Source organism: Alosa sapidissima, chromosome 1 (genome assembly GCF_018492685.1).
Source record: "Alosa sapidissima isolate fAloSap1 chromosome 1, fAloSap1.pri, whole genome shotgun sequence".
NCBI classification, from domain to species: Eukaryota; Metazoa; Chordata; class Actinopteri; order Clupeiformes; family Clupeidae; genus Alosa; species Alosa sapidissima.
The window spans coordinates 19,771,667-19,843,755 of NC_055957.1; the positions used below are offsets into that span (position 1 = coordinate 19,771,667).

At 42.2% G+C, this 72,089-nt stretch overlaps 2 protein-coding genes and 1 long non-coding RNA gene across 13 annotated transcripts; 1 reads left to right on the forward strand and 2 right to left on the reverse strand.

The window, feature by feature from the left end:
• Nucleotides 1–8,748: 8,748 nt before the first annotated feature.
• LOC121678144 lies at nt 8,749–21,326 on the reverse strand. 10 transcript variants are annotated; one of them, XM_042057435.1, is made up of 7 exons: nt 20,955–21,326; nt 15,309–15,593; nt 14,517–14,624; nt 13,848–13,914; nt 13,575–13,749; nt 12,613–12,778; nt 8,749–9,261 (listed from the first exon to the last, which is right to left on the reverse strand). In XM_042057435.1, exons 2-6 carry the CDS (start codon nt 15,549–15,551, stop codon nt 12,613–12,615), a joined length of 759 nt encoding a protein of 252 aa, XP_041913369.1. In that variant the 5' UTR covers nt 15,552–15,593; nt 20,955–21,326; the 3' UTR covers nt 8,749–9,261. The 10 variants fall into 10 exon arrangements, 9 of the variants coding, with proteins under 9 accessions (XP_041913369.1, XP_041913359.1, XP_041913352.1 ...); XM_042057425.1 differs by lacking the exon at nt 8,749–9,261 and adding an exon at nt 9,271–9,717; XM_042057418.1 differs by lacking the exon at nt 8,749–9,261 and adding an exon at nt 15,781–15,961 and having other exon boundaries at nt 12,086–12,778.
• A 9,334-nt stretch (nt 21,327–30,660) lies between these two features.
• Nucleotides 30,661–52,741, reverse strand: LOC121720956. Of its 2 annotated transcripts, none has more exons than XM_042107488.1 (13): nt 52,504–52,741; nt 52,296–52,409; nt 42,534–42,582; nt 42,096–42,247; nt 41,088–41,222; nt 37,180–37,224; nt 36,993–37,061; nt 36,708–36,799; nt 36,087–36,233; nt 35,629–35,758; nt 34,245–34,323; nt 33,880–33,893; nt 30,661–31,649 (listed from the first exon to the last, which is right to left on the reverse strand). In XM_042107488.1, exons 1-13 carry the CDS (start codon nt 52,600–52,602, stop codon nt 30,783–30,785), a joined length of 1,992 nt encoding a protein of 663 aa, XP_041963422.1. In that variant the 5' UTR covers nt 52,603–52,741; the 3' UTR covers nt 30,661–30,782. The 2 variants fall into 2 exon arrangements, with proteins under 2 accessions (XP_041963422.1, XP_041963432.1); XM_042107498.1 differs by lacking the exon at nt 52,504–52,741 and adding an exon at nt 48,427–48,497 and having other exon boundaries at nt 52,296–52,368.
• An 882-nt stretch (nt 52,742–53,623) lies between these two features.
• LOC121720965 lies at nt 53,624–56,973 on the forward strand. Its single transcript, XR_006034699.1, has 3 exons — nt 53,624–53,794; nt 56,751–56,757; nt 56,963–56,973. It is a non-coding gene; the product is annotated as an uncharacterized LOC121720965 (long non-coding RNA).
• Nucleotides 56,974–72,089: the final 15,116 nt, after the last annotated feature.

The window sequence follows — 72,089 nt, forward strand, 5'->3', positions numbered from 1 at the left end:
AGTTCGTTCTGAACCTAAATGTCCACTGAACTCATTGCCATGAAGAGCTTTCAAGGCCGTTGGTACAAGCTGTTCCGGTAAAACAACTTGATAACCCTGACCAGCATGAGGATGGGGTTTGAACGCACGACAAAGTATGCCATTACGAACACTGAGCTTGGGGAATTCATGCCAGAGTTTACGCACTACTGGAGTGGAGTCTTTTAAAACTCCTATAGGTGGTCTCCTTTTGCCCTTCTCTTTCCAAGATAACACAGTCAGCAGGGAATTATCAGCGAGCTGCTGTTTCCGTAACTCATCCACATCAATGGACAAGGAAAGGCAAGTATTCGGAACCCCCAGAGCGTCGCTATCCCTTTCACCAGTAGATGTCGCTGATTCCCCGGTAATGGTGGAGGTTAAGACACACTGAATAGCTTTAGTTTCAGTATCAATGCTAGGCCGTCTGGACATGGGGTCCGCATTCGCATGCTGTCTGCCTTCTCTATGAATGATTGAGTAGTCATAAACACCTAGTTCAAGAATCGACCTCGCCTACCAGTTGGGTCACTATCAACCTGGGTTTTCTGAAGACTAAGTAAGGGCTTATGGTCAGTGATTATCTTGAATGGGGACCCCGAGAGAAAATGTTTGAAGTGTCTTACAGACCACACTATGGCCCACAGTTCCCGGTCGTACGTGGCCCATTTTTGCTGAGCAGAGGTAAGTGTGTGACTCGCATACGCAATGACATGTTCTCTGTTGTTTTGCTTTTGAGCTAGCACTGACCCTATGCAAGTCTGAGAAGCATCTGTGTAAAGCAAAAATAGCTGAGAGAAATTGGGGTGAGCCACAATCAGAGGATTAGTTAGTGCATGCTTTAATGACCAAAAAGCATCCTCACAGTCATGAGTCCAATTGAACAATGCTCCCTTCTGGGTAAGAGCATGCAGAGGTGATGCAAGGCCCGAAAAGTTTCTCACAAAACGCAGATAATACGAACCTAAGCCAACAAAGGCTCTCACCTCAGTGGTGGTTTTTGGCGTGGGCCATTCACAAACCTTTTCAAGGTTCTTTGCATCCGGCTGAAGGCCCTGACTGGAAACAACGTGACCTAGGAAAGTGACCTGGCTACATGCAAAATGGCATTTGTTTGGCTTCAAATTAAGGCCGGCTGAGCGGAACCGCCCAAAGACCTCCTCTAGACTTTTAAGGTGCTCTGGAAAAGTCTGATTGAAGACTAGGATGTCAAGATAAATTAAACATTCCTTCCAATGAAGGCCACGAAGCACCAGCTCCATCAACCTCTGAAAAGTAGGAGGAGCGTTGGTTAGCCCCATGGTCATAACTTTAAATTGGTAAAGAATAAGTCCATGGTGCTGAACAGGACCCTGATAAGCTGTCTACCGCATCTGCTGGACGTGGCAATGGGTAGGAATATTTTACAGTCACAGCATTTAGTTTTCTAAAGTCGATTTTCTTCACAAGAACAATTGGAGAGGACCATGGGCTACAACTCTCTTCAATTATGTCCTACTCCAGCAGTTTTTGGACCTGCCTGTCTATTTCAGCCCGCATATTAGGGGATGTTCGATAGGCCCGCTGTCTGATCGGCTCTGCATTTCCTGTCCTGATGGCATGCTGAACTTTATCTGTTCTGCCATAATCTCTCTCATGAGCACTGAAGATGTCTGCATATTTGAGGATTAAACCCTCTAATTGCTGCTGCTGCTGACTATCGAGTGCAGTTTGACTGAGGTCAACTTTAGGGAATGCCTAGGAGGTTGTGTCTGCATTTGGGCTACGGAAGCTTCAACTAATGAAAACTCTTCCCCAGACTGATTGACAACTGAGTGAAATTCTCCAATGTGTGTGTCACCCGACACATGACAATCATCATTAGTAGGGTTCATGACGCGAATGCAAGCTACACCCCTTTTCACAGAGGTCAATGTGCGTGCTACCAACAGACTGGGCATGTTATATGTGTCAGGTTCTAAGATGCTAGTGTAATTTGGACTGTATTCCGGCTCACACAAATTCGACTAAATCTTAACTAAGACATTCATTTGACTTTGAGCAGGAATTGTCACAGGTGATAAAGTCACAGCACTGCATTTTAAAGGAGCTGTCTGTGTGCAACACAGTAATGGAACAGTCCAGTTCCAAAGTTTTAAATGCTTTGCTGCCAAGTCAATCACTGCATGATGTTTCTGCAAAAAGCCCACCCCAGGATTAAAGACTGGGTAGCATTGCGTACTACCTGGACATTATGATGAAAACATTCCTCACCTAGCCTGATGGTGACAGAGAGCGTACCCAGTGTATCTAAATAATCTCCCGTTACCGACTTTGCAAGGACATACGATTTCTGAATTGGCCTTCTCTGTAAAGCAGGAATTGACATTTTCAGGGCTTCACTAATTAAAGAAATCTCAGAGCCTGTATCTAGAAACACTTACACAGCAGTGTCCTCAAGAACTGCAAACACATAAGATGTTGGTGTGATGTTTGTAATGTCTGATTGAATAGTCTGTGAGGCCACACTGTCCTTACCAGCAGATACCTGGCCCATAGTACCTGCTAGCGTGCGTTTCCCTGATGAATGATGTCGCCGTCATCGAAGCTCACATGCTGTTCACACTCTCTGGACGATGGGCGCGTGGTGCGAGGCGAAAACCTGCTGGGTGATCTGCTGTCAGCTCTCCTCGGCCTGGCCTGGATCGATGGACGGCGGGAGTGATACTGACCCGCAGTAGTCAGAACTGGGGCGGTGGTAGTAGTCACTGCTGCTTGAAGATCGTCGTGGAGAAGATGGAGGGGTAGGTGAGTACCTACTGTCCCGACGTCCTGGTGAGGTGCTGTAGTGGGTGTAGTCATCTCGTGGCAGGGATGAACGATAAGGTCTGGGGCGCTCTGGAGATGATGTTGGAGAACCCCAATATGCCTCTCTCTCCCTTGTAGTTCTGGTCCAGTCAGGAGAATACTGCCTGTCTCCATGAGTCACCCTATGGGGAGGACTGTACGTGGCTACATGGTCGTGGCGTTTCTGAAGACGATCCACCTCGAGTCTGAGGGCTCGCACATCGGCATATAACTCTTCCACAGCTCTCAAGCTCAGGCGACTCACTGGACTGACATGCTGTACGTTTTGCTGACACCATAGCTGATATTGCCTCAGCTGGGGAGGTGGCAACTGAAGTGGTGACTGGTTGAGAGCTAGATGGGGCTGAAAGCCTCAATGCCTCTTGATCCCGCTCCCACTTACAGGCAATGTCCAATGCTTCCTCTAGGGTCGTTGCCCCATGTTCATGACATTTTGTTTGAAGAACTGGATCCAAACCAGTGACAAACCACCTGAAACGTTCCATGGTAATGGCAGGCTGACCATAATTTGGAAAAGCTTCTAGCACCAGTCGTGTGATTTCAGCTGCATATACTTCCAATGGCTCTTTGGCCAAACATGGTCTGGCATTGATAAAGGTTTGAAAATGTAGCAAAAATTGTTTCCTCCAAAGAATTTCATTAAGCTTGACAATACATTCATCATAATTCCCCTTCACCAATTCTGGCAGAGATAACCAATGTGCTAGTGCATCCCCACTCAGCCTTGTGGGAAGAATGGTGGCTAGATTTTGTCGTTGGTCATCCGTGCATGCTTTCACGGCGAGTTCTAGTCGAGCTTTCCAGAGCGAAAAACTTTCTTTATCTTTCCCATCTCCGTGGAAACATGGCGGGAGCTCGATAGTGAATAACTCTCCTAGTATTCTTAGCATCATCCGCTTTACTAGGTCCAGGCAAAGGATCATCCCACTCGTCTTGTGACATTTTAGAATGCGGCAAAGTAGAAAAAAATATATATGGCAGGGAAGGCTATACAGTCCAACATAGAAAGAACAGTCAAACGTGCAACAGCTCGTCTTTACAAAAATGTTCTTTTTGTTGTTGTTGCAAGTTACAGTCCACTCACCAAGTAGGCTAGCTATAGCCCCACAACTTCGTGAAGAACAGCAACGACTGCTATCGTAGTTTGCCTTGGTTGTAGAAGGCGCCAAGAGGATGAATCGCGGCAAGAGAAAAACACCGCTGCCACCAGTATGTAACCTGATAATTTGTGGGTTTGCAGAGTTCACACTCTCCAGCCTCTTAGACGTGGGCAAGACGAAGACAGGTTACACTTCGGTTATAACTTATTTTATTCACACAACCAACTTAGACAGACAACCAGCCTAATGCGCGCTCACTTCTCTCCAGGTTCACTCCAAACGTCCGGTGGGGAAAACCATTCCCCCCGGAATCAAACACCCAACTCTCAATTGTATGGGGAACTAAAATCCTAATATGTTATTACACCTAATATGTTATTACACCTAATATGTTATTACACCGTGCTGAGGAGGGAGTTCCATCTCCACCACGAGCCGGGCCATGCGGAGTGGGTGGTAGGCCGAGTCGTGCTTGCAAGAGGGCACGCCCTTGGCAGAGTGCCGAATATGTTGGTGATAGTGACTCATAAAAGACGCAATATCTTCATTTCTAGAAAAAAAAACAGGGATTTTGATTAAAACTAGCCACTGTTTAGCTTGGGATTTCTCGGGAACAGAGGCGTGTAGAAATACACGGTTTGCACCCACTGAGAGCTTAAAGTCTCACCTTTCAAACGAGCCATTGTATGTGTTCATAGCTATAACACAGAATATGCTGTGGCTGTACAAAAATCATCAACAATGGTCTAGATTGCTGGCACTCTAGGACAAAGCTTCCGAAAACAGCTTGGCATTCAATAAGTTAACAGAGGAATGGATAAGGACTGAATGAAATAAAATGACATTAAACAAAATAATAATATAATAAAAACATTGTTTACAATACTATAACACAACTAACAATTACATTCAGTCGCCTCTTGATAATTTCTCCAATTAATCAGTTCGTTTTTTGATCAATGAAATGTGAAAAAATTATGAAAATGCTTAACGTGGTTTAATGCCTACCTAAACCACGATCAACCATTAGGCCTAGGCCTACCAAATTTCTCTGTCATATTGATCCTGATGACCACTGAAAAATGTAAAAATATCGAACCCAAAAGTTGCAAGCTTTTCACTTCATATTCATATTCGTGACAAATGTTAGTAATATTAGGCATTTTGTTGTGTTATATATAACATTATTATGTGATTTGCAAAATATAGCTATTTATGTAATTTGACTACATTTCCCATGACGTAGGCTACACTGTTCATTTCAATTGATTGCTTACCACCAGTTCGCGGAAATTTGTAGTTCACTCAAGCACAAGTTGAAGTTCATTATCATGTAGGCTACTCATTAAATTATTTATCAGTACATTTATTGTGCTGAAGAGACAACAGAATATTAATGAAAAAGAACTGAAATGGGAGTACTAATGATAATATGAATAAAATGAGCCTGGGAAACTTTACATGAATTGACCAATCACAGGACATCTCGTTTTGATATATAAACCGATGCATATGGCAAGCCATTTTAACATTTACCCGCTAAGTTTGACTATCCGGAATTAACATTGTAGATATCAACAACGTCTTTCTGACTAGTCGCAATTACATTTTGGATAGTTGAAATTGTCATTCAAGATATCTGTAACTAATTGTGACTAGTCGAAACGTCAGATAGAGATATCTGTAATTTAGTTTTGACTAGGCATACATACATCTGATCAAGTTTCAGTAGGTTTGCTGTGGCAGACGGCAACACCTGTACTGAGCTAACGTTATTTGGCAGGTCATGTTATTATACCAACAACAGGAAAATGCCACAGTAACACATAATTTACCTGCAAAGGCTGTTGTGTCATATAATTGTTTTTCATGGAATGTTTTCCATAAAATATGTCGATGCACTACATGAAATATGCAACTTCTCGTGACAGAAAATATGTGGGGAGAGCGTCACTTGGTGAAGAGCTGGTCAAGGTCTGAATTCACAGGGTACATACCGGACCATTTTCCCCGAGGCATCTCCAGGGATGAAGTAGCCTGGCGAGCCAGACCCACATTAAAATGTAGGGTCTGGGCACTCACTGTTCGCAGTGCTCAGTCCGAGGGGCGGGATAGCACCTCTGCACGCAATAGGACAGCGGCAGCGCTATGAGTCCCATACGTTTCCCACCAGCGGAGCTAGTTGGCTAGTTCAAACGTTTGCCAACATAATAAAAGCTTAACTCATGTCACACTGTTCGCCAGCAGTAACATCCATCTTATTTGTTTTCAAGTAGCAGGAATTCAAGCCAAACCGTTGCAACTCTGCCATCAATCATTATGTTAAGCCCACCTAACGACTCTATACACGATTTCAATGGCCTGATTAAGTTTCGATTTCTGGAGCTCACAATCCAACGGAGAGTTGCTAGACTAGCCCTGGCAGCCGCTAGGGGCGCGTCTAGATTTCTAGGCAAGGGATGAAGGTGAGTTAATCAAATTTATGAACCTATGTAGATGTTATATTTACATTATGTCTTTCTCTTTGCACACTAGAAATGTGTTTGACTGTGCCTGCCTCGGTCCTATTTCTAGCATTTCGTTATATCATTGTTCAAATACGCAAAACGAAATTGAGCGCACGGAATCGTTACCTTGTGCCATTCTCAACTTGGAAAATGAAAATTGAAACAAGGAAGTTGGGAGACAGGGGGGAAAGTGACAAAATAAAAGTTGCGTACGTCGTTATGTCTGTCCGGTGCCAGACCGGCGGGGATGCCAATGGACGCCTCATCACGCCAGGTAGACTGATGGTTGTAAAACTCTTTAGGATTAGTGCTAGGGAATTTAATAAGGACGTAAAAAAAAGGATAATTAAAAAAGGTCCTGTTTTGTTCTTCATTTCAATAAAGAAACTGTATTCAGCAATTTGTCATTTATTATTAAAAGACGGAGCATCTTACATGCGACTTCACTGCATGATCTCTGTGCTAAATCTGATCTGTAATAACAGTAATCACTCATTAATAGAACCGGTACTGACACCTTGTGGTAAGACGTGGAACTACAGATATCACCACAGGTCCGTGTAACGCTTTGCAGTGCATTGTTCCGCTTGCCCCACCTTCTGACACAAATCGAAAATTGAGTTGTCATTTCAATTTTTCATTTTTCTGGTGTACTCGGCAAGTGAAGAGTTAGATTTTTTTTTAATGTTTGTAGATTTGTAGTCATGATTTTTTCTGTGGAAATAGGTCAATTATATGTTTTGAATTTTAAATTCGTACCTGGTCCATTACCAATGAAGGGGAGGCTTGGATGGGGTGGGACGGGTGGATAGAGCAGATCTCTCTCTGGTAATGAGGTGTGCAACTGCGTGGGTGGACCAAGCACAAGTGTGGTACGGGTCAGTCAGTCAGTCAGTCATGGACTATCAGCACTTTATTCAATTCAGTGTAAACCAAGGGGCCCAGCGTGTCACACTTATAGGCCGAGACATATCAAGGGACCGTCTAGAGGCGATCTTTAAGGTAAGCTGTAGAGGCTAAGCCTAAACTTAAAGCCCCGAGGGGTTATTCGACTGGGCACTTAATTGACGTGCTATATAGCCACTTGTGTCTATGAAAGGCATCCCAAACGTAACATGCCGTTTAAAAGTTATTTATTGCTCACCACAAGTTATATTATAAAATTCCAGTGCTCAAATACTATACAATGTATCGTCAGCCAGTATGGCCTGCCACAGCAAAGCGGTCAAAAAACTTTGTGTGCTCCCCCTCCGTCAAACAACACCTGTCACCTGTACGATGGTTCCCCCTTATATGGTGTGCACACATAGCATAACATAGTGACACATAGTGGACCAATTAACATTCACATAAAAAAAATGGCTCCTACATAAGCCTTTGAATAAATCTAGCGACATGATGTTTTTTTAATGTGTGAATGGAAGTGCTGGCAGCTAGTGATAGCATCTACAAGGGCTAGCCAGGGTGCTAACTAAAACCCTTAATATGTATTTAAAATGTATTTAACTGACCGTTTAATTAAAGGCGATCTACATGTTTAAATTGCTCCAGGGCCAGTATAACACAAAGAATTATATGCTCTGGTCTACCCTATGGTAGGCTAGCTAGTGCAACGTGCGGTACCTTGTTCAAGGATAGCATATGGCGAAGCCAGAGACTTTCCTCTCTGTACTGGCCAGTTATTAGGGCGTTGAAGGAGTAATGTCTGTTACAAGTCTGTTTTACACTTCAGAATGTTGCGAGTCCGCTACCAACCCCAGGACCACAACTGTTATATTGCTTAAAAGTCGATTTTAAGCATAACAGTTGTGGTCCTGGGGTTGGTAGCGGATATCGCTGTGGTTAGTTCAATACTCTATTGGCACGTAAACTAATCCAACATATTTCTTATGTCTCTCTAGGTGGAGCCAGATACCGTCTACCTCCAAGATGATTTTTCAAACATTCCGTTTCGAACGGTTCAGGTAGGCCTATGTTTAACATTTTCGTTCTTGCATGCGTTCCGCCACCAACATATCGGTCCTGATTCCTTTAACAGTATTATGTCCTTACCGCAATGTCCAGTACAATATCCTTACTGTATATATATATATATAGAAAAAGAGATTTTTATTTTTAATTAAAAATACTTTTTTATTGAATACTTTAGGCTACAGTACATGCAGAATACAAGAATGTGACTGAATGTAACTAGCTTCAGTCTTCAAATGTGCAACAATGTAAATCAACAGTTTAATCATTTTAAAAGATTAATTCTTTACTGATGTTACAAGTAAAAACAATTAATACACAACACACTCTTACTTTACACATACAACACATGCACTTACTCTCTCTCTCATTGCCACAAAAAGGAAAAAAACTGCAAAATGCAATGACCGCACACTTCTTACACATTCAACACATGCACTTACTTTTTCTCTCTTTCATAACACACATTTGTATAAGACACAAAATATTGAACCTGTGAGTCAATGCCTAAACTGTAAAATTGCCACAAAAAGGCAAAATGCAATGACCGCAAACAATGACTTGCATATCTCTTTACACATACAACACACATCTTACTTTATACACACACAACACACCCATAAGTCAATGTCAAAACTGTAAAATTGCTACAAAAAGGCTAAAAAACTACAAAATGCAATGACAGCACAAAATGACTTGCATATCTCTTTACACAACACACTTCTTACACATTCAACACATGCACTTACTCTCACTGTCTTTCATAACACACATTTGTATGAGACACAAAAGACTGAACCTGTGAGTCAATGCCTAAACTGAAAAAAGAAAAGAAAAAAAAAAAAAAATCCAATGACCGCAAACAATGACTTGCATATCTGTTTACACATACAACACACCTCTTACATACACACACAACACACTTCTTACTTTACACATACAACACACATCTTACATACACACACAACACACTTCTTACTTTACACATGCACTTACTCTCAGTCTTTCATAACACACATTTTTATAAAACACTAAAGATTGAACCCATAAGTCAATGCCTAAATTGTAAAATTGCTACAAAAAGGCTAAAAAAACTACAAAACGCAATGACTTGCATATCTCTTTCTTAACACACGCGCAATCACAACAATGCTGTAAGCTTTAAAAACTGTACGATTGAACCATATTAAACGTGCAAGTCAATATATAGCACTGTACATGTCAATGAAAACTACAACTACTTGCTCAGCTCCCTTTCTCTTGTAGACTTTGAGCTGAAAATAAAATAAAAACGTGGATGTGTAAGAATAAGTTGTTTATCAGACTGGCAAAACTTTTAGACCAGGTTGAAGTCACAAAAATGTGCCTAAATAAAAAAATTCTCTTTTGAGTAAAAGTTTAGGGCCGTTTAAACCTTGTAAGTGCATTCATTTCTGTGAACAGACCACTGTGGAGTCCATTATCCCGCTTATTCCACTGTTGCCACTTGCGTTGTGTTCATTTCCTGTTACAATTTTAACGTTTTAATTGCTAAAACTGTCTTGTTTGTAGAACTAATTTCTTCCGACACATATCAACTAATTTCTCAACTTACAGGACAAACTGCCGTTACTAGTTCTAAATGGATGGTTGCTACGGCCAAAGGCCAGTCGTTAGTTCTATCTCTCCTGTTGTCAAGCGGGCGTATCCCAAGATTCTGATGAACTTTAGTTTTGAAACATCGCTATTTTACTTAGCCTGCTGTCATCCATCTAGCTAAAAGCCACCTCCATCATATGCTACAATGTTGCCATGTTCTGAATAGTGTTAATTTCGTCAGACGAGACGAGAGGAAATATGTTCGTCAACGACCTTTTTTTTCATGACTAAGACGAGACGATGACGAGACGGCAGTAATGTCCTGAAACACTGACTAAGACTATCTTAAGATGAATTATTGTTGACGAAAAAAGACGAGACTAAAATGTTTTGCATGAAATAAGAACTAAGATAAAATCTCTCTTCATTTTTGTCTACAAAATGAGAAGACAGAATATCTAGCTGTTACGTTTTCAAAATATTCCGAATGAGTTCATACGCAACAGCTTTCCTGTAGGCTAGTCTACGTGCTGTTGCAACACGAAACTACATGGAACAAGAACACTGGAGATTTCTGCCAGAGTTACCAACTAACTACCTAAGCTTTATGCCACAATGCTACATACCCAGAAGTTGAAGCTTCTCTCATACAAATTAACATCCACCAGAATGTCCATACGAAAATGTTCATCATGTAATGTCAACTATTTAACTAGTTAGACTGATGATGCAAAGTTTGCTAGCAAGTAAGCTAATATGGAAAGTTCGCTAGCAAGTTAACTATGGCTAAGATGGAGAGTCTGTTTGGGGAATGTGTTGTGTTTGGGCGCATATCGCCATCTAGCGAGGCGGAGTAAAACATTAATACTTTGGTCTACGACAGTGTTTCTCAAACTTTTTCAGTTTCAGGACCACTTAACTAACCCTAGCTAAAAAAAAAAAAAAGATTAGACCTACTTCAACAGTAGCCTATAATTAGTCTACACTATAGGCCTACTCACTGAACCACCTTGCTTATTGTCTTTGCACTTTGCTTATTGTGTGGATTCATACTGTATGATTTAAACTGGCATATCTTACATAGACAGTGTTGCAGAACTGTTTTTACATACAAGTTGGTTCAATATTGCAAACAACTCATCTATATTATATTACCACCAGTGATTCCCGGACCACACTTTGAGAAACACTGGTCTACGAATATGACAGTGGTCCAGTCAAATCTTTTACTGTCTATGGTCAAATCCCAGCCGAGCTATAACTGTAGCTCGACTTACCTGTGCATGTAAACATACTGACTGACAAAAAATCAGAATGAGTAATTATAACAGACGAGTAGCCCTGTGGACACACAATATTGTTGGAAAATTGAGATGTGTGAAACACTATTTGACTCAAATGGTAATCAGAAATAATTTGTTATAAAAAAAGACTAAAATGTGTTGACTAAAACTGACTAAGACTAAGATACCTTTAGTTTTCTTATGACTAAAACTAGACTAAAATGACGAGACTTTTAGTCGACTAAAACTTGACTAACAAAAATGATATTTGAATGACTAAATATGACAAAGACTAAAAAGGACATTTCGTCACAAGACTAAGACTAAGACTAAATTAAAAATAGGTGACAAAATTAACACTAGTTCTGAACGTCTGTATTTTACAGCTGGGATGCAACGTGACAGTTCATTTAAACTTAACGAGTTCGGCGAATTAATATACAAATGTGATAAGGCCAAAAAAATGGATCTACTTCATAGGTGTGCAAATAACATACGGTTAATGGTCGTTCTAAATTACGTAGGACAATGGGAAATTCAACCAAGCAGTGGAATAAATTAACAATATATATCATCTTATATTTGGAATATTGACTGCTTGATGACATCAAGAAGGCAAAATCAGGTAAAAAACATATATTATGGTGTACAGGAGAGTGTGTTGAACAACTCTATGTGTTTAGAAATTAAATTTGATATAAAATATAGTCTGTAGACCCTAAAAACCAACTGTCCATGTATATGGACATTGCACAACAGAGGAGTTAAATGACCAAAAATCTGACTTTTTAACTAGGAAGTTTTTCTTTATTTGTATTGTTCAAATACATTTGGTAAACATATTCATAAATAATGACCTAACTACATGTGGTGATGCCAAGGATAGTGGGCCAGTTAGTGCAGATGTGCCAGAGGAAGCAGGAGAATTAGTACACAGCCGATAGAGAGTATGGTGGTAGTAGAGGGGTGGGTAGTATGGATGTAGTAGAGGGGTAGTAGAGTAAAATAGAAGTTATTTTACTCTCCACATACATAACACATACGTTATTTTACGTGGACAGTAAAATAACTTCTATATAAAATCATATTTTAATTCAAAATGCTTTTAAATGTTAGGCTCATATAGAGTAATAAAATCAATATTAAAACAAATCTAGACAATTTTTTTCATAATGCGTGCATGAAAGGGTTAAAATCAAACTTATTGTGTTCATTTAATTTCTGTATTTCACACATTTTGTCATTTTAGAGTAGTGGGAGGCAAACTGTTGCTCCCATATGTAATCCAAACAACAAAAATGTACTTACTTAGTTTGACGTCATCCACTCAAATTCAGTGAGCCATTGAATGAAGGTCATCACCCGGTTGTTCACACTTGTCACCCTTCTTTTGACAACACCACCCGTTTTGCGGCTTGTCCCTTGTTTGGCTGTACACTTAGTACCCTCATCCGGGTTGATCCTAACAAAGAATCTTGACAGAAAAGAAGAAAAATGCATATGATTACATCTACATTTCAGGAAGGATCATCAGCTACTAATGCTAGATAAACAACTTTATTTTCAAGCATGAAATGAGTACTGTAGACCATTATTTGCCAAGGTATGCTCATGTGTTTTTAAAATTCCCTATGGAAACTCCCTATAGGACTTTTGGCTCTCCAAAATGCATACTGACAATCAAATGCTTACTGCACATGAACCCCTTTGTGTAGAAGCATAATATTGGTCTGTAACACTCTGAAGTTTCTTGTAGACTATTTGGATTGTATGTCAGGTGTTCTGACATAGAACAACTACACAAAATATGGAATAATTACACAAAAGTCTCTAATTTTGCATTTACTTTGTTGGTTCAATGGTTGTGTATAAGATAGACTACACATCTGCACAACTAATATTGGATAAAACAACAAAGATTCAATTTCTATGGATTCTTGTGAATATTTCAGTACCTAATATGTTGCATCCACTTATTGTGCTGCAGCTACACTGCAGGCAGAGGTCAGGGTAGCACCAGCGGAGGAGGGCATTTTTGATTAAATTTAATTAAGACATACTATGATTAATCTGACAATGTGAAGCACTATACAGATTGTACATTACAAAAATCCTTTCAAATGGTGTACAATATTACTATGCTATGGTGCATGCAATTGACTTAGAATGTTGGGGGGAGGTGGTGGAGGGGGTTAACTGACCCGCCGGCGGGACAGCTGTGAATAAAGTGGTTTTAAGACTACAATAATAAACTCTGTGTTGTGACTAACCTTTGTACCATCTCCAGTGTTGTGGAGGCTGCCTCTTGATACTCCAAATTGAAGACATAAAACGAGGCAAAAAACAATGCCAAAGCACTTGTGAAGTCTGGCAGCTGACTGGCTTCACACCATATTTTTTTTTCAATGCTGACCATCCATTCGTGAGACGTCAACAAGCTTCTCCCTAAAACAATTAATTAACAGCATATAATCATATCATACAATAGAGTAGCATACATACTGTGCATAATGCTTAAAACATCCACTCCATGAACTACTTACCAAGCATGACTACCCTTGGTGTTGTGGGCAATGTAATGTCCGCCTCAGACATCTTGGTTGAGGTTGGCTGCAGACCAAAGGAAAAGAAAAGCCAATAAGGTATTTCAAACCATTTCTATTTAGGAATATTTGCTCCTTTTCAAATGTTAGATTTTTAAAAGGGTATGAAATTAAGAGCTCTTTACCAAAATCCTATATGATCCATTTTAATGCATTTTCATTATTTATGTATTTATTTCAAGCAATTTCAGTGGAACTGTATTTGGGTTATTTAATACCTCTTTTGTTATTTGATTTATCTTTACTTAATCAACTTTATTAATTTAAAAGCAACGTTTCGATCCCCTTGGATCTTTGTCAGGCCTTTAAATTAATAAAGTTTATATTTTGGAGCAGTTGCAGTGTGCAGACCACACTTTTTCTACTGTCTGATACTATTGTCTGGCACCTGCAGAAAAACTTTACTTTGGATGTGCGCACCCACTCTTCCAAATCTTTACTTAATCAAAACAACACAACTGCACTTGTATTACCTGAAATATAGCCAAATTGTGCTCTCGCGAGAACTTTGAAGGGGGAAATACACAATTAAATAAAATGACTTAATGTTTTCAAAATGGATTCATAGCATTTTGTAAAGAGCTGTTCAAATATAAAAAGAGCTGTTACATCTGTTCGAATGAAGATGTTGTCTACGCTCTCTTGGAAGGAGGTCATCAAGAGGAGAATGGTAGCAATGGCGATCTTCTCATCGGTCAGCTTCTCAGAGTCAATCTCCTGGAGGAGAGCCTGGATGTGTTTATTCAATTTCAGTCTTTGGCTGGCAAAATATCTGTAGATTCTCTTTCCTTTTGACAACAGAGCTTCACATAGACGTACGTCTATATCAATGTCTGTTAGCATGTGGAAGTGATTACATAGACCTGTCTTTGTAAAAAGGAAAGGCCACTGCTCATGTATTTCAGAAAGACTGGGAGGGGGCCAGGTGGTGATCATATGTCTTTGATAGACATATGTTAGATCCATGAACTCGACAACTTGGCCTGTCTGGATAGCTGAGGGTCCTGTTGACTGGAAGATGGTGGTCATGGTGTTTCTCTTTTGTTCAAGCGATTCCACAGTTTCATTTTCAGGAAGACCTGAGGGCTGCCATTTATGACAGCTGTAGCTGTCCGTTTCAATTCTGCCTGTCTTTATGGTATAATCATTATCACTGTTGTCATTCCTCGACCTTTTAGGCTGCCGGAGGCGATGACTGACGTTATAACGATTCACATGTTCTACTCTAGTTTTCAGTTGCTTTAAAAAAGAGTAGTGCCCACATCCCAACTGCTCTCCCTCCCCAGTTCTATCAGCAAATGTACCTGGATATTTGGACACAATGGCTCGAGCAACTTCAGCACAGACAGCTTTGGTCGGGTTTGGACAGTGAACTTGGAGAGCTTCAACAGTAATTCTCACCATTGCTCTTCTGTCTTCTGGGTGTGCTGTGTTTACCTCTCTCTGTGGCCTGTAGCAGACGTGCTGGCATTCTGCTCCATGGTACTTCAAAACTGCTGGGCCAGTACCTCTGTGAATATAGCGGTGGTGGTGGTGGTGACGGTGGCAGTGGTAAAGGTGAAGGGAAGAGGGAAATATCACTCTGAAGTTAACATCCTGGCAGAGAAAGTACAGGCGGAGAAACAGTCTGTTCTGTGTGACCATTTGAAGGAGATGAAGTCAGTTGCTCAGCTGGTTCTTCAAAGACTGAAATAAATTCCATATTTACAGATTGAATAAATTAGAGGATCAAAGAGGGAAGTTCTTGGGAAAATCATATGATGTATGATGATGGACATTTCAAACACTAAAAAAAAACACTAACCAAAAATTGATTTAAAAAACTGTTCTCTCTTGAGAAAAGACTTGCTGAAAATAAGAGGAATGCTCTCACCATTTGTGAATTTTCTAATAAGTCTCCGGTTCTGAATTGGTGTGAGAAGAGGAATAAGATCATCAGGTTGAACTAGGAGAAGATCTTCTCTTTTTCTCACACCAATAACATCTCTCATATTCAATGAGCATTCTTAGTAGTATCCTGTTAACTTCATGTTGAAGGTAATCAGCATCCATGTCTGTAATAGTTTAAAGAAAGCACACTGCATGATGCAGGGAGACAACTTTCAGGCCTGAAAATTCATATAATGGCAAAGGGTAGTAATCACACAAGCGGTCAGCCTGAAGACAAAGGAATTTTCCTTCAGACTCTCCCAAGCAACATCAATCAAGTCCAACATCAATCAAAAGCACCGACTGAAGCATGTCAACAACAAAATGCACTTGGGAATGATTGACCAAAATCACAGAAATCTTTCCAAAAACTAAGCCATGTTCATTTTCATCCATGACAACAAGCAGTCCTCTACTGTACTTTGTCCCTTTGTAGACCACTGCTGAAACCTCAGACATCGTTCCTTTTGGAAAGCCAACTGCCTTCACAGCCTCTCTCTCTTAAGACCACAATAAAGCTCCTCATCATATGCACTGGCTTCACCTACAGTTTGCACTGCACAGGGAAACACTGAGCCACTACAAAGATATGCCTGAAGAAACTGGTGCCTCTCTGCCAGTGTTTTGCATAGGTGAACAAAGTTGTGCAGCTTTCTAGCACATTCCTTAAAATAGGAATGCTTACTCTCAAATCTAAGAGTCCACACACGAATGAGAGGGCCAAAGTGCAAAATGAGATCACTGTAATGGAGCAAATAGTGATGCTTTGGCTTCATGGCATGACTAGGAAAGAGGGAAGATCTTAAATGCATATACTCTTTAGTCATTGTCTGCAAGTAAGCTACCTGATTGTGATGGATTTTGGGAGCACACATTAGTTCAACCATCTCTCTCAGTTGCAGGCACAGCTGCCAAACTTGATTATCTACTGGATCATCATTTATCCAACTGCCTATCAACAATGGAAGCAGCCGCAACAGACACCAGTTCTGTGCTGCAGAGCCAGAAAGCTTTTTTCCATCAGCCTTGACTTCACATGGCTTGTTGAAACCATCACTACTTAAGTATTTAAATTTTGTAATGGACCGGTTGAGTAGCCTAGAAATCTAGACGCGCCCCTAGCGGCAGCAAATTACATTTGCTGCCAGGGCTATTCTAGCAACTCTCCATTGGCTTGTGAGCTCCAGAAATCAAAACTTAATCAGGCCAATGAAATCGTGTATAGAGTCGTTAGGTGGGCTTAACATAATGATTGATGGCAGAGTTGCAACGGTTTGGCTTGAATTCCCTGCTACTTGAAAACAAATAAGATGGATGTTGCTGCTGGCGAACAGTGTGACACGAGTTAAGCTTTTATTAAGTTGGCAAACGTTTGAACTAGCCATGGAACTAGCCAACTAGCTCCGCTGGTGGGAAACGCATGGGACTCATAGCGCTGCCGCTGTCCTATTGCGTGCAGAGGGAATTTGAAAGACAACTGATTATCCCGCCCCTCGGACTGAGCACTGCGAACGGTGAGTGCCCAGACCCTACATTTTAATGTGGGTCTGGCTTGCCAGGCTACCGGTTGAGTTGATCATAGGTGAAATGTTTTTCTTTCACTAAATGATGAATATACAATGCTAAGTCATAGGACACAACACCTTCAAATACATCATGACCCAAACACGGAGGGAGCCCAGTGCAGACATGAAAATGTTTAAGTGAATTAAAGGGCGAGTCAAACTTGATCCCCTGTGCTATAGATTAATCTGTGGTGACCAGCTTTTTCACTGTCTCCTTATGTTCTGTTACTGTTCTTTTTGGACCTAAGGTGAGAGGGCTCTCCTGAAAATCTTTTCTGTTAATTAAGCAGTATCTGCAAAAATGTGTACTGCAACTAAAGTTCTCCGTGAAACCACTAATACAGTGGGAGCCAAGGTTATCCCCACAAATGGAAATTAGAGAAGCTTTTATTGTACTGCAATCATCTGCAGTAATGCCCTCATCCTCCAAGTCTTTAAGATCAGCAATAACATTTGAGAACACCTTCTCAAGCCCACAAGTCTTAAAGTCATTGTCTCGACACAGAAGGACCAACTGCATAGGATCGACAAGGGACCAGTTATGTGGCTCTATCTTACCAAGAGTTAAGTACACTGCTAAGATCTTGTGTTTTTTCCCCCTGAGCCAAGTGGATTTGCCACTTCAAAAGCATCCTGGTAAAGGATGAGAGACAACGAGGGAGTACTTTTTAAAAGGGAATTCTTTTTAACATTTCTCCCATCCATCACATCATTTAAAACCAAGTTGTCAAGTTGTGACGTCTGGCTTGCCCTGTGCACTGTACATAACGAGTTTGCTTGAGGAGTGTTTGCAAGGTCTTCTTAATCGGCACATATTGGCAAAAGCGCTCCTTGCCAGCAGTGTCAGTCCCTAGATATATTTGTGTTGGCTCCGTGTAATCAAAGTTTTGTTTGAAGAATGTCTTCCTAGTTTTGTCAGATCTCAGTGGTCCTTCATTATTCCGAGTTAACAGATCATCCTTACTGAGTTACTTTGAATTACTTTGTCAATCTCAGTTTGTGGAATGTTAAGCTTTAATAGCTTGCCTTGCAATTTACCAAAGAAGTCTGCCATACTAGATGCGTGGACATGCTGAAATCCCTCAATGATGTACTGAGTGGTGCTAGCTGGCAACTGCATTTTAGCATGCATTTTCAGATAAAATAATGCCAAGTCATGTAAAAATGACTCTTCAATGCATTCCTCATCTGTGTGATAGTCTAGTGTTGGAGGCTGAGACTGAGTGTCAATTAAACCTACTGAGGGACTTAAAACCTGAGCAGTGGCCTGTGTGTGTTTCCTTGAAATGTGCGTTGCAAAGGATGGCCTCACACGGAAATATTTTCTGCAGTTCTCAAAAGGACAGCAAACCTTCTTGCCATCTCGTATGTGCATTCTTAAATGACCACACAATGCAGAGAAAGTGTCTCCCACAAAAAAACATTCTTCTATTTGACAAGCCAGGGAAGAGTCCTTTAAGTGAGCATAGGCGCCGATTTATGTTTTCCTCCGTGGGTGCTCACGAGCGCACAAAAAAGTAGCCGTTTCGCATTTCAGAACCTTAGCAAATGGACAGCGGCCGACACGAACACACGCATATAGGTTAGACTTGATACTAAAGCCGTAAAGTAGGCTATTTTTCAGAACAGCGCCACTCCTCCAAATACAGATAGGATTGGAGATGAAAAGTTGAAGCGATCAGCTTTGTGGGAAATTAAGAATCAATACCACTATAGCCTAGGCCTAAACATGAATTAGTAGGCCTGGGCCTGGCTATCGATGTACGCCTACATGAAGATAGCATACAAGTCCACACAGTCCACTCAGTGCGCAGACCACCTAGGCTCACAAAGCTACAAAATGTTGAATTAGATTTGTTGACTCATTGCGGTTAATTGCACAGGAGGAACGTCTCTCTGCGGACAGCGGTGCGCTTGATGAAATCATCAGCGATGATGTCCAGGTTCTGCTGTCGGGCCACTTCTTTGTGAGAGTTCATCATAGCGATGTGATTTAGCCGGGCTTGCCCCATTGTTTACCGTAGATACGTTTTCAGTTGGCGCATTCCAGAAAAAGACCTCTCTGAGCAGCAAGATGTTAGAGGGACAGTCAGAGCCAGTTTCAGAAGCTTTGTGACTTCTGGCAGCATCATTCAGACATGAAGCATATATGCAGAATTTTTACGGCCACCTGTTGTTCACATCTAATGTAGAATTTCCGTTAATTTCACTGGGCAGATAATGATGCCTTATAAATGCGGCCGCTCTGTCAGCTGTTCATGCTTGAGAGCGGAAGTGTAGTTTTTACACCGGGAGTATGGAGCCTTGCTGCATTACCAGCAGCGTGTTAGAGAGATGCAAAACTGTTCAGTGGCATTAGGGCGCTTTAAATACACGTAATACTTCCCTCGATCATCACTGACAAGTGCGAAATTTTTCCGCGACTGGATTCACATAGCAGCTGTGGCGGCAAAATTACTAGGTCGGCAGCAGGAAAATTTCCGGTAGTAGATTTACGGACATATGAATTCAGACATTACAACAGAAAAAACACTACCGTAAAAAGTCTGTGAACATTGCGGAAATACACATGTCTGAAAACGGCTTATGAGACACTAGAACTGAGCTGAGTTATAGGTTGATGTTAACATCAACATCGAGACACTTGAACTGCTGAACTAAACTGAGTAACGTTATGGGTTATGTTACTCAGCTCAGTTCAAGTGCTCGTTAAAAACCCTCCTGTTCATTCAGTTATCAGGTTCTCTATTAAGTTGACGTTATACCTGACATTTACTGACGCTGTTTTACCGGCGTCTGTTATAACTTGATTATGACTGATTTTAACTGTTCGCTTATGCTCAGCACGTATTTCTCATAGTTTGGAATAAATAATAAATCACGTTAACTTGCATTGTCCAAAATGGCTACCATCAACCTTAACGTTAAGTCTCTCAGAGTAACGATGACGAAGCAGCAGAAACAGAGACGGTAGCAGCTAGGAAGATTAATTATAGCTTAGTTAAGCTTAATTATTACGATGGACTGAGCACGCCGGGCTATATGGCGTGATTTAAAATGTATCATCGTATTCTTGCTCGGGGTGAAACTGGACATGACAATTTTTCAGTGATGTTACTAACGTTAGCATGTATCAATAACTAAGTTAGCATGTTGCTAGCATGTTAGCTATCTTGGTAAAAGACAATGTTGCAGAAAAAACCCGCCTTTGCCAACTTTTGCTTGTCAACAAAATACTCCAAATGTGAACTTATAGCAATGCAAAGTTATTCATTTCAGACCTCTCAGACATTGACAACGCTACCGATCTTAACATTCTTAACGTCAAAAGCCCGCCTATTCCTTCAGTTAGCTATGGTTCTGCAAGTAGAACTAGTTAACGTTAACGTTACCGTTGACTGACGCTGTTTTTTCCGGCGTCTGTTGTAACCTGGCTGATTTCAACTGTTCACTTCTGCTCAGCATACATTTCTCATAGTTTGGAAGAAATAATAAATCACATTTACTTGCATTTTCCAAAGAATTATGAAAAGAGCTGAAGGCAGACACTTACCTCCACCATGTGCACGTTGAAAAGGTAGAAGTCAGCCAGACCGCGCTGTAACGTTAAAGCGGGCAATGCAATTGCAAAGTACAGCAATACCACGTACTATGGTTATGGTTATGGTTATTGTCGAAAGTGAGACTAATCAGACAGTAATTTACTGGGTCATTGTGGTAAGTAACTGGGAGAATTACAGATATGTTTAACAGCTGCTGGACACACATTTAAAGTTACGGTAGCACTACTGTTGTTTTTATCTACTGTGAAAGTGTGTGAAACAGTAGCGCTACCACAAACTACCTATTTCCCAGTAAGTTACCATAAATTATATGAAACGTCATCAAAATGCCCATAATGCAATGCAAAATACAGTAGTGATACTGTAATGATAATTTTACTGGCCATTTTGCGGTAAGGATACTGGGAAATTACAGTTAAGTAGGACTAGTGATGTGGTGTAGGTTGCTTGATGCCATGCCACCCACTCTAACCACCTGATACTGACAAGGAAACTGAAGAGCCACTTACACATCTAGTGTGAACTCTCTCTTTTATTATTTTATGCAGCTACCGTCCATGTCACAATCTGTGAGGGCCATGGTGTTCAGGTGGTGGGGGAGACGGTGAAGGAGTACGTTAATTCCGCTGATGATTTCACAATCTGCGACAGCAAAGGCCTTGCCATTGCTGACACAGCAGAAACCAAAGGTATGTCAGTTTAAATGTACACCACTATTAAACAGTTTCAGATATGTATTGTCTAACACACAACTATGAAATAAAAACAAAGCATTGACATTGCTGAATAATCATTTTAATGGAAATAATATACTGTATACTGTACTGTATACAGCATACTTCAAACAGTGCCTTTTATCAAAAAGCCACTTTCATAAGCATTTACAGGCTGATGGGAATTGGGCATTTCATGTGTCAGTTTTTCTTGGTGATGTGATGGTCCACCAAAGCTTGGTAAACCAGCCCCTCGTACTTCACTTCTTTTTGTACTGAGGGTCTGGACCAGCTGTATTGTAAAACACGTTTCTTCCTGGAGGTTTGGAATGAAATTTAAAATGATTGGATCTGCCTTTACCCAATCGCTAACATTTGGTTGTGACATGCAGTACAATTCAAATGTAGCACACAAAGTCATCATTCTCGCGAATACCCTCTGTTCACTGATTGGTCCGGTAGGATTTTGTTCAGTAACTGTACGTTCAAACCGCGAGCGATGTCCCAGAGTTGCAGAAGAGTGTCAAAAACATCGCTTGACACACAGCGGCAAAAGCGGAAATTTTGGCAAGTGGACCTTAACGTCAGGCAATCGAACGTTCGATCCTGCTTCATCAAAGGAGCCACATATCGACATCAACATTCTGATTGGTAGTTGCCAAATCGTGTCATAGCTCATTTCCATAAAGTTAACTGAAGTTTAACTTTTTTTTATCGCTCAAGACGCCCAAGTTTCGTCGCCCACCACACTTGTTGCTTTTGTTGCCCGTGTTGCCCATGTCCATACAAAGTGAATTACTTCCGTCGCCCTTGTTGCCTGTGTTGCTTGCGGTCTAAACGTACAGTTAGGCCATTTCAATGATATCAGGTTCAAACCCTCAGTAGAAAATGAAGTGAAGTACGAAGGGCTGGTATACCAGGCTAGATTACAGATGGTATTAGTCATGACAGATGGTATTAGTCATGGCATCAACCATAATATCGGAAAATTGGAGAATCTCTATGGAGTAGAAATAAGTCTTGATGAGGGCTGCCACACCAACTGTGTGCCTTACCCTGTGGACAGCACTTGAATGGGGAATAGAAAATGAATGAAACTGGCCTCACGTGCAGCCAAAAGAGTATGGCCTTAATATGCCAGCTAGATAGATGTTTAATGTTAGCTGTCTAACACATTGGCTGCCACATGAGGGTCTGGGGATCATTTGTCTATAGCTATATTTGGTGTATGCCCTATGCAGATTCACTATAACCTATTTTATGTGTGTTTTTGTTAAATAACAACTTTATCATGTATGTTTGTATTAATTGTGCCCCTTTTCATTTTGATTACTTTAAGAATTTCACATTACTGGACAGTTGATTGATGCCAGTTGATGATCAATATTCAGTTTTTGCAACTTTGCCAACACACACACACCACTGGCAGACACGTTAACATCCTTTAATCATCCCATTTCCACATAGTGATGGAATGAATTTGTACTTTTATTGCTTTTAACACAATGATTGTGCCATAACTTTCAGGATCGACCAAGAGGACAACAAAGTGTTGAATGGCCTTCTGGAAGTTGAACTAGAAATGAAAAACTCAGCTGCCAAATTGTCTGAACATCTTCAGGAGAAGACTAATGAGTTATCTGTATCTGTCACCCAGGTACATACACACGCAGCACAAGTAGCACAGCAGTGTTCAATTTTAAATGAGCTTAAGGCCAAAATGTCAGAGATGGTCCTTGCTCGAAACATTTCTGCCTGCTTGAGACAAACACTAGCATGTAAAATGTGCACAAGCATCCCTGCCACAGAAGTGGTTGCAGAACATATCGACTTGACCTGTAAGGCAAGAGTAAAAGGTGTCTTCGTAGGTACATGTAGCCAGCAACATTCTCTCTCTCTGCATCCTAAGGGCAGGATGGCCAGCAAGAGGGTCCCATCCGAACGGCCCAGGATAAGTCAGACTTCCGCCGTTCTTAATATAGTCTGCTGTGACTTCGGCCGCAGGGGGAAGTAATTCAGCTGGGATCCGAGCGGTGTTAAGGTTGGCAGCGAACAGGGCATCGGGTACACCCTTGTGTGGAATTGTGTGCGCGTTCCAGGCTGCTGTAAAATTATGCAATCCAACCGCGCAGCACTTGGAAGCGATAGTGGAGACACAGTGTTTGACATAAGGGTCATCGATATCCAAGAACCCATTGTTTACCAGAGTGCACAGCGTTGATTTTAGGGGGTAGTTGATTCTTGAATTGATTTCGACCCACTTTCTCTCAGCAGCGTGATTTTGTTTAGATTGGCTTTGAATAAAGGGTGGCCTGTTGACGTTTGTTCGGTGGTCCCGGAGATTATCCTGTTGGTAAAGACATAAATAAAATTCTCTACCATGATCAACTCTGAGTTGGTCAAAAAGGCCATGGTTAAGGCAGATTTCCCTGTAGACCTCGTCGTATATTGTGAGGTTGTTTTTGATTGGCATGACCGAAAAAATCACATTATTTTACCGCTAAATGCATCCGAAGCAACGACCTCAGTCACCCCAAAATCCACAAGCTTCTCATTCTGGTCTGCGTGAAGTTTGTGTCCTGCATACTCTGCGTAGTACACATGGGGGTTAGTTTGGCGTGCAGTCCCCTCTCTTCGCATTTGAGTGTATGTAGGGGTCAACTGCGCTAGAGCACGCCTTACGACTCTTTCACCCAACCTGTATCCTGACGCTCTCAGCATCCCGGTCATCATTTTTCTTCCACAAACAGGCCCACAAACCGTTACTGCTGGTTGCACGAGTGCACGAATCCACACCATGCTGTCCGAGCCACGCATAATCGTATTTATGCATGGATATTCCTCCTTGCACAAAACTTAGAAATAGAGGAGATACTGGAACCCTTCTCCAGGCCAAGAGGCAACGTTATCAAAATCACCAAGCCACTACGTCGTGGCAACGTAATTTGTTTACTTAATGGCAACTTCCTGTAGGCAACGTTGTGGCAGCGTCACTCACACTACCAAGAGGCAACGTTATCAAAATGACCAAGCCACTACGTCGTGGCAACGTAATTTGCTTACTTAATAGCAACTTCCTCAAGGCAAGGTTGTGGCGATGTTGCCACAACGTTGCCAGAAAGTAATGTTGCCATGACCAAAAGGCAACTTATAGGCAACGTTGCCATCTAGTCGTGTGTTCGTTCCGCTTCTCCAAACTGCTTCTGGCAGCGGCTGAGCTGACAATGACCGTAAATGCACGTCCCAACATCAGATATTTCATCATAATACTTTTTGTTACAAACCGAGACAAGACTACAAGAATGGGTAAATTTGTGGCTTTTTAGGGCCCCGAGAGGGTTGTGAGGATCCCGCAAAGATCTGAATTACTGTCTGCAAACGGACCCTAGAGACCTGCCGCTGATCCCTGTGTCCAGCCAGCCATGGCGAAATACACTGTAAAAATAGTATTAGAAACAAAAACTGCTCTCTCTCTCTCTCACTCACTCAGGTTCCGGCGCCGATGTGAGTGGCAGCCTGCTTAGTAGCTCCGTGTCTTTGTGTCTTTTTCTCCGTCTTTGTTTAATTTTACTTCGATTACTTATATTACACACTTTGAGGAGTGTTTTTTTTTAATTTTATCCCATGGATATGATCTATTGCAATGTTCCAGCAGCAGCGAACTTGTTGTTTACACAAGGAATTAGCTGCTCGCACTATGACGGAAGGCTGGTTTGGTTCACGATAACATCAACATCTCTGAGGAACTGTGGCGATTCCGGGGACGCAGAGCGGGAATTAAAGTGAGGACGATGCGACGGGAGAAGAAGTGGAGAAACAAACCCGCAGTTCCATCGATGGTGATGGGAAATGTGAACTCACTGGCTGCCCTGGTAAGAAACCAGAAGTTTCTTACAGAGAGTGTAGTTATGCTTCACAGAGACGTGGCTAACTGCATACCCACTACTAACGTTGAGTTGCCCGGCTTCAGCGTAGGCAGCTTTGACTAGCCATGCCAAAGGTGCAAAGCACCAAGCTATAGTGGCTGCTCGCGAAGCTAACTCCATTACCAGCTTTTTAAGTCCTCAGACAACGAATTTGACACCTACTCCGGTTACTAGCAGCAGTAGGCTACCACTACCTTGTCTTTCAGACAAGGGACACTTACAAGCACCGTTACAAAAAATGAAGCGTTAACAGCTGAGATTTTATGGGCGCTAAAGGTAGCGACCGCTCACTACTCTTTCAAGTCATGTGAAGACACAAGCCAGCTGTTCCAGGCCATGTTCCCTGATAGTCAGATAGCAGCGAGATTTGCCTGAGGTGAACGCAAGTGCGCATACATTTGGACTGGCTCCCTACTTTAGGAGACTGACTTTAAGCCAAGTGTCAGAGCAAAGATATGTGATGTTTGACGAGAGTCTGAATCATTATTTGCAGTCTAAACAGTTAGACATGCATATTAGAGTATGTGATGGGCCTGGGCCTTGAATTTCCCCATGGGGATCAATAAAGTATCTATCTATCCATCTATCTATCTAAGTGAAGACGACATACATAAGCTCAGAATTTTTGGGTCTCTCAACAGCAACAGATATTGCTGAGAAATTAAACAACTTGCTCTCAGAGATCAGAATTAGGAATCTTGTCCAGATCTCTATGGACGTACCGAACGTAAATTGGAAGGTCTTTCAAACCCTCCAGAAGCAGGTGGAGACGGATGCAGGAAGGTCGCTCATTAACATCGGCTCATGCGGTTTGCACATACTGCACAATGTGTTCAGAGATGGATGTAAATCTGCTGGATGGGAAGTTGAACACGGACTTTCAAGTCTGTACTGGCTGTTTCATGACAGCCCAGTCCGACACGAGGATTTTGTGACGGGACGCAACGCGTGAAACGTGAGGCATGCATACAGTGCAAACCCCCTTCCCCCACTGGGAAAGTCAGACCACAACCTCATTCATCTCTAGCCAATGTACAAGCCCAAAGTACAGAGGCTACCAGTTGCCACACGCACCTTCAGAAAGTGGACACCTGAAGCGGCTCTGCGACACTGCTTCGAGTGCACTGACTGGAGTGTGTTACAGAATGGAGAGGACTTAGAGGAGGTCACACAGTGCACAACTGACTACCTGAACTTCTGTATGGACATTGTTGTTCCCACCAGAACTGAACGCTGCTTTCCCAACAACAAGCCTTGGATAACCAGCAATGTCAAGACCCTTCTTAACAGGAAAAAGATGGCGTTCAGACGGGGGACATGGCAGAGCTGAGGCGCGTGCAAGGGGAACTCAAAGTCAAGCTGAAGGAGTCTAAGGAGGACTACTAGAGGGAGAGCAGATAGCTAACAAACATGCAGAAAAAGTCCTGTTGGCAAATTTGAGGAAAAGTTGGTAAAGGGGCTATTTCACACAATTTTACTGACTACAAAAATAATAATTATGTAGTTTAGAAGTTTAAAACCCAGAATTGACCAAAAGTGCACCAAATTCAACACAAATGACTCAATACACTTGGAGGAGGCCTGCGTCCTTTCTTTTCCAGATATTTTAGTATTTGGATATCGTTTCAGTATCGAGTATCAAGATATTTATGGCAGGTATCGTATCAAAGTCATAATTTTGGTATCGGACAACACTATATGCCAGAGCCACTCTGTTTTCTAGACGTCAAGGATCGGAGGCTCTACCACCAAGTGATGCTTCTCAATGGCATATTAGAAGAGCACGTTATCAAGCTCTATGGAGGCAAGCGCACATACCAAATCCAGTGTTGTCGGTTGTTGCTGACGGTAGATGCAGTTCTGCATTAGGCTTGTTCCCGCTATCTAAGTTCATATGTACTGTAGGATATATTCTGAGTTGAAGGTTATCTGTGAAACTTGTTATTTTGATGAAATGCATTGAACACCACATGAGTGACTCACTATGTTAGCAATAAAAATATGGTTGTGTTTTGATTAGAATTTTCGAGTTTATTACATGTTAACTGTAATCATGTTCCCATTAAATACGTTAATAAAATATAGCATGGCTTCTTTAATGCTCAAACATGTATTTAGAGAACACTTTTATTTGGTTTTAGTGATTACTTTTGAAATATACGGAGCCCTAGAGGGTTCATCGCAAAATGTTTTGCATGTTGAGAGAATGTGCGCTCGTTTTACTACATTGTGCGCTCGTTTTACTAAATTGTGCTCTTGTTTAACTAAATTGTGCCCTCGTTTTACTAAATCGTACGCTCGTTTTACTAAATTGTGCGCTCGGTTTACTAAATCGTGTGCACAATTTACTATATTGTGCTCTCGTTTTACTATAGTGTGAGCTCATTTTACTAAATTGAGCTCTCATTTTAAAGGAGAATTCCGGTGTGATATTGACCTAAAGTGTATTGAAACATGATACCGAGTGTGAACGTATGTCTCATAGCCCATCTCGACTTGTCCCCTGCACTCCAAAATCTGGCGCTAGTTAGCCGATGCTACCAACAACTTTTTCAGTAGTGGTGCTTCGGCATCGGGCTAGCCATGCAAATAAATCACTGTTTTACACCCATTTACGAGGCTCAATGTATCTCCACACTTCATTGGTAGACTTCCTAGGGCCCTGACATTTAAAACGAGACATTGAGAACTTTGAAAAAGCACTGGTAGTTTACTTACAAGACGATTTATACAGACAGTATCTTCACGAAGTTTAACGTTTGCAGCCATCTTGAATTTAGTCACGATAAGTCGAGCAACGAGTAAGAATGAACAGGTATGATAAGGGATCAGATTCCAAAAATAATTCAGTGGAAATGCATGGATTCCAGTTTCTTCCAGTAGCCGTATCAAAGCTTACCTCGTTGTGTGCATCATTGGTGTGCGCGTGGGTTATATGGTGAGGCCCATCGGGCACTAGAGGGAACCTTATTGTTTTGGTTGGGTATTAGGCGATACTACTAATACGCAGTAGCCTATTTGTACTAACAGTAGGTCTACGTGTTGTAATTGTTTGGGAGCTTGTCGCTGTGATGTGCTTCGATTGACTTCTAGACCTCACAGTTAAGTCAACAATCCAGGAGATAGTGGAAACCGGTCATTAGGCTACAATAGAACCCGCGAGTAGCCTTTGTAGCCTAGTAGAATTTCCCCATTATGGGTCTCCATAGCTGGCGGTTGACACCACAGTGCCCCTGCTACAAAGAGTAGAAGTCCGCTATAAAACATGACCACCTAAAGTCTTTAATTAGCTGCTTACGGTTATCATCACATTACCAATATGAACTGTTACAGACAGCTGTAGGCCTAATCCATGTCAAGGTAACACGAAGTTGCCACCACAGCACAGCAAGCGGTGAGAAAATGTCGGGAATTACTAAATACATATTTCGAGAGCTCAATTTAGGCCTACAACGGGGTCACGTTGTATTAATTCGAGGGCTCAATTAAAGGAAAACGTGCTCATGTTTTATTAATTCGAGGGCTTAATTAAAGGATAATTTGTGAGCACGTTATCACGACCAGAAAAAATATCACTTAAAGTGAGCTCTCCCGGGCTCCGTAGAAATAAACCCAATTTAGGGAAAAATAAGCAAAACAACGCTATGTTAAAAATGTTATGTTAAAATGCTGATTATGCAGCTTAAAACTCAGAATTGAGCTTGGTAAACAAAATATTCAGAATCAGCACCCTCAAATTAGGTAAGAAGGGTGGTTTACCAACTTTTCCTCAAATTTGCCGTCAGAAGTTCTCTTCTGTGAAGCTGCTCTCCCTCTATACAGAAGGAAGGTGGAACAGAAGTTGCAGGAAAACAACTTGAAGGAGGCAAGTATAAGTATAGTATATATACTCTTTTGATCCCGTGAGGGAAATTTGGTCTCTGCATTTATCCCAATCAGTGAATTAGTGAAACACACACAGCACACAGTGTACACACAGTGAGGTGAAGCACACACTAATCCCGGCGCAGTGAGCTGCCTGCATCAACAGCGGCGCTCGGGGGTTAGGTGCCTTGCTCAAGGGCACTTCAGCCGTGCCTACTGGTCGGGGTTCGAACCGGCAACCCTCCGGTTACAGGTCCGAAGTGCTAACCAGTAGGCCACGACATGGGACGGCATGAAGATTATCACTGGCCTGAAGAAGAGCAGCAGCTCTGTGGAGGGGGACCTCCACAGAGCTGCTGCTGGCGAACCAGTTGAACCACTTCTACAACAGGTTTGACTGCCCTGCTCCAGCTCCAATGGCGGTGGTCTGTCCACCACCCCCAGCTGACTCAGACACGGCTCCTGTTTGCGTGCCTGCTCTACCCCCACCTCCCAGTCTCTCCAGCTCTGCATCCCGGTCACACCCAACGACCTAAGCCACCATCACCTCACGCCCTGCCCCCACCTGACGCCTCCTTGCCTGTGCCTGTTGAGGTGTCCACGACTCTGGCAGCCTTGACAGGGACATCAAGGAGGTGGTCAGCCCCCACACCCCCTCAATACCAGTGCAACACTCACCTCCATCATCACAGGTTATCGTACCCCCACCATCACTGGATATTGCACCCCTCCCCCACATGGCGATCACGAACAATGAGGTTACAATGACCTCAGTCAACAGCCATCAGACACACAGATCACTGATGCACCTCTCCCCCTCCCCTCCTCTTACACCCCCATCATCACAACAGATCAAGTGAGAGCCCAACTAAAGAAACTGCGCATCAATAAAGCAGCGGGGCCTGACAGACTGTGTCCAAGGCTACTCAAGGCCTGTGCTGCTGAACTGGGGGAGCCACTGAAGCACATCTTCAATTTGAGCGAAAAACTTAACTTAAGGTGCTTTGTGCAACCGGCCACAGACCCTTAATCTTTCTAGATTACCAGGGTCTGGATTTTCCAGGCTAATAAAGTATCTATCTATCTATCACTCGCTCGCTCTCACACACACACACACAAAATACTCTCAAGTCCAAAAGCATGACTCATTATGGAAAATTATACTGAATAGAAAAAAATGGCTGACACAACAATTATGCTCAGAACATTCATTTATTTCATTTTAATGGGTGGAAATGAGAAGAAAGACTGATAAAGAACATAGCAGTAGATAAAAAATAGTCTCATCTTGTCCTGTATAGTATTGTGTTGTGTGTTATCTGGGGTGGGATTGCTTGCGGTACGGGGCATTGCTCCCCTCCATGGTCTTCAGCTTGTCCCGTCCAGGTTTGGGTCGGCGCCCCCCAGAGCCTGTAAACAACGACGTGGAGCCGGCTTCCTGCGGGGAGGGGTCAGAGTGGGGCGGGCTGAAAGCAAGGCTACCTCTGATTGGCTCAAGGTCCTTGTCGGACAGCATGGAGCTCAGACTGGGGATGCTTGCGAGGGCTTGCAGCCACATCTCGGTTGGGTCCTCCTCGCTCTGAGAGGACGGGTCAGCTGGACACACGGGGGGCGGGGCTGCTGTCACAGGCTGGGCAGGAGAATTCAACCAGGGCAGATCCTGTCGCCCCGGGACAGATATGCCAGGGGAAACATCCTCCTCCAACTCTGTAGTACCCCCCGTCCCCTTAAGTTTGCCCCAGAAGGAGCCCATGGGACTGGAGGTGGCTGGCCCAGAGAGGCCTGCCTGTCCTGGGCTAGTGGTGGGCGAAGTGCCCCTGCTGCTGGAGGTGGTGGTGGGGAGTTTGCGCTCCTGCAGGCCGACAGGAGAGGAGCGGGGCTTCTCAGGGCTCAGAGACAGGGAGTTCATGCCGCTCACCACCGCCTCCTCCTCCGTCCTCTCCCTCTCCGCACTCCTCCTCGCCGTTGGGACCTCATCCGCAGGGAACAGAGACTCTCCGGGCCTGAAGAGGGGGGCGAGGGGCGCGGCATACCCCTCCTGCTCCTGCTCAAAAATTACCCTGGGGTTGGGAGGAGAGTCAGGCTGGGGTTCATCCGTCTCTTCAATAGCGGCCTTCATACGATTGGCTTTGAGCACGGCAGCCAGGAGCGGTGACCGGGCACGAGGACTCAGGGTGGCCTCCTGGGAAACAGAGGGAAGGAAAGGGAAGAGGGGAAAACCTCCATCAGGGCAACAGAACATTCAGCATCTATCACGTCAACAGAACATTCAGCATCTATCAGTACTGAGGGAGATCTGCTCTGTGTAGAGCATCTCTCTCTCAAACACACTGTGTACTATGTGCCAGTGTTGTAGTACTGGAGTCCGAGACTCGAGTCCGAGTCATTTGCTAAATTTAGAGACTCGTGACTTGACTTGGACTTGAGCACTGAATGACTCGAACTCTGACTCGGACTTGTGCATTCGCACTCGCGATGACTCGTCAAGGACTCGACTTTTTTTTGTAATATATCATAAGGCTATAATTGTAGTATGTCATTAGGCTATAATTTGCTATATTATTTTAATATTTAAATTAGGCTATGTGTAATGCTAATTTTAGTGCAAGGGAATATTAGGCTACTGCTTCGTGTCATACATCGCAAGTCACGTCATGTTCACATGCAAAGCAAACTAACGTTAACTTTAACACTAAAATGCCTGGAGACATAGCCGCCGCCATGTCAATGTAGTATTGCCAGGCAATATTAGTTCTCCAAAATGACATGACATTACCTAAGATTACACTCAACCTAGGCTAAACATCACACACAGCTGCTGGATAGTTGATCATCGTGACTTGGTGAAAAGTTTTTTTCCTGACTGACGCGAGAAGCGAGGTTCCATTCATTAATTTTCATTTGCGGCGTGCCCTCCCGTGCTTCTGTCTGTTAATTTGCAGCAGGATATTATCGGATCGAAAGAAAAATAAACTAAAAGTTTTCCCGATCAAGATATAGCATACTTCTTAATTTTGGTGTCATAAAATATAGAAGCATAACATTAAATTGCCTAGTAGAGTTTCCATGTAGCGTGTCAATGTAGGCCTACGTGTCTGCGCAAGTGAAACTGACAAACTGAACCTCTTGTGGGTAGGCCAGAAACAACTATATTTAAAACCACGAATGAAGTGGATTACTGTTACTGTTCAAACGAGCGATTTGATAGCCTAATCCACTGCACGAAAAAAAAAAGGAAATAGCAACTTGTTCTATTTCTAACAGATGAATATCGTAGCAAATATGGCGATTGGAGCTTAAAAAAAACATTTATTTCACTCATCTCGCTGAAATGAACATAGAATGTGGCCTGTTGCGCAAATAAATTAATTAGGCAGATCTGCATCTCTGTTAACCGAAAGCTAGTTTTCATCTCCATTGTTGGCGTGAAATATGTCTCCATAGTGTCAGTGAAGTGATAACACTATGCATTTGCAGGTAGCCAGTGTTCACGTCACGGGAGTCAGAAAGAAGCTACCAAGACGGGCCCTGCTCTGTTTCTGTCCCTCCCAAACTGCGCTAAAATTGTGTAGTCTATTTAACAGCCAGAATTTTAAAAAAATGCCCGGGGGAGGCCCTTTTATGATTTAGGCCTACTCCAACGTCCATCTAGCTCTTGTGAAGTATGAACTTCTACAACACTGCCTACAGAGTACAATTGTCAGCAGTCAGTAACAGCATAATGTGACTTAATGGCCTGTGTGATGGGGATGTGGATTGCTAATTTATTATGAGTAGGCCTATAGGCTATGGTATGGCTATGGTATGGTATATATATATATAATAAATACAACACATTGGGTTTGGCAAGAAATTTGGCAATACTACTTTCACACAAGCGATGGCACCCCTGCTTGGAGACAGAAGATTGTCCGTTTTGCTTTTAAGGATTTTATCTGCAATGGGGAAAAAATTGAACGACATGTAGGCTATGCTTATTTTAGTGCTGGACTTGAACTCGAATTGATCAATAGGGACTCGACTCAGACTCGACGTGGATCAATAGTGACTCGACTCGGACTTGACTCGGATGAGTAGTGGACTCAACTCGGACTTGAACACTGGGGACTCGAACCAAGACTCGGACTCGAGGCATAGTGACTTGACTACAACACTGCTATGTGCATACAATTTACATTGACATACTGTAGGGGCATCCTTGGACTAGACTAGACTAGACCAAGACCAGGCATGTGCTAGAGGAGGACTAGACCCAGACCAGACATGTGCTAGAACAGGACTAGATCAGAGCCAGAGTTGTGCTAGATCAGGACTAGATCAGAGCCAGAGTTGTGCTAGATCAGGGCTAGATCAGAGCCAGAGTTGTGCTAAATCAGGTCCAAACACAGCTGTGGTTTTGGAGGACAACGTACCTGTCCTGGACCACCTGGAGAGAGGTCAGGAGAAAGAGAAAAGATTAATTTCATTAACATCTGTTACTGTCCAGGGCAAAAAACTCCCATTCCTCACAGTTACTGTAGACATTATCTGGGTTGTTTAATTGCCTTTAGGAGCAGTGAACGTCATGAGTTAATTACTCAGCATAATTTAGTCATTTGTTGTTCATTTGTCACAGTGTAACATGATTCAGCATAATTTAGTAATTTATTGTTCATTTGTTCATATGATGTGTGTTCATGTGATAGAAACATTTCACTACTTGATTACATAAGGAACAATAGTCACTAGTTACAAAGTGAGACAGAGAGAGAAAGCGAGTGTGTGTGTGTGTTTGTACTTTTCTTAGTATCTTGTGCTGCGAATCCCAGAAGTTTGGGGATCAAGTTTGCTTTGTTCTTCCACCTGTTCAAAATTTTCTGCCATACACACACACACACACACACAGTCAGACACATACACACACACACAATTTATGTCATGTACACGAAAGACATAACAATAAATGACATAACAATAAATGAAGAAACAACACTAAGGCCTAGTCCACACGTACCAAACCGATCTTTCCTCTGTCTTCCCTGGAACCGTATCAAAAAATATTTGCGTCCAAACTGATCCATCTCAACACGACTCAACACGTTACTTCATATTCCAGGCCTATAGGTGGCACTGTTTGTTACAGAAATTGACCAAAGCTTGCGCGCTGTAGGCTATACAAACAGACAGAGAAGGCTACGACAAAAATGGCTAGTGCAAGGAAACCAGAATTGTTTGTGTGGACTTATAGTGAACTGTTAACTGTAGTCAACTGTAAAATTAATAAACTTCATTTTTACGGTTTGTGAAGGGTGCAGTCCAGTCCTTTATTTGGCTAACGCAGGTACAAATAATCTCCTTTCCTTTCTTTGGTTGTAGGATAGTCCGCGATTCACATTAGTTTTGGCTATCACCGCAAGTGCATAGGCTACTAAACACTAGGCCTACCCAAGTTCTAGGCTATTCCGTCGCCACATTTATAATATTGCTATAATACCTTTATTAGTAACAGTCGATACTTTTGCCTGCATCAAATCGCGCATTCGCATTTAGTGCGCATCTACCATAGGCTTAACTTGAGTTCTAAGCGTCTTTGTATGCTCATATCTGACTTCACTAGACTATGAATGCATTTATTTATTTTGTAAGACATGTAAAATAAATGAATGACACCGGCACTACGCACAAATTAATTTAAACTTACACCACACTTCCCTAATAACTTCAGACTAGTTCTCTCGCGTCACTGACAGTAGCTAGAATGCATCAAAAAAACACTGGGAAAAACAGTGTTCAGTCCACCAAGTCATAAGCTTGGCGCTGCGCAGCACCAGTTGTGATATTTATCCTACTATACTGTGTGTAAATGTAGGTAATGTCATGTATGAAAACTAGTATTGTTAGGCAATACTACAAGTGTCAAGTCCAGGGCAGCTGAGGTGTGGCGATGACATCATCAATACGCAAGTATGCGGTTTCGCCGTCCAAACGAACTCACAAGTGCTACGGTTTCAGATTTTTCCACCCTGGGACCAGGTTTCAAAAAAGTGCGGTTTCGGGCAGTGCATTTACAGGATTCGTTTGGACGATCGGCCAAGATGAAGCAAAACTGGTGCGTTTAACCCAAAAAGCGTCTCCGTGTGGACAGGGCCTAATACACAGACAACTGACACACGAACACACACCTTGGACTTTTTGTTCTGTCTCCAGGTGCTGCTTGCCTGCAGTCCCCTCTTGAAGATAATTTTCTCAAGACCCTGAATCACATCAGTCTCGTTCTGATACGACTGAAATGTCTCGTGAAGCTGAAGCAACCTGCACACACACACACACACACGTCAGCCTGGCTCTCATACAACTGAAACATATCGTGGAGCTGAAGCAACCTGCACACACACACACGTACACACACACACACACACACGTCAGCCTGGCTCTCATACAACTGAAACATATCGTGGAGCTGAAGCAACCTGCACACACACACACGTACACACACAGCCTTTGAACACTTACCCCCCCCCCCCCCCCCCCCCACACAATATCTCTGTTATCTGATCTCTGTGATCACCTGTCTTTCATTTAATTGGTCCAGTAGATGACTTGCCCTGTGTGTGCGAAATCTGATTGGCCGGTGGCTCACCTGCCCCGCCTCTGCAGCTGGGCCATGACCGGCGGGGGCAATATGTGGTGGCTGTCGGGGGCGTCCAGGCCTGTGGACTCTTTCTTCAGCAGTGACTCGATGATGTCTATGTACGGCGAGATGGTGGGATGAGGAGTCAACACGTTACTGAGAGAGGGAGAGAGGGAGAAGGGTAAAGACAAGATAGATAGATAGATAGATAGATAGATATACTTTATTGATCCCTAGGGGAAATTCAAGAAGGGCAGGAGAGAGAATGAAGGAGAGGGAAAGAGAATGAGGGACAGAAGAGAGGTAGGAGAGATGAAGAGTAGGAGAGAGAATTAGGGAGAGAGAGAGAGAATAAGGGACAGAGAGAATGAGAGAGAGGTGTGTTGGGGGTGTTAGGGAGAATAAGAAAGAATGAGGGAGAGAATAGAGAGAGAGAATAAGGAAGAGAGGGGAGTGAAAGAATAAGTTGTGTGTGTGGTGGGGGATATTATGAAGAATAAGAGAAAGAGAATGAGAGAGAGAGAGAGAGAGAGACAGAGGAAAACAGTCAGATCATGACCAGCAAGAAAGGAGGCAGTATATTACTCTGGATTCTGTGTGTATGTGTGTGTGTTTGTCTGTGTGTCTCACTAGCGTGGGTCCCTGCGCCCCTCAGGAGGAGGACAGCGGAGAAAAAGAGAGCGATCGACAAAACTGTCCATGGTCCTCTTCGGGTGTTGCAGCTGAGCGTGAACAAAAATAATTTTCACCACCACCATCATCACATAATCACTTCTGTCACTATTATCTGTCAGTACAACAGCTAACTACAGCCAACTACAGTACAGCAGCATTATAGTGAAGCTAAAAACTTTTGCCTTCATCTAATAAGAAACACTCAGGGGGTCTTACACACACACACACACACACACACACCTGATGGGAGTGACCGTAGCCAAAGGTTCCGTATGTAATCACCATTTCGAGGTCTAATTTACAGATAACCTAAAACACAAGATTCAGTAAATACACAAACACAGAAAATCCTGCTGACACTGCTGTTAAATGTCTTAATGTCTTAAGAGGACTACGACATGCTCCAAGCCCAGGTAGGTCTACATACCTGACGGCTGCGTTTGAGATCCTCATGCATGACCGCTCTCTCTTTCTAAGGAGAAAGATGGAGAAATAACAACCACGGATGGGCACTGTCACTGTCACGGAATGTCATCAAACATTCAGTACATATTTTGCATAGAGGTTCAAGCAGATAGGAACAGTAAGAGGGCCCCAGCCGTGACGCAACTGGCTGGGGCACCTGCACCGTACGCTGGCGACCCGGGTTCGATTCCCGTCCCGTGGTCCTTTCCGGATCCCACCCCGACTCTCTCTCCCACTCGCTTCCTGTCATTCTCAACTGTCCTATCACATTAAAGGTATACTATGCAGGTTTAGGTATTTTTGGCGAGTGTAGAGTTCCCTTTAGAGTTGGGATGTATTTATATGTTACTCTGCTATTGTAAATAGCTAACGTCTCATGACTTATCCTCCCTGTACACAATGCAAATGCTTTTGTTGTGGAGGTGAAGGATTAACAACAGGCAAAAACTATCTCCAAAGAGCTATATCTACTGTATCTAAGGTAATGTTTCACGATTCTCGCGAGGTTTGGCGGGGCGCCGTTCTTGGAAGTTGCATGGCTGGTTTTCTCGGTAGGGACTCGCTATGTCTATGCTGTATAGCTATGCTGGGTGAATGATTTGCCTATTACAAGTTTGTTTTGGTCGGGCGCAGCCGTGGCCCACTGGTTAGCAATCCGGACCTGTAACCGGAGGGTTGCCGGTTCGAGCCCCGACCAGTGGGAACGGCTGAAGTGCCCTTGACCTAACCCCTCACTGCTCCCCGAGCGCTGCTGTTATAGCAGGGAGCTCACTGCGCCGGGATTAGTATGTGCTTCACCTCACTGTGTGCTGAGTGTGTTTCACTAATTCACGGATTGGGACAAAATGAGGATTTTCATCTGTTCTTATGAGTAGTAATCAAAACCATATGATTTACTTAATGTTATAGCCTACAAGAATTGAACAGACTTGAGTTCGGTATTTTGGGTCCGGCCCTCCTTAACGGTCCCAGTTTGTCATGTAGTACCTTGGGGAAATTAGTTGCCCACTGTCACGCCCGGCTATGCCGTGCTGGGTATGTTTCTCCCTGGCTTGGCCCATTGAAATCGTTGTTGCGTGCTTATTGTGTTGAACTTAAGAGAGATTGGGAAGAGGGTTTACCGTGGCTACTACTGGCGGCCCCGTGCGGTAGTACAGGAGAGCACAGGGATTAGCCCCAACGACTTCGTTTTTGGGCACAAAGTGCGCACCTCTTTATCGGTGTTGGGTAGTGATTTAGATGGTGGTGCGTAGATTTTGGCCGATTATGTGCATGGCTTTCGCCGAAGGTTGTTCTTGGCTTGGAAGTTAGCTAATGAAAATCTATGTGAGGTGCAAACTAAAATGAAGCGACGGTACGATCTTAAAGCAGAGGTAAGAGTGTTTAGCTCTGGTGACCAAGTGGTTGTGCTGCTACCAATTCCGGGTTCTGAATTAGAGGCTAAATACACCGGTCCATATACTGTAGTGCGGAAAATATCGGAGCGCAACTATGTGGTGTCCACCCCTGAGCGGAGGAGGAAAACACAACGTGTTCACGTTAACTTACCTAAACCATATTATTCCTCACCATTGCAGGTGGTGGGTGATAAGACTGCTTATAGACCTGTTGGACTGTAACTGGCTATTGGGGAGGGTGCACCCGACGCTTCTCAGGTGGTACCTGGGGATGGGGTGCGGGGTGCGGGGTCCGGATGATGCGGTCCTGCAGGCTCGGCTTAACAATTCGGACACGTTGGCTAGCTTGGACAGCCTCTTAGTGCATTTGGATGGGGAACAACGTAATCAGTTAAAATCTTTACTTTCTGAGTTTTCGTCTTTATTTTCCGACACACCAACCTGCACCAATCTTATCGAACACGATATTGACGTGGGGGACGCAAAACCCATTCGACAGAGATTTTACCGTGTTGCTCCGGACAAACGTAAAAGTATTGTTTTCATTTCAAATATCATGATTATCACGGATGATTACCACGGTGTGGAAACCGCGTGTTCCCAGATTCATCCAAGCCTGCTTTTGACATACAGTAGGCCTGGTACAATGAAACAAAACTGGTACCCTACTGATTCTGTTATCTACTTGATGGATTTAATTGTGGCACAAAGCCAATTATACATGACCAAGGAAAAAGTGAATGGGACAACACAATGTCACGGTAACATTATGCTATGAATTAAGAATGCTCAGCTCAGCCAGGTTTGTTTGTGCAGTCAGGATGTAGGCATATGAATGTGAATGAAAATATGCCCTCCAGTAGCAATAGGCCACCTTAAAATGCACCAGAATAAAAGAATCACATCTACTCAGTAACAATTTTTTACCCTCCCACAGCACCCCCTCTATGAGCACCCCCAGATGAAAATGAGTTCCAGCGTCCCTGGTTAAATGTTGCACTTTTGATAAGGTTTTGCCTATATTTTGTAATAGTAAATGCTGTCACACTTTTTGAAACTATTTCAGCCTATTAGTCCTTTCTGAACATATTGAACACACTTTTAAAAATATCGCGATAATACCGAAAACCGTGATCATTTTGGTCACTATAACCGTGAGGTTAAATTTTCATATTGTTACATCCCTAGTACAGACTATAGAAAGGTAAATGCGGTGACAAAGGCTGACTCCTTTCCACTACCACGTATCGAAGATTGTGTGGATCAGGTTGGTAGTGCTCGATATATAAGTAAATTTGATTTATTAAAAGGATATTATCAGGTACCGCTCACGCCTAGGGTGCAGGAAATTACACCTTCGGGGTTGTATTCTTACACCCGCATGAGTTTTGGACTGCGTAACGCCCCCTGCACGTTCCAATGTCTCATGAACTGTGTCGTTGCAGGGTTGGACGGGTGTGCAGTTTACATAGACGACGTGGTGTGTTACGCAGACCCCTTGGAAATACATCTGGCGCGCATACATTCGCTGTTCGAGAGGTTGGTGGCAGCAACGCTCACGGTGAATCTCGCGAAATGCGAGTTTGCCCAGGCCACCGTGGTCTATTTAGGCATGGTGGTGGGGCAGGGGCAAGTGCGACCAATTAGGGCTAAAGTATTGGCCATTGACTACCAAAAAGGAAGTGATGCGTTTTCTTGGGATGATTGGGTTTTATCGAAATTTTTGTTGTAATTTTTCAACCGTTGTGGCTCCACTCACCAATCTGTTAAAACAATCGGTGAAGTTTGTGTGGTCCGATTATTGTAAGCATGCCGTCACATAATACTGATATGCACGACACTTTTTGGTTGGCTTCCCACTTACTGACTTCTGCAAATCATTCGTTAATAAACCACCATTTTATTTAAACAGAGTTCAGCGTGGTCTCCCCTATGTCAGCTCTACTTTGAGCCAAGTGGTCCTGACACCCACCCCTGCTAAAAAGCCCAAAAAAATTTACTTAAAAAAAAAAAAAAAAAAGAAACAGTAAGAGCGGCACTGCGTCTGTATGTCAGCATGTTTGAAGGAGAATTCCGGCGATTTTTTACATAGATCTCTGTCTTTCGAGGTCACCGAGTACAGTAGGTATGTAAAAAATAGGGAAGAAAGGAAAAACAATTGGTTTTACCTAGGTCATGTTGCTGTAGCCAACAGCTAGAGCTTACAGGCAGCTACAGTGCTACACTCTGGAGGCATGAACATAGGGGCTCATGAACAAAAATCATGAGAATAAAAATTCTCCTTTAAGTGCTTTTATAAAGTGTGTTTGTGTGTGTTTGGGTGTCTTACATAAGACTGTTTATAGGTGTGTGTTAGTTAGTTAGTGAGGTACCCCCTTCACTGAAAAGCGATTGGGCGCCTTGAAAAGCACTAAATGCAATCTGTTGTTTGTGTGTGTGTGTGTGTGTGTGTGTGTATGGGTGAGTGTCTTACATTCATTATGTCGTGCAGCTTGACAATGGTCTTGCCGATGAGTTTGGGGACGCCAGAGTCCTGCTCGAAGAAGATGAGCTCCAGGACCACGATATGGTGGACCGTGTCCAGGGGCCTCTCCTCTTCCTTGGGAATCTGTCAAGTCAAATTTATTTAAATAGCACATTTCAAACACAGGGGTCATTCAATGTGCTTTACATAAACAAAAGAAAAGATTAATATTAAACAAAAGCATAAAAGGGCAATAGTTAAAAATAGTAAATAATTAAAAGTTATTAATTAATAATTAGTTAAAAAGTACATTATAATTAAAAAGAAAACATGAAAGACACAAGGTAGACTAATTAGAAGACAGAATTTGTAACTCAGTGATAACAGGGAGTGCATTTGATCAGTTAGCAGAAGGCATCTGAGAACAGTTTGGTCTTAAGTCTAGATTTGTCTACAGTTGGGGCCTTTTTGATATTTCGGTTTCAGAGGCCGGTTCCAACTGCATTGCAACTAAAAGCTGCTTCACCATGTTTAGTTCAAACAGCAGGTTTTACTAACCTGTTTTGCTCCTGAGACCTGAGAGGTCTGGAAGGTGTGTACTGATGAAGCATGTCTAATAGGTAATTAGGTCCCAATCCATTTAGTGATTTGCACCCCAAAGTTCACACAGGGAGTGGTCATCAGACTGATTTGGACATCTCTCATGCATGTGTGTGTCACAAGACTAACAATCTACCTATCACTGGCCACTGGTGTGTGTGTGTGTGTGTCACAGGACTACCCGGTTACTGACCACTAGAAACCTCAAGGGTCATCCACGTGACCACCAGCAGCGAATGTGTGTGTGTCTTCATGTGTACCTGTGAATGGGAGACTATATACTATATGCATTCATGTGTGTGTTCATGTGCATAGTGTGTATGTGTAGACTGCACGTGGTGTGTGTGTGTGTGTGTGTGTGTGCTCTTCCTCACCTACCTGAGCGAGTTGTGTGTGTGTGTGTGTGTGTTTCCTCACCCGTATGGAGAAGTACATCCACTCGTTGAAGGCAATGGCGACGTTGTTCCCGTTGTTGGCCTTTTGGTCATTGTAAGGCTGGAGGCGGGTACACTTGACCTTTCCCCCTACACTCACCCTCATAAAGCTCTGAGTTCCCCTCTTCACAGAGACTGGGGAGATCGCAAGCTCAGGACACACACACAGACACACACACACAAATGTGTGCATGTGTGAGGTATTGCTCTCTCCCTTTAACATACATACACACTAGGAGTAGGCCTTCTGCTTCTCTTTCTCTCTCTGTCTAATATACACACACTAGGGTATTGTTTCTCTCTCTCTCTTGCTAAAACACACAGACTCTGGTATGTAAGTCACCCATTTGATTAGAGATTGACACCTGTCAATCATAGAGAAGGGCTCAGGAAGACAAACACACTTTAGGTGAAAGGATACAGTTCTTGAAATCCCTACAGTCTTTGACATGGACTGTCAGAACACCCCTCTGTGGAGATAAATCAGGCCATTGCAGACAGGGCAAAGAGCAAGATTAATTATTACAGATTACAGATTGGGGAGTAATACAGGGCCGGCACTAGGCAGGGGCCAGGGTGGGCTAAGCCCACCCAAGCATTGTGTCTTGCCCACCCAAAGTTAAGATTTTTTTTTAGTTGTGCAGTGTGCAGCTTCAAACCCGACTTGGATGTAGAAGAGTTGGTGTTGAGTGTAATGGTAGCTAGCTGGTACATAACTGTGCAGTAGGCCTATGTATGTGTGTTAGGTAGCCTAAACCCTCCTCCTGATGCCTTAAAGGAAAACTCTATCCATTTTCCACATAGATATCTGATTCTCGAAATCCCTGAGTACTGTCTGTACGAGTAAAAAAACAGAAAAGTTTTTATCCACAAGCTGTTAGGCTCCTGAATCAAACCACGACATGCACCTCCCTCATGAACTGCACAATGCACCTTGCACTTTAAGCCCTGGCATCATGTTTTTGTTTGTTTTTATGTAATGTTCGTAATTTTATGTAATGTTCTGTTATTTTTTTGTATTTATTTGTCAAGTTAAATGTTTTCACCCTTTATTTACGTTATTTTCGATAGTTTTGTGTTATTCTTGGTCCTTTTTTCTGGCTGATAACTAACGGTAACGTTAGTTTCTATTCGACTGGGCTGATGAGCTTGCCTTGACTAGCCGTCCCTCTTCCATCTGATGCTGCACATCCTCTGTCTGGACTCGTCTGGACGGAAAGATTGCTCAGGGCAATGGGCCTACTCTGCGAGAGATCTGCAGCTGCCACGACCACCGAGCTGCGGCTGACCTGCGAGCTGCCATAACGTTAACGTATAGCCTCTGACGCTGGGTGCCTGCAGTCTGGATTGAGTGCTGACGTGGGGAGCTCTGATGGCGACATCGGGAGCCATGAAGCAACAAACGGTCCTTGCTAAAGCCACCGAGCTGCTGGTCAGCAGGAAGATCGCTGTTCGCTGTCAGACTGTTGTTCTTCCGGTGCTCTGCTCTCCAGACTGCCAGTAAAGTTGGTCAGTGAAAGAACTTTGTTGGTCTTGCATTGGCAGTTTCACGCGGGTCATCATTGCCCTTTTGGAAATTGGACTAATTTTAACATGATTATTATTATTTTATTTATTTATTTTCAATTCGCTGTGTTGTCTGTCTTGTATGTCTTAGTGTCACGGGAACGCTGGCGACTACGCCGCTCCGTCCGGCATCTTTTGTGTTTGTTATTTTTTAAATGTTTTTGTCATGTGGTGTCAACGCTGGTCAATGCCGTCTGGCATTTTTTGTCTTGTTGTCTTTTGTCAATGTCTTGTATGTGGAGCGCTTTGGGTTACACTTTGTGCATGTTAAATGCGCTATACTAAATAAAACTGACTTGACTTGACTTGGATCTACTTTTAGTGAGCACTTTTAGTAGTACAAGGTTTTATTGTATTTATGGGTAGGGGTAGTCTTATTTATTCATGTTTTAAACTTAAGTTTTATTCTATAACTTATTATTACACTAGTATGTGATAGCACAGTTGGAGTGGAGTCAGGAGTTCATTTCACTGCTTGTTGTAGGTCTATGACTATGCATGTGACAAATAAAGAAACTTGAAAAGCTTGAGTTGCTGCAGCCAACAGCTAGAGCGGCCAGGCAGCTACAGTGCTATACTCTGGGGGGGCATGCTGTTGGCAGGGATGGGCAAAAATACATCAAAATGTATTTTAAAATAAAATATCAAATACCCTCATTTTAAGTGTCAAAATAATCAAAATAAACAACATAATACATTAGCCACACCATTTATCAAATCAAAATACTGTATTTTGAAAGTACTAAACATACTCTTTAAAGGGAATTATGCGAGGCTGCTGTTTATTGATGATAGTTCAGCTTTCAACACCATTGTTCCTTACATGCTGGACTCTAAGCTCAAAGATCTTGGACTAAACACCTCCCTCCCTTTCTTTCTGGCAGACCTCAGGTAGTGAGAATGGGCCAGTTCACCTCAAATTCCATCATTCTGAACACAGGAGCACCACAGGGCTGTGTCTTGAGCCCACTGCTCTACTCTCTCTACACCTATGACTGTGTCATCTCACAGCTCCACTTCCATCGTTAAGTTTGCTGATGATACAGTAGTCCTGGGCCTCATCTCTGACAACGATGAGACAGCCTTCTTGGAAGAGGTGAAAAAGCTGATTGCCTGGTATCAATGAATAACTGAATGTTAGCAAAACCAAGGAGCTAACTGTAGACTTCAGAAGGAGGCAGCAGCAGACTTACACCCCTCTCTTGACTGATGGAACACAGGTAGAGAGAGTTGGTAGTTTTAAATATCTGGGAGTACACATCTCTGAGGACCTGACCAGGGGTACTCACATCCAAGCTCAGGTAAAAAGGCCAGACAATGAATGTACCATCTAAGACAACTCTGGAAATTCAGGTTCCCCCCAGTGATTTTAAAAACATTTTACACTGGGGTCATAGAGAGCATACTGACGCAGTGTATCACTGTGTGGTATGCCAACAGCACTGAGAAAGACCGCAACACCTTGCAGAGAGTGGTGCGCTCAGCCGAGCGCATCTCTAGGACTTCTCTCCCCTCCCTGCATGATGTATACATCAGCCGTTGCAAGAACAGAGCCACTAAAATCGTAAAGGACTCCACCCATCCCAGTAACTGTCTGTTCAGTTTGTTGAAGTCAGGCAAGCGCTTCTGCAGTTTGAAGGCCAAAACTGAGAGACTAAGGAAAAGCTATTTCCCTCAGGCCACATGGACATGCCAACTCTTATGAATGTCATGGACTCCATCCCATTTTAATAACATTTTTATTATTTTATTATTATTATTATTCATGTCACTTTATTATTCTATTATTTTGAATTATTTATTATTAACTTCTGCTTTTAATCTTATCTGTTACTTAGATTATTTCTACTTTACACAGTCAAGAAGCTAACCAGACTTACATTTCACTGCGTGTTATATACTAATATAACTATGTATGTGATGAATAAATCTCTCTGAACTCTGAACTGAACTCTTGAGTATGATATCACTGTGCAAACCTTCCATATATGTCTATTCATCCCATCAACAGTACACTGACTCTGTTGATAAAGTACAGTGTTTGAGAGCAGCAGCTTTTCTCTGCCTATGAGACATGCCGTTAGGCCAGTGTTTTTCAACCTTTTTTGTGGCACGGCACACTTTTGACACTTAAAATGTCCCACAGCACACTAACATCCTGTGTGAAGAAAAAATAAACCTACCATAGCCTAAAATTTCAAATAATACACAGATATGGGCTTATTATGGCTTCTATGCAAGACCTGCTCAATAAAACACCCTCTGTTTCATTTGTAGGTGACTATATCTAATTTAATTGTTGTTATGAACTGTTATGAAATAGTGCAATCATACAATCAATGAGAGCATGCGGTTATAAATTCTTTGATGCAACAGTTGCTTTTCTGGACCAGTGAGTGACATTTGGGTAATTTTCTGCGGCACACCTGATGATCTCTCACAGCACACTAGTGTACCCCGGCACAGTGGTTGAAAAACACTGCGTTAGGCTACCTGCAAACAGTCAACAGATCAACTACTGTATGATCTGGCTGTTACATCTTATAGATGTAATATATATTATACATCTGTGTCAGAGATGCATTCAAAAAGTCACAACTGCTTGTCAAGTGGTATAAAGTGGAGAAAAATCTCAGACATTGTCAATGCATGCCCAGATTGAGCAACATTACAGAGCAACCAAATAACTGGTTATTGGATGATAAAGTTCTCAAGAAATTGATTATTAATTGATCATTAAAGGTTAGTATGAGAGGGAGTGTATTGTGTGAGCAACCTAACTAGTTGAATCGTCTTTGTGAATCTATGATCACAAGTCTGTCTGGGCAAATTACGTCAGCACCAGCAGTTTTGCACTTTTCTGATGTTATCACATCACCAAGGCTATTGGTTTTACCAAAAATATTTGGCCGTATTTTTAAACTACAAAAATACACACATAGATTTGATACAAAATACAAAGACATTTTCTTCAACAAAATAAAATACAGATGAAAAAATGCTATTTTGTAGGCCTGTTTGAAATACTTATTTTAAGTATCGTAAACGTGCTAATTACCAACCATTTCGATCGAAAATTCTTAAAACAACAATGTTTTTTAATACTTATTTTTTTAATACTTAATATATATATTCAGGGCTGCCAACCCACGCATTGGCCGTGAGACGCACACATTTGTTTAGTTTCACACGCTCACACGCCACACACCCGATTTCTCACGCTGAAGTGTCAACCCGGTCGGTCAAATGCCTGAAAGATGAGTTTATCTATAGATCTACCTGTTGAGCCACTCGTGATTGACTAGGCGGTGAGGGTGTTCAAGAGCACCCCCTGTCTGTGGAATTTTCTAAATTTTCTCTCATTTGCGATGCTACTTCACAAGTCATCCCAGACGCATTTTCTCCCGCATTTTCCCGGCTTCAGGTATACTTTGAGTATTTTTCACACTGAAGTGTCAACCTGGTAGATCAAATACCTGGCAGATGAGGTTCAAATAAACTAAATCTATACATATATCATCATATACCATACATCATGTGAACGAGTGATATCTAAGCTTTCCAATGATATCAGCGCCAGTTGCTGTGATAAATGTTTCGCGAGAAAATTAACATTGAACTTACATGCAATTTAATCATATTTGCATATTGCACACAGTGCACACCCATTACTCTAGGCTAAATATCTCACTAACCCTTCACACAACACATGGCATATACCCAATATCACAATAAACAGCAAACCGTACAGAATAGGATGTATGCTAAAGCTCTGCGCATATGGTTCCTGAGTAATCCGGTTTTGAAACTGCAACACATAGTCTCATTGGGGCGAAATTATATGGTTTTCTAATGTAAACTATTTGTCAGTACATACATTTTTGTAAATTGCTCAGCCATAGATTATTCCACTATATTCTTATATTGCCAGGTTCCAGCCAATCCCACTTACACAGATAAATGAATATATTTCTATTGGCACATTAATGCAAAAATATGATGAAAATCAAATAATGAGACACAAATATTTTTTTTTCTTAATTTAAAGCCTGACATAAGCCATATGTAAATCACATCATATGTTCCCAGATATGGGTACATCCATGAGCATATACTGTAGCTATAGGCTACAATGACCAATATCTTACTTAAATTAACTAGCTGAATAACACAGGTGACCACTTCTGCATAATTTCATGGAGTGCACACATTTTTGACCATTTCTGAACTGTGAAATGTAGCATAATATGTTTTGTGGTTGTGAACTTATTGCAATATCACCAACTATTCCACCTGTGTGTGCATGGTTATAATTCTGAAGTGCAAAATAGTTTAGGCTACAGCACAAATATTCCCATAAAAATAAGCAAGTCTGATCTCTGAATGAATTTTGAAAGTGCTCACGATTGATGCATTTAAAAGTTAAAATATACAAATATTTCTGAGGACATCCTTGATGTGATTGTCGATCAGTCCAGTCTTTACGCTATGCAATGTGATCCAAATAAGCCCCTGAACCTTAAAACCTCTGAACTTGAGCAGTTCCTAGGCACTGTGTTGTATATGTCCTTGTTTGGATTGCCAGGCACCCGCATGTATTGGAGCAAGTCGAGCAGAGTGTCCCAAGTAGCCGACACTATGTCATTGAATAGATGGGAGATCATCAAAAAGTTCCTCCATTTCATCAACAATAACAGGCAAAATGAAGACCCACTCTACAAGGTGCGGCCACTGGTGGATCACCTGACCTCAAAGCTGATGTCCATTCCCATGGTTGAGAAGCTGGCGGTGGATAACATCCTGTATGTTAAAGCAATACCTGCCAAAAAACCCAAAGAAATGGGGCTACAAAATGTTTGTTTTAGCTGGTTCTGATGGTCTCCCTCACAACTTTGAGGTGTACACTGGGAAAGTTATACAGCCCCCTACACTGAGGGATATTGGAGCAAGTGGGAATGTGGTCCTCCGCCTGGCCCAACCTGTGCCTGTGCACCAGAATTATAAGCTCTTCTTTGACAATTGGTTCACCAGCGTACCCCTTGTTCTGACACTCGCTAAGCAGGGAATCCCCTACACTGGAACTGTTCGCGGCAACAGGCTACCTGGGGCAAACCTGAAGTTGGATTCTGAACTAAAGAAAACAGGACGTGGGTCTTGTGAACAGAAGTCAGCTGTTGTTGGTGAAACCACCCTGAATGCCTGAACCCTGAACGCATAGGCGTTCAATGGGCTAGCCTACATGGTTTGATACGTGCTGAAAAGTCCTATTTGCTGTTGAACTTGCGCTTCACCTATTCTATGTTGATTGACAAAGCCATAAAGTATGGCCCATAATGCAGCCTACAATGATTGTGTTGTCTGATGATCTAGCTATCCTCTGCCATTCAGAGCTCCGGAAAGTTCCCAGATATTTTGAAACACCTGTTAGCAATCTCTGATGTCGGAATATTCAATGGCTACCCGACAATATCTCAGTGCAAACTCCAAAATTGTTCGTCTATTAATTTTCCACGGTTCAACACATTAGCCTAATACTAGAACATAGTTTGCCTGGCTTTATTCATTTCTGCCAGTTAGTGCTTTTCCCCCTGTGCAGGGCTCTACAGTGCGCCCATTTCACTCGCACATGCGAGTAAAAATGATGGCGTGCGAGTGCAAAAAAATATTTAGGCGCACTGGTGCGAATGACTTCTAAACATGTCAATGTTTGTCTACAAAATACACCGTAACATCGAGAAACATGTGCAAACCATAGAATCACGTCGCGAATGCAGCATAAAAACTACACCTCCCATCAACGTTAGCAGTTTCGCGTTGTGACTCGCTAGTAGTCGCTTCTATCAAATCCAAAAGCGCAGAAAAAGCGGAAAGTTAAACGTCCCACATACGACGCACCCGACCAGTAGCGCGACAATGTGACGTCACAGAAGCGCCGTAACCATTTATACTCGCGCGTAGTGGTCGCAACACTAGTTGCAATATTCTCCTGAACAGAGGTGTCGCTGTTGTGAAAAGACTAACATTAACTACTTACACAGCAGAAGAAGCTGCAGTAAGAAACACCAGTAGCTAGCCTCTGTGATGGTACTTCAGACTTTGGTTGCTACTATTCACAACTACCATCATCATTATCATGTAGTTTCCAAGGTGTGTGCACAGGTAGATAGATAGATAGATAGATAGATAGATAGATGGATATATAGATAGGTACTTTAGTCATCCCGAGGGAAATTTTAATAATTTAAACAGTTTAGTTAGCTAGCTAGCTAGCTAGCAGCTGGCTGAGTTTGTGTAATTTCCTGAAGTGGAAAGAGATTTTGTTCAGGCCTTAATAGATATCCTTTGTTTGAAAATAAATCGTTTCTATTCTTTCCTCTTAATTCCATGTGTTGCAACTCTCATTGGTAACTTTGTTAACTTATCCAGCAAACTATTAAAAATTCACGACTGTAACAAAACACTGCAACTCGCTTGCCCTCGAACTAGTCCATCTTCCTGTTTCTGCCTTGTCGCGCTCGTCTGAAAAAAAATGAGTGGTGCGCTACCCAAGGGGGCAGGCGAATTCCCGGAAGTAGAAGAATCGACGTAGGCTGGAGGGACCACCTCTCTGCTAACTCCCATAGAAGTCCATTCATTCTAGGATTTTTTTGAAATACCATAACTTCATATAACATATATCCTGTGCCGATATTGTAGCTTCTGTGTAATCCACATAAACACTACATAGGCAAAACAGACTCCACTACCTCGTCCGTAACGTTGGTTACCCGTAAGAAGAATGGTTAGCTTGTTCGGTTGGAGGGAAGCTAGCTTTGACGTAATCTTTCTTTCGCGCCGTAGGGAGATAACCGTATTGTTTGGATAAGAAGCTCAGTCCACCTTACTGTCTATGACGGTAACTCATAAGCAAAACCTAGCACACACGACCGTATGTTAAGGTAAAGCCAAAGATCCTTGATTACTAGCTCCGCTTTAACCCTCTCTGGTAAAGCATTACACAGAGGCAACCTAATAATAATAAAAAAGTAAACCTAATTTTAAAAAAAAAACGGCACTAATCATTACAGAGGTTTTTGACGGATTGACCGTAGGTCGGAAAAGTGGAAAGAAGATTAGCTTCAAGGCTATAACTTTTTTGTTTTGTTGACTGTTTTTGAAGATGATCATGTATGGTAGCTTCAACATTAACACGACTTGGTGAGGATGATATTAATAATAATACATAAATAAATGTTTAACTTTGATGACTTTGAAGGCGAAGGAAGTGTGAGAAGAATTTCTGTGTATCTATCATATGAGTTACAAGATTCAGTTCGATGGCTAACGTCACGAAGTTAAGTGTGAGTCTGCGCAGTACTGGGGGGACCAACTGAAAAATCGTTCTATTTGACTCAGTGCCCTCCCATTGAAAACGACGAAGTCTGTTCGTCCATTTCTTTTACTGTCTATGGCGCTACCTCGCGCTACACGGCCAAAACCCTGGCGCGCCAGAGAGATCTACGTCATTTTGACGTCACATTGTCGCGCTACCGGTCGGGTGCGTCAGGCTTCCACGCATGCTTGTTTGTTTACACCGAATACAAGCTGAAGTGCAAAACGAAAGTAGGCCTAACGTTTGCCTACTGCCCCCATCAATGCAGATATTTAAAAAAATAAAATAAAAAGGACAAAAAAAATATATATCCTTGATAGCCTATGTTGGGTTTTGTGGAAGAGAAAATGGACTGTTTTAGTAGTAGTATTAGGCAGTATGCAGTCAGATAGGTCACCATGGGCATATTTGGATTAGCTACAGATGGATTCACAAATAAATAAATTAGCCTACATTTGGCAGGATACTTGATATATAGACTAAATGCAAATATGGCAATGTATTATATTATTTTACATTAACAAAATGTAGGAAAATAGAACAGACTGAAAATAAAGTAGGCACTGATCTTTAAAATCCTGTTTCCTGTAGCCTAAATGTTGTCAGTCATTCTTAATATTTGCAATTGGTGCATTGGCATGTTTAACTGTTAGCTGCAGTGTAATGCTAGATTATGTGTAAGTTAAGTACAGAAGTGACACAAGTGCTCCTGGAAAAAAATGTTAGTGTAGAGCCCTGCTGTGTATAAGTTACACTACATGCATTATTGTGTTTGACACTGTGGATAGCCTATCTGAGACGGTGGTCTGGTTTAAATGAGTTACGTTGTGAAATTGAGAATGGCACAGACTAAATCGTTTAGTCTATTTCTTTGTATTGTGAAATTGAAATGAGATATGGACTATTACAATCAATAATATGTTGAAATTAATTAAAAGTAATCAATTTCTATGAAAAATCTATGTCTGTTGTGTGCGTGTGTCAAGGTAAAGCCTAGGCCTTCCGTGCGCATACTGTACTGCGCAAAAGCGCCACTTGCGCCTAGGCTATTTCATTGTATCGCCTTGTTAGGCTATGCGCGGGGTGTGCCAACTTTTTATGAGATAGAGAGACCTTAAAGACAAAAAGATAATTCGAGCCCTAGTGACGTTCCTATACATGTATCATAAATAAGTTGTTTTGACACAAGGCAATTAGAGGAGTGAATGCACGGCCACCTGTGTTGTGAGCCTAGCGTTAACTCACCGCAGCCCCGCGAGTAACTAGCGTTTGAAAATAATCCTCCTCAAACTCATCGTCCGAGTCCGTCTGCTCACGCGGCGATGCGCCCCTCAGCAATTGAGCTATTCCGTTGGTGGTCTACAGAGGGGAAGAGCGCGTGGTATTAGCGGGATTGAATATGAAGCTATGATTAATCGGGGAGTTTTGGGGTGTCGGTCACATAGGCCCCTACCTGCTGACTTGATTGGCCTGTGGTAGATCTCCGCGGGATAGATCCAGCCCGGGACGTAGAGGCGCGTTGGCTACCTTTGTCGTACTGAGCCGCATCCATTCCCCACGTTCTAGGTCGACTGTAGCCCACGATTAATGTTAATCTGGGCTGCTGAGGCTAGCCTATTTCAGAAGTGAGTAACAGAGAAGGCGCGTCGACCCACGTTTGGAAGATGCAGATGCTGTGTTGTCAAGGCAGCTCAAATCGAATACAAACAAACTAAACAAACAAACAAAAATGCAGATTGTTTTGGATCTCATTCAAAACTGGTCAGACATCCTAGAGTTTATTTTATTTGACTGTAGCCTAGAATGATTTCTTATATCCCTATGGTTTAGGCTACTCATATATTTAATTGCAGTTATCATTTTGTTTTAAAGATGTTGGTTTGCCACCCCCGATTTTTAGTAATTATCAATGCACGCAATTGGATAACACTAGACCATGTTTACTGTCCTCCAACGTTGCAACACTGTCTTCATCAGTTTAGCTGGTTTCCCGGAATGTTTAAGTAAAAGTAACGTGCATCATTGATCTTTGCCAGAGTGTCTCGCAGAGACAATTCCATTGTGCTCTCGCAAGAACGCTGGATTTCCATGGTACACACATAGCGCCCGCCGACATTTTTTCATCACATTTCTAAAGTGCTTCTTTAATTCATCATTTATTACAGTAAAGAGTATAGCAGAGCATCTATCAGTGCCTGTTTTCTGTCTCACCCTCTTTTCTTTACCTGCCTCCTAAGACCTCCTGCTTCCCTCTCCCGAGTATTCAGGATGTCCTCTTTAAATATATATTACGTTACACAGGCATGGTGTTTCAATTACTACGTCCCCGCCCCCGAAGCAGACCGCTTGGAATACATCAACCTAGGGAGCGAAAAGGGCTTATACTTATGAAATCTTTGAGCAAATGTGAATAAAAGGCGCAAATAAGGTTGGTGTGAGTTATTTTAGCTCTTTCTAGTTTAGCCTATTAACAGGAGTGTCACGAACAAAGTCACAGTCGAGTAGGATGTTATATCGTCAGCTAAACTTTAGTCATACCTTGATAGGCCTTTATCACGGCAGTTGAAGCAGGGCTGTTCACTTTCCTGTTAGCAGGCAAACCACAGGTGTTCCTAAAAACATTAACGAGGCCTCTGGTTGAAGTAACTGTGGCCGAATCTGACACTTAATTAGAAACACCTGTGCTCACACAGGAGCAGGGCTGTTCACTTCCTACTTCGGCTGCCGTGATAAAGGCCTATTTTGTCACTTGAAATACGAACGTACCCGAGTCAAACTTTAGTACATGATCGCGTCAAAATCGCTATTTTTCAAACACTAAGAAGGCTCGACAGAACATGAAACTTTGATTGAAGTATCATCAGTGTCTCTACACATGAACTCGAGCATTGAGAACATTGTTTGTGTACACATAGTTTACTAAAAAGAAAGATTTTGGACAGAAAACTCACACGCACATTGAGCTCACACTGTTTTGGTTGTGTTGAACAATTAACGTTAGGCTACAATTTGAACAGTTGAACTGTTACAGTTACAGTTTGAATAGTTACAGATGGTGTTGAAGTGGTAGCGTAGCCCAGGCACGAAATGTAACGAGGCAGAAATGAAGAGGCATTGCAACAATCTTTACAGAGATACATTATAATGTTGGCTGCAAAGATTATGCAGTGTAGCCTACTAGATTGACTGACACACACACGCACACACTCACATTATCGAAATCAAACACCGGACGCTTTAATATAAAAAATAAAACATATCAATCAAACTTTTTTCATGTCAGAGAACGTAACACTTAGAAACGTGGCCCCCATGGATAATGCTAAAGCTATTCAGCTTTGGTATGCTGACAATTGGCAATACAAGCAAATTGGTAGGCTACTATGAAATAAACTTGCAGGTTAAACTAACAGGTTTTTAAATGAACTTTCAAATGAAAATAACTGACATCGAAGGCAAATTAAATATTGCAAGCAGCTCAGATCTGCTTGTTAATTTGACTGGCAACCTGGTGATAAGCGGGATAACGGCTTTCGAGATGTCCTGTTATATAGCCTACGGGCAACGTTAGCTGCGCGTCGGGGAGTTTTTTGCCTCTCGCCCTCGTCCAGTAATTCCATATAACAGGACACCTCGGCGGCCGTTATCCCTTACATAACACAACAGTAGCTTGACTGTAGTTACTTTAGGCTAACACAAACATAGATTATACTAGCATGTGCTAGGCATGCTCACCCCATCTTCCTTACCAAAGAGTACTATATTTTTATCTTGAAGGTTGTATCAGCAATAGCGGGATAGCGCGCTACTCCCTCCCCCTCCCATGCAATTAAAACTCTCCTAAGCGTGCATCTCTTTATTTGCAAAACTTTATTTTGCCTTTGAGTGGATTGCCAACCCTTGTTGGTAGCAATTGTTTTTGTGTACAGATCTCGGAGCCTAGGCTGCCTACAGAAACACGGCCTGCTTATGGGGCAGACAGCTAGCGGATCATTAGGAAAGATGAGATGAATGTGATCATTTATGTTTGAGCCTTTTTTGGGCCTGAAATCGCTGATACAACCTTTAAAGTTAAAGGGACACCAGGCAACGTTTTCGTGTTAATTACTCATCTTCGTAAGTCGGTATATGGTTAAATGACTCATTACAGGGCGAATGAAGACTCTCTCGCCCGCCCCTACTGCCTGTAGGAAGAATATCCCGCTTCCAAGTTCAGTGTATCGTACCCGGCGACCGAAGCAGTTTCAGTTTCCATCCTGCATCCACAGCACAGAGGGAGGCTAACGAAACGCTAGCGATTGTTGCAAACGTGTGTATAATGGCAGAGCCGGCGAAGAAGTAGCGAAAACCCTTGACGGAAGATGCAAAGAAAAGGAAAAGAGCTTCAGACCGAGCGAGGGGGAGTTTCGTAGAGAAAAAGCATCAGGCTTGCCTGGTGTCCCTTTAACGTTACCTCTCGATCACAGTCTGTGATGATCCCTCTGCCATTCCCTCATTGCGAAGTTGTTCACTTAGGCTACAATCCTGTTGAAGTTTTCCTGCAACAGTCTAAATCGCTGTCTTCGTGCCATCATTAAACTGTGCTAGTCCATATGTAACTTAACGGTTTTTCCCTCCAGAAATGTGGACATGCCCCCTCCTCCTAGTAATTTCTTTACATGTAGGTTAACCCAGGCGCAAATATTTCCCGTGTAGCTACAGTATAGCCAGAGGTATATATTTGATGTGTAGGCTAATGTAGGCTAGCCTAGATTAGCATCAATGTTTTTTTCCCATTACAGTGATACAAGGTGGTAGCCTAGAAATCTAGACGCACCCTAGCGGCAGCAAATTACATTTGCTTCCAGGGCTAGTCTAGCAACTCTCGGTTGGCTTGTGAGCTCGAAAAATTAAACTTCTATCAGGCCAATCAAATCGTGTATAGAGTCGTTAGGAGGGCTTAACATAATGATTGATGGCAGAGTTGCAACGATTTGTCTTGAAGCTACTTGAAAACAAAGAAGATGGATGTTGCTGTTGGCCAACAGTGTGACACGAGTTAAGCTTTTTTTAAGTTGGCAAAAGTTTGAACTAGCCAACTAGCTACGGTGGGAAAACGCATGGGACTCATAGCGCTGTCCTATTGCATGCAGAGGGAATTTGAAAGACAACCGATTATCCCGCCCCTCGGACTGAGCACTGCCAACGGTGAGTGCCCAGACCCTACATTTTAATGTGGGTCTGGCTCGATAGGCTAACAAGGTGGCATATTTCCCTACATTAGGCTACGTTATCAATGCGGCTGTTAATTCTAATAGTTCTACGTTGTCGGACCATTAACACCTCCATGTTGATTTGCATGTGTAGCCTGGGCCTACATAGACTAGGCCAGGGGTCGGCGACCTGTGGCTCCGGAGCCGCATGCGGCTCTTTGATCCCTCTGATGCGGCTCAGCTTTTGAAAATAATAATGAGTATTTAATTAAAATGTATTTTATTTTAGTTCGTAGTTCTATCTGAGTAATTTATATTACTTCCCACCTCACTTGACTACGTAACTGTAGCCTGCACAATATTGTTACATTCGAGGTTCGTTGCCATGTCAATATCAAACAAAATCACCGATTTCCCTCAATTTCAGTCAACGAGAACACTTGTCTTTAATTGTTATTGTTGATGTGCGCGCTTGCTGTGGACCCTTTCAAGAGAGTTCCATTATCAGCATCATAGTTGGCCCCACAAGACTTCCTTTTTAACATTCCATATGTGATCTTAATGCAGAGGAAGTAGATTGGGGCCCAAATAGAATGTTCAAGCATTGTTGTTGTTTTTATTGTTGAAAGGGTCTGTAGGCTTGATAAGGAAAATGTCAAAAAGGAACCATCAGTGACCACAGCTTGCGAGCGCGAACACAATCAGGCTGAAATGGGAAAGCACACTGCAACGAGTTAGTATTGCTGTGTTAACCCTATTCCACTTGCATGTGAGAAATCTTTCTTACATATGAAATATATAAAGACAAACCTGCGCTGACGTTTAAGGGCAATTCCGCGCAAAACTGTCACATCCATAACGCCAACACAATGCCATGGTACTGTATTTACAGTAGTTGGCGTTATGGATATATGACAGTTTTGCGTGGAGTTGCCCTTAAATGATGACAGCCTCAATTCTTGCATGAAACTTCACTGAGTATGAGCCAGCCAGACTCCAAGGCCATCACCAAATCTAATCTCTGGTAGGCCTAATGTTCAATTTCGCCAATGACATGTCAATGAAAATTGAGTTACTTTGCATACCAAAGGACACTAGGAAAATAGGGGGTGGTGTTTAGCCTACATGGGAAGCCAAAGGCCTATACTTCTGTCATTCCAATTTACATTTCAAGTTAATTGCACATTACTTTTAAAACTAGTAGAAAATGTAAATGTAAAAACTTTTTCTTGTAACCGTCTTTATGTGGCTCTTCTGAGATAAAAAAAAAAATACATTTGGTAAAAGTGGCTCTCCAGGCAAAAAAGGTTGCCGACCCCTGGACTAGGCCTAGCCTATGTAGGGGTGATCAGATGAGAATGGGTTAAGTTGTGTTGGGGGGGGGGGGGGGGGGGGGGGGGGGGTACACTATAAGATTACATTAATTCAAAACAACATGAAAATGCCACCAAAATTATTTTTAATCAGAAATTCAACTGTCTGTCATTTGGTAACCAGTCGCTACTCATAGCACTTTAACAGTGCCTGTAAACCACAGAACAGGGAATGACAGAGCAGCCTCATCAGGAAGTAAAATAAGGTGGATGTTGTTTACATACTGGCTGTCTGTCTTGGGGGGCCTTGTTTAGGCCTATAGGCCTACATGCTGGTTGTCTTGTTGCTTGTGGCAGGAACTTTCTGCTCTGTTGGAGTCATGAAAGGCAACCCACACATGAGAATATCAGGAACAAGGATCTGTGAAAACATAGAGGAGACAAATTTAAAATATGTCTAGAAAACATAGCAGGATCATCTCTAAATAAAATAGCCTATCAGGGGGGTAGGGGCCTATAACAACTGGGTGAGAAGGTGGTAGGCCTAAATAGGATTTAAATTCCTGCAGGCTATGTAGGGCCTAAGTCACTAGTAATAGGCTATAGATTCTGAACTTAACCTGGTATAGGGCTATTTAAGTGCGCGGCCAGGCCGCTGTTTTGCCACTTGTCACACAATGGTGTTTCCGACATATAGGCCTAGCCTATCACCCGTGCTATTCACCGTGAGTGGGTGATAAGACCACAACATTAAATCCTTTCTTTTCTAAACAAGTTTTTGCGATAGGCCTACCGTTTTTCAGCGGAATCCTTATTAAAAAACATTCTCCATCCTTCTACGACGCATTGTGGATGAATTAATAGCCTAGTCGGTAGCCTCCCGACAAACACGGGCGTAATGTTCTGTAATTTTCCTCTGGGGATGGATATATATATCTTTAGCAGGTTAGCAGCTAGCTTCTAACCATGCTTCTAACCTTTAGCAGGTGATCTAATGAGCTAATAAGCTAGAAGCTAACCTCTAGCAGGTTAGCCGCTCATTAGCCTATGGAGCTAAATTTGTCTCAATAGTATTTGTATATGTGCAGATGGGGATCCACATATATTTCTTGATTTGCATGTGTGTTTGTAAATAAAATGCCATTTGTAAAACCGAAAATTTCATTTGTGAAATGTGATTCTGCATTTGTGGATCACCAGCACACGCATTCTTCGCCTTCCAAACGTGTTTTTGAGACGTTCTTCACATGAAACTAACTAGGCCTACTTTAATTCACCGGCACACAGAAATCGCAATCCAGTAGATGACGACATCCACAAATATTTCTTGACTTGCATTCTTGTTTTGACATCCACAAATAAAAAAATCATATTTGTAACTTGTAAATTGGTTTTCACAATTGTAGATTGCATTTGTAAAACTGAAAATTGCCTTTGTAAAATCTAATTTTGCATTTGTGGATCACCAGCACACACAGTTTTCGTTTTCGCATTTGTGGATCAGCATTTGTGGATCACGTATTTTTGAGACAAACTTTGCGGCAGAGAAGCCACCCAGATCCATAAGTAGCCTGCTGACACTTTCTAATACAGTAGATGGCAGTGTTGTTCTTTGGGACTCATAACCAAAGATTCTTTGCTCATAACAGTAGATGGCAGTGTTGTTCTTTGGGACTCATAACCAAAGATTCTTTGCTCATAACAAACAGAGCTAGCAAACCTAGTTCTTAAATCTAACAAGTTATGCCTTTTACAACAAGCTTTTTGATGGAAAAGTGGTGTTTAATTTCCATAATCTTTGTTTAGTAAACGCATAAAACCGTCAGTTTGCAAGCAAAATCAAGAATTACGATCTTTAAGTTTGTTTATAGTTACCTATTTGAGTTTGTTTATAGTTTGTTTATAGTTCACCGAGTTCACCACTATCGTCGGGGTGGTCGTCTATGATAACGGGAGGTCTCCCAGTAGGTGCTCGTGCTTCCATGGCGGTTTCAGTTGTGCGTCCTCCTCCTTTAGCAACAAACAAGCGCTGAAATAGAGCGTGCAGTGTGCGTAATGCTATCTAGGAGCAGTGATTTGCCAAACCTCACTTATTGCAGTCGCACACATTTCTTCTAATTTTATGTTTTAGTAACGAGTAACGAAGATGCTTAGTGGAAATATAACGGAGTAAAAGTATACATTTTATCTGTAAATGTAGTGGAGTAAAAGTGAAAGTTGACATAAATTTAAATAGCGAAGTAAAGTACAGATACGTGACATTTCTACTTAAGAACAGTAACGAAGTATTTGTACTCCGTTATGGTCTCTAAATAGGCAGTGGTGTATCTAACCTACAGTAGTCATGTATTATCTGTTTTATTTTCAGAACCACACAAGGCCGAATTGGGGCTGAACGAGGACTTTTGGAGCTGAATACGATGCAATAAAACTAGAGAAATGTTAAAAACAGACCACATAGCATTTGTTTAGGGTTGCCTAGCAACAGAAGTGACTTTGCAATGCTTGTGTGGGTACCTGATCTGCACGGGTTACCCAGAGAATGTCTAATAAGGGGAGAACTGCCACTCTCGGAAAACTTCCGGTTTCTGAACTGGTTGCAGTGCCTTCTGTGGTTCCACATGAGGGCGCTCGTCCACGAGTGCAGAATGCATGGAGGTCTTTGGAGCTGTACCCCTCAAAATCCACTTTTCTCGGGATATAATGTTTTTTCAAGTAATTTTTTGAGTATTGTATTCGAAAGGGGAGGCAAAGAAAATACACTTGGTTGAGTATTATATTTTTTAAAGTCACTTAATTGTTCTAAAAAGCCTTTCAAATGTGTCAATGACGTCATTCCTTAGCACAATGCTAGCGTGTTATGTGCAACAACGACCCAACCTGTAAGAAATCAAAAGGACATAAGTACTCGTTCATTTAACTTTTGACCTATAACTAATGTTGAAGTTATACAAACTACAATCTGAGATTTGTCAACGACAATCAGGTGAAAGAGACAAATTTAGCCGTCTAGCTCCATTGACTCCCATTCATTCTGCACTCATGGCGATCGCCCCCAGTGGAACTCTGGTGCAACTGCATCCAAAATTCGGTACAATGGGACTTAATACGGAGTGGCAAGGCTCTCCGTAGACGGGCTCTGGGTTACCAGATCTGCATGATTACGTCACAAAATACATAAAATACATTCTGATTGGTCTATTAGCCGTTGCACTTCCAGAATTTCATTGGTCAGAATGTTGTTTGCTGTTCGATAATTCGCCTAATTCGAGTTTATTGTTTTCTGTTGAAGGACCCAAAGTACAGGAAGGAACGCAAGTGTCTTTGAAATATTGCATAGATATATATACTGTCAGTATATATATCTACGGAAATATTGAACTAGCTAGCAAGCCGCCCAATCACGATAGGCCCACCTACCGTTTTTGTAATATAAACAAATAAAACATTAGTTGCAGTATTAAATTGCAAACTTCTAGCCTGTCAATCCTTGAAATACAGAACTACCAGCTAGCCACCAAACATCAATGTACTGTCTTACTTATAGGAACGTATTTCCAACCTCTTACTGTAGACTGTCACTTAATAGCTAGCCATCAAACATCGATGTATGTATGTATTTCCAACCTCTTACATGTGTCACTTAATATTCATTTCTATACAAACCAAGACGGCGGATTCCTAAAGAAACACAAGCACCCACACGTGTATCTAAATTAGCTATGTACCAAAAAATACATGTTACCATGACTCAAAGAGCTGTAAACAGTGTTGAAGGCTGCGTGTAGAAATCCGCTTGGAGCTCCAGTGGAAATTTGAATTGCGAACTTCTAGCCTGTCAAATCTTGAAATACAGAACTACCCAGCTAGCCACCAAAACATGCAGTCTTACCTACTGTTTGTAATTTAAAGAAAACATTTGTTGCAGGCTCCTAAATTGCAAACTTCTAGCCTGTTAATATATACGGCTCTTCTATTTCTTATCCTGCACTGCCACCTAATTATATATATATATTAGGCCTGTCAAAATAACTGATTCATTTCGATTAATTAATTTGAGAAAAAATAACTGATTAAAAAAATTAGTGCAGATTAATCGATTCCGTATGACCTTTGACCCCGAGCCGTTATAGTCAGTAAAAATTAGACTGTAAAATGGAGGAGAGAGAAGAAAACGTGCTGCCTGGATCATTGATTGGAACATTTACTTTTAAAAAACGGCCTGATGGTGTTGATAAAAAATAAAGTGTTGAAACCAGAGAAGTCCTCTGCAATGTCTGCAGCAAGGAATTTGCATATCACCGGAGTTCATCAACTCTATAGTCGCACATCAATGCAAAGAAATAAGTGTTGACATTGAGGGGAGTGTTAATTTATTTTCATTGTGTCCCCTAGGTTATATCTGTGGCCTGAAATGCCTTGTATGTGAAAAAAAAAACTTCTTCCCGAAGCACTTTTGAATTTATTTCCCCAGCATATTAGGTCATATCATAGATTATTATAGCAATTATTTGAACAGTGAAAATAATAATAAAAGAGTCTTTGAACTTTAATGTCACTAATGCTGATTATTCAATGATTAATTTGAATTTAAATATTTAAAATACTTTCACAGCAAAAATTATATATGCGATTAATTTAGATTAATTAATCACAGAGTATGTAATTAATTAGATTAATTTTTTAATCGATTGACAGCCCTAATAATTTGGTGCAAATCTCCTTTACTTTGTTGGTTAGGCTATAGTCCGCTATTCACTAGGCTCACCGCAAGTGCATACACAATGTTTTTGGCCAAGTTTTGCTTTAATCCAATTTACCTTCGTTTCTACCAGTCGTTGGTTTTTTTTCCTGCGTCAATTGCGATTGAGTGCGCATCTAATGTAACAGTGCTGTCTCTGCGGAGACATCCACTCTCCATGTTTCATTTTTGCTGTTGTTGCGAGCGAACTAGTAGGCTACGATATGGGAAATGCTTTCAATACGATCTGTATTTCCTCTCCCGATACACGTAAAAAACCCCAACGATTTCATAGGTCTACAACTGTAAGATTGACTCGATCGAGTGATGGCCATAGGAAAACCCATTCATAAGTCGTAATAGCTCGTCGCTTTACGCGCAAATGGTTGACCACAAACCAGAGCCTATGAACCGTGGCGCTTAGCTATAAACTGAGGAAAAGGTTATAGTCAGGTAGAACCCCAGGATAGGTGTGACATAAGGTACTAATGCAATTTTTTTGCATAAATTGATAGTGTAGGGGGTGTAGACTCAGAATCTGACAGGTGCCGCTCCGGCACCCTTGAGCATTTTCTTTAAATTAAATAATTTGCCACGCCCCCTTTTTTTGACCATAAAAAAAAAACCAGATGCACATTACTGTATAAACCCATCATCTATGGTATGAAAGCTCTTCTCAAACAGAAATCAACTATGTCAATAAAAACATGCTAAAACTGATTTCAAGTCCCTCCAGAGAACATAATAACTGTAAAGCCTGGTAAGGTCACACCGCTGAAATGGTAGGCTGAGCAACAAATTCTATCAACCCTCAACAATTAATCAAATAGACAAAGTTATATAGAACAAAGTAGAACTTTCTCACAGATTCTGAAAGCAACCATATACAGATCATGTTGCCAGGCTGGCCTTGTACACATCACACACATCAAATGTCTCCTCCAAAAAACATTCATTCAATCAGACATTTCTCCCTCGCTGTCATCAGTATCCTCCACTGAAAGTGTAGCCATCTTCGAATTTTTATTTGCACACTGTTCACCACTTTTGCAATGGCAGTAGGTGGTGCATGGTAGTCCATCTGACTGACAGCTGCAAGAGGCCCTGCAACATGCTGTCACTGCCTTGCATCCACAAGCAACAAGCTGTAGACCTGTTTTGGGTGCAATGTCAGTGTTGCCATGAACAGACACATGAATTCCATCCTCTATTTTCCAACCAAACAGGGATACATCATCAGTACACACTGGAGATGTTTTTTTGTCAGCAGCTCTCCACAGAAGGACTTGCAGCCGTGCACGCTTGGTGTGTTCCGCTGCATATTCTCTTGTTGGAGGAAGACTCTTTATTTTAGGAGGGTCTCTTTTCTTGGTGAATAGCATGTATCTCAAGTTACTGAGGCTTTCAACAGTCTTTCCATAGTAGAGCCAAGAAAGGAAATCCATTCCTGCCTTCATGCTCATCAGCTTCTACAGTACATATGTACAATTCTTCAAATCAAGATTCCTCTTGAGCATCAAATTGATTGCTGAGGTTTTCCCTTTTGCCATATGGATATGACACACTGTCACAACCAAACAATGCATGAACAGCCAACAAATTATAACATTTGTCTCGTAATTTTGCAGCCATAGCATTAATGTCAATTACTTTGGGCATCCATGGCCTACTGGTTAGGGAATCGGACTTGTGAATGAAGGGTGGCCAGTTCGATCCCCGACTGGTAGGAAAAATGGGTGGGTGGGGGGAGTGACTTAACAGCGCTCTCCCACATCCATATCCAAGGGTGTGTATGTATACTCCTAGTGTGCTCACTGCTCTAGGATGTGTGTGTGTGTTTGAATGGGTGTACACTGTTTGTGTGGGTGTGTTGTACACTACCCCTGAATAGGTAAAATGCAGAGCACAAATTCCTTGTATCAGTGGGGTCAGCCCCATGATCCCACATTTCTAGGGTTAGGATTAAGCCTGAGGTGTGGGTTAGGGTTAGGGGACATAGGGCTGTGGGAACATAGGCATGCTCCCGTACTGGGCAGCCATGGCCTACTGGTTAGGGCTTCGGGCTGCCGGTTCGATCCCCGACCAGTAGGAAAATGTTGGGGCAGGGGGGGAGACGGGGAGTGGTTGAAGAGCACTGCTCTCCCATGCCCACAACCACGGTTGAAGTGCCCTTGAGCAGGGCACCTGACCCCTCACTGTTCCCCGAGCGCCACTCTAGCAAGTCAACTCACTGCTCTGGGTTAGTGTGTGCTTCACCTCATGTTTGCTCGTTGTGTGCTTCATCTCACTGTGTGTTCACGGATGGGATTAATGCAGAGACCAAATTCCTTGTATATGCATGTATACTTGGGCTATAAACCTGATTTACATTTGTTGTTGTAATTCCAAATGATACGTGTCATTCCTTGCAATACTGGAAGAAATAATTTTCTTGATTCTGTCCTCTCCTCCTGTAATCAACTTTGCAGTTTTCTCTGTAATTAAGGGGGCAAATTCAAAGACTATTATAGTTAATGTGCTGACTAACTGGCAAGTACCTCATAACTCAGATTATTTTGAATCAATCCTGGATTATGATGTCTGTTTTTAAAGCATTAAAAAAATGTTAGGATGAAAAAAATTGTTGTCTGTAGTTCTGGGGGGAAGTCCAAGGACAGTTATAATTAATGTGCTAACTACCTGGGAAGTACCTCACAACATTGCTGTCTGAAATTCAAGGGAAATTAAAGATACGTGCTAGCTAACCCGCAAGTTGGTGAACTAGGGTACATCAGACTTGCTATAATTCATATTAAAATGAATTACTATTGAATGATTGTATTCCTGTATGTATTAAGCTACATGGCAGTTTCATAATTAATTTAATTTAGAGATTCCAGTTGCTGCTACTAGAAGCAACTGAATCCATGCATTTCCACGGAATTAGTTTTGGAATCTGACCCCTTATCATACCTGTTTGTTCGTACTCGTCGCTCTACTTATCATGACTAAATTCAAGATGCCGTCGAACGGTAAAATTCCTTAAGGTACTGTCTGTATAAATCGTCTTGTAAATAATCTACCAATGCTTTTTCAAAGTTCTCCATGTCTCGTTTTAAATGTCAAGGCCCTCGGAAGTCTACCAATGCAGTATGGAGCCACTTTGAGCCTCGTAAATGGTGTAAAACAGTGATTTATTTGCATGGCTAGCCGATGCCCGAGGCACCACAACGAAACCCTGTTGGTAGCATTGGCTAACTAGCGCCAGATTTCTGAGTGCGTATGTCTCATAGCTGAGGTAAGCTATGAGACATACGTTCACACTTGGTATCATGTTTCAAGCCACTTTAGGTCAAAATCACACCGGAATTATCCTTTAAATATTAAAACTTTTACCTCATTGGGTAGCTACGTTTCAATTGCTTGAGCAGCTACGTTTCAAACCCAGCCGAATTCTACTCTCGACTTTGGACGAATGAGGTGGCGACACATCATCTATTATGACGTAATCATGCAGATCTGGTAACCCGTGCAGATCAGGTACGCACACTTAATTTGTAAAGCAAAACGATCTACATTGCAGAAGAATTAAGGATACTGCTTCTTCATGACTTGTTTAAATGTCATTGTAATTTTTTTGACGCATGCTCACATTTAAAAGTGTCAAACATTGCTGACCCCAATGTCACAGCAGCTCCTTGTGGAAACAGCACAGAAGAGTGCACATATCCGATGAGATTTTTTGACGAGGAGCAGAAGATCTCTGGCCTTACCAACTGTGTCTTTGCAGCCTGTCAGTCACAGTGTCTGCAAAACTGTAGGCTAGCACAGGGGTTCCCAAACTTTTCCACGACAAGGCCCCCCAAATACCACTAGGTTCTGGCCAAGGACCCCCTGGATGTGTTATTAAACCCATCGACAATACTACGGCAAATGTAAAAATACATGATATGAGAGCTATCACTCTACTATTATTCCCAGTCATTATCATGGAAAATATAATGTTCAGATATGCAACAAATTATTCTAATGGCATTGTATAACAACCCTCATAGTAATAGGTATATTTAAATGTAAATGTTTCAAATGTATTTATTTGTTGCTTTTATTTTTCCTTCCAACTTGCTGAGGCCCCCCTCCGGACCCCCAAGGGGCCCCGGCCCCCACTTTGACAACCACTGGGCTAGCAAACTCAGGTAAGTAACCTGATCAGCAGATACGGTGTAATACCTCTTGTAACAGCTGTATTCAACCGAAAATAGCATTTTGTCAGCCACGATAAGCTCTGTTTAAAAAGTACCCTATATCGTTTTTTTATGTAAAAGGATGGACCTATCTATCAGGGAAATGTTTCTTAATTTATGTGGCCTGAAGGCTACACCTGCCCACATTTTCAGAAAAATAAGTGTTTGGGGAAACCAGTGTTGGATTTATGAGTGACATGCAGACTTCCAATTTATTTCTGCAATATAGCATATGGCGTAAGTCAGTTGGCTCAGCTTGACAGCCATATTTTAATATCATGAATCCATATTCAGTCGACACATAAGAATTTACGCTGGGGTCCATATGTTTGCACTGTTGCGATGCTGATTTCGGCTCCGTGATTGCTGGGTAAAGGACTTCTAATGAGAGTACATTTTTAAAACAGGACGTAATGAACGGGGTGGTGTGAAGGCAGGCTGTAATTGACTGCTTTGAGCATGTGCTACCACTAAGGGCTAGAAGAGGTGGATACATAGCCTACTTCAGTAGAGGAGTTGCTACTCAGGCCTCTGCCTCGTGGCACAGAAAAGATACAGTGTGTGTTAAAAGGCTGAACGTGAGGTAAGGTCTCTGAGGTAGAGCGCTGTGATACACTAGATTCCAGTCCCTGTTGGCATGTATGCTACAATGTATACTGCACTGTAAATTGCTTTAGATAGAAATGGCAGCTAAATGCATGAAACATAAATATTAATACCATAAAACTGCACTCCAAGTCCAAACCCCCACCCCATCCTACACACACACACACACACTGTTCAAAGTGTTGTTTTGATAAAATCAGTCATTATGCATTAAGGAAACAGACTGAAGCCTGACCTTCAGCGGCCAATGAATATTACTTAGCATTAACCACACTTAGCAATAACTGTCGGCCAATTACACTAATCTGAGAACCCAAATCCATCTGAGACAATGAACGTGCTGCTTCTACATAGCCAGGGGCTTTCAGTGACTTGGAACACAAGCCCCTTTTTATATCTGACAGCCCCACAGCTCAGTGCACGCCACACACACACACACACAAATAAATGGGCCTAAGTGAAGTAATGAAGCCTACACAGATAAATTTGGATTAGACGATTGAAACTATAAAAGTTCAGCTTTTTCTACTTTTCTGCAGGACCACGTCCATTTGATTACTTTAGTGTTTTAGGGTATTGTCTTATTAGAGGAAAAAAACAGGAAGAGGAGTCACATGGGTAGTGGACCTGCGTTGTATTGTCATTTCAACAAGGTCACAAGTTCAGTTTCCAAGGCAGCTCATTTGCACTCCACACATACTCTCTTAGATCCAGACGCAATGAATCAATTCCTTCAGCCCACCTCCCTTATCAGCCTGCTGTCATCGTCAGCCTGGTTATCACTTACAACTGTCTTTACGTAGTAATACTCAAGTCTGAATGCAGGAGTGCTGGGTAACACCTTAAACCTAAAGTGAGGTGATATCCAGAATATCCTAAAGTGAAAAAGTAAAAAATATTAAGATTAAAAATAGGAACGGAGTCAATAAATTAGATCAGATGGATAGAGGCACTTCACACATTCTCTCTCGCTCGGGCACACACATGCCCACACACACTCTATCTTTCTGTCGTGCACACACAGCAGAAGAAACATCTCGTCACACTCAGACACACTCACCCATGCATGTTCTCAATTCCTTATCACCAATTTAGATAAAACTATTTCCTCAGAAAACCCTTCACCATGGCCCTGGTCGTCGCACCAACATTCTAATCAGGCGATGTGTGTTATCTGGTCGGCCTGGAGGATTGATAAGTCACAGGGGAGGCTGCGTCGGACGCCCCGGCAGTGTCTTAGCCAGCATTTGAGTAATGGAGCAGCAAGTCCCCGAGCTCCGTTTCACACCCAGGCACTGGAATGGTGATGAGCCTGTGTGAGTGTGAGGGCGACTAGCTGCTCCACCAGAGGCAGCTGAGGTAACGGAGTTAGGAGAACCAGTCTGTCTCTGGATGTTTCAAACTCTGTCTCTTAATTTCTATTTTTCTCTTTCTCTTAATCTGTCTTTTTTTGTCTTTCTTTATCTCCCCTCTGATCCTTATTTTGTACACCCTGCCTCCATCTCCACTGAACTTTCTGACTTGCTTGAATCACCAGCCTTGAAAATCGCCCTGTTTTAATTGGCTGGTAAAAGTGAATGGGTGTGAGACTGGGCTGGCTGCATTCCATACTCTTAAGGCTTAAAGTGTGTGCAAAGTGTTTAAACCTGCCTGCCCTTTCCCTCCCTTGAAGATATCCTTTAAACTTTTACCACCCTGTGGCTGTGGTGGAACGAGCCGTCTTATATTGAGTGTTTCTTGGTAGCGCTAGAAGCAGCTCGGCCTAGAGTGTGGCGAATGGTCTTTAGCTCACAAGTTTACCCGTACATGTAAGTCAATTTCTCTCCCGTTCTTTTCCCCACTATTAGGAAAGAGCTGCAGTCTAAACTCCTTAGGTTTTTCATTTGCTAACATAAGAGTCCGTAATGGACCTTTATTCAACACTGTGATGTTGCGTGTAGAATGTTTTTTAGATTAAAGGATAATTCCGGTATTTAGCACTTTTAGTCCCTTTTCTGGTTTGTTTTGGATGAACTAGAGTGGTGGGCACCGAAATTTTGACGATTGGTCCTGTCTCGACTTTTTTTTTTATGACTCGTTTTTAATCGCCTCTACTGCTTCAGGCATGCACAAACATGTCCTTAAAACAACCCTAATGTCCATTTTCAAAACTGTGCAACTTACCGAGTGGTTATAATATATCGTCGCAATGTATGATTTGCTATTGGGGAACTATTTTTTCAGACACCTCACAACCGCGTATAAACTTCAGCTCAATATTTGAGCCTGAAGCATAGACAGTAAAAGAAGGTCTTGCGGAAAGACTACAACCAAATGTAAACAGCCCCTGTTTCCGTTTCCGGTGGTGCAGTAATATCAACGTGCAATGAGTCTTCCAACAGAAATCAATGGGATTTTACAAAATGCCAAATAAAACATGACAGAAACTGTATTTCGCTACGCTACTTGTTTTGGAACAGTGGTTCTCAAACTTTTTCTTTCATTGCCCACTTTGATCAAGGGGGCATTCTCGAGCCCCACCTGTCCCTCATCGCTCTAAGAAAGTGGTAGGTCAAGCTTAAAATTGTCAAATTTATTGAAATAATGACAAGTTCTAAAAATATCCTCTTCAACAGAGTTAAAATCAGCTGGTGCTGCAGATATAATAATAAATAAATACATAACACACATATTTCTGTTTTCCAGCAACATATTAGGAAGCATAGGCCATTTTACAGTATTGTACAATATATTCAATGAAATACCAACATGCTGCATTAAATGGATCCATAATCCAGTCATACTGAGCACTGCTGGTTGGGAAATATTTTTGAAATAAACTTTGCAGGGATGTGATGTAGGCCTACTGTTTAATACATGGGATCACAAGAGTGCCTCCCAATCAGACGTTTCAGCGATTTCGCTCAGAAATCTCAAAGGCATAATACTGTCGCGATCGAGGAGCCTGTCCCATACTCAAATTTTTTTGGTGAATGCAGTAATCTTATTTGCTAGGTGAGGTAGGTGCTTGTCTTTGCCTTGTAACTGGACATTTAACTCAAATGCATCGCTAAGATATATCAAATATATCACTAAGATAGGCCAGCTTCGTCAAGAAATGTTCATTAGTGAACGTGCTTGCAGATTCAAACATGCGCTCTACCTCCAAGAAGAGGCGACTCGGAGCTCAAACACGTGCGACAGCACTTTACCTTGGGAAAGCCACCTTGCCTCGCTGTGAAACAGAACAGCCTTTTGGTCAGCTACCATCTCTTCGCAAAGTGCGGAGAATAGACGCGATTTTAAGGGCCGGGTTTTGATGAAATTCACCACTCTCACAACAACGTTCAAAATCTCATGTAGGTCGGGACTAACTAAGCTGCCCTGACACGAGCGCTTCCCTGTGAATAACACAGTACGTCCATTGCGCATCGGGTGCTACCTGGGCCCAGGCTACAGATAAAAAAATAAATAAAAAAACTCAGTTCGCGCCCCACCTGGGATGTCTCCGCGACCCACAGTTTGAGAAACGCTGTTTTGGAACATCAACGAACACCACTAACCACTCGGTGAGTTGCACAGTTTTGAAAACAAACGTTAAGGGTTGTTTTAAGGACGTTTGTGCATGCCTGTAGGCAGCCACTCTGAAGTAGTCAAAGGCGATTCAAAACGAGTCAGAAAAGTCGAGACAGGACCCATTGTCAAAATTTCGGTGTCCACCACTCTAGTTGATCCAAAACAAACCAGAAAAGGGACTCAAAGTGCTAAATACAGGAATTATCCTTTAAGATTCATTCATTACAGTTTGACATGGTTGGGTACATCAACATACAGTGAAGCTTTTAAAATGGTGCAACATAAATTGCGTCAGGCATTCCACAAGCTAAAACTATATGGTAACCTAATAAATAACTAATTTGGCCCCAGCCATGGCGTGACTGGCTGGGGCACCTGCACTGTACGCCGGCGACCCGGGTTCGACTCCCGCCCTGTGGTCCTTTCCGGATCCTACCCCGACTTTCCCTCCCACATGCTTCCTGTCATTCTCCACTGTCCTATCTCATTAAAAGGCATAAAAAGCCCCCCCCCCCCCCCCAATAAATAAATAAATAAATAATTTAAGAAACAACTTAAGAGCAGGAAAGACAGGAGAGAGAATCTTTTATTTCTGCCCATTGTGCTGTCTTTCCCCTGGTTGATGATGCAAGTGAAAGACTGCATTCAGGATACCATGCAGAGGGGGAGAACTCTCCTTCAGTATCATGCTTAAGGTGCAGGTAACTCCATTGTGTCTTTCATTCTGTGATGGAAAGAGGAAGATGGAGTTGCCAATGATCCTGCTGCAATGTTTATTACTCTCTTCAGCTCCCCAAAAAGACCCTTTATCAAACTACCCCAAACTGGGCTTTTGTACTCAAGGATAGGACAAATGAAGGTTGGGTATATTTGTTTTAAAACTTCACACAGGAGACCAATGCTCTTGACAACACTGAGATAATGGAGCCTTGCCTCTTCTTGATAAGGGCCAAATCAGATGACAAATCAGATATCTGAACTCAGAGCAGTTTGAAAGTGGAGACTATGACTGATTGTCAAGAAATTGTTGACAGTGGAGGGAATGTTGTCCTACAGGAACTGTTTACCATAGGTCTATTCTTTGTCAAAGAAAACAAAAGGTTTTGATATGTGTGAAGTTTTGTGCCTAATGAGACACTTTTGCCAGAAGAGTCCTGAGTCCTAGTGGAGGAGCTGCTGTTGATAAGACCCTTACATGTCAAGATGTATTTGACTAGATAGATAGATAGATATATAGATAGATAGATACTTTGTCATTCTCACAACATGGGTGCATGAGGAGAGCGATACATGTCATACTTTTTCATGTCTGAACCATGTTTGCCACATGACAGAAAGCCTAGGATGCCTAGGCTAGCCCAGAAAGCCTAGCCTAGTGACAAGGAACGATGAGGGTAATGGAACGGAAT

Excerpts from the sequence above, each read along its gene's own strand:
- LOC121720956 (XM_042107488.1), bottom strand. The coding sequence starts at position 52,602 with ATGGATGCGGCTCAGTACGACAAAGGTAGCCAACGCGCCTCTACGTCC. Across the intron at positions 52,410-52,503 it reads CAGGCCAATCAAGTCAGCAG|ACCACCAACGGAATAGCTCA; the intron begins GTAGGGGCCTAT and ends TCCCCTCTGTAG. Across the intron at positions 36,234-36,707 it reads GGGCGCAGGGACCCACGCTA|TAACGTGTTGACTCCTCATC; the intron begins GTGAGACACACA and ends TCCCTCTCTCAG.
- LOC121678144 (XM_042057435.1), bottom strand. The coding sequence starts at position 15,551 with ATGGTCACACAGAACAGACTGTTTCTCCGCCTGTACTTTCTCTGCCAG. Across the intron at positions 14,625-15,308 it reads CAGAAGACAGAAGAGCAATG|GAGATTGACTCTGAGAAGCT; the intron begins GTGAGAATTACT and ends GCTCTCCTCCAG. Across the intron at positions 13,750-13,847 it reads ACCAAGGGTAGTCATGCTTG|GGAGAAGCTTGTTGACGTCT; the intron begins GTAAGTAGTTCA and ends TAATTGTTTTAG.